A 72089-nucleotide genomic window follows, 5' to 3' on the forward strand; every position below is an offset into this window, starting at 1 on the left:
CTTTATAGATGAAAATAGTAATTTTGCCTTGCTGAACACGGGAGATGCTGGTCTACCACTGCCTCGATCATTTAGTTTGTTTATATTATTGTCCAACTGCTGAATCAGAACTAGCCCTTTACAATACTAAAGGAAACAGTGAACCAGCAGCTCCCAAATACAGCAAGGTAAAATTACTATTTTTGTCAATGGAGTCTGGCTTTAAAGAGAGCGTAGATAAGTTTCGCTTTTAGTTCATTTTCCTGTTGGACAAAGCTGTCTGTTTGGGGAGCACGGACCATACAACTGGATAAATGAGATGTCAATAACTGAGCAGAACAGGAATGAGTCCTCAAACCTGGACATGAGTTAGCATTTTGGCACTTCTGGTTCCCTCCTCTTGAAGTTAATGAGTTTCTAAATGGGTTCTTGGTTAGATGTCTAAAATAAGACCTGTGGTTAACACAACCTCAAGAGACTTTCAGGATTTCTTCTATGACACAAACACATCAATAAATACACCACATATACATTTTGAAGCCTTTACGTGTCTTAAAAATTATGGCTGCAGACAAGTTGCTAAATGAGTTTGTTCACAGCATTGTTCACGCTTTTTACTTCTGGATATTGAAATAATGCTTCAAAAATCATGAAAGCAGTGTTCACTCGTGAAGATTATCTTGGTGTGCAAAATGTGTAAGTATCACAAACTTTAGTTGCCACATAGCTTATTTTCAGCAATTATCCAAAATCCAACTGAAAAATCCCATAGGCTTTTGACAAGGGAACCAGGGAGATGCTAACTTCCAAGTCAGCCTACAAAAAACTCCCACATCCCTGCAGCGCTCCATAATGCAGAGTTGTGTGACAGTTTGTAAACAGACGTTTTGATAAAGTTTTGCTGTTTTTAAACATGGACCCTTGTGACTTCATTTGTGGATTCATGATTCTTGGGGGGGGGGGGGGGGGGTATTCCTTTAACATGAGTAGTCTGGCCTTGTACGTAGCCTACAGTAACATTAGCCTTTCCTCGTAGATTGAGACCATAACAGAACACAGGTAGGACGTGAAATCATGTTGCTGAGAGACCTGAGTGTAGCTGCTGTGCTGCAGCTGCTGCTCTGTGTCCAGTGTCTGCATGGCTCTGCTCTCCCCGCTGTCTCCTCCTATGAGTTCACAGCCTACAGGATGCAACAGTACAACTTGGCACAACAGAAGCATGGTAAGTTTAAAGAGTTAACACCTCACATCCAGTAGTGGAAAGTATCTGTTTACTTAAGCTATGTACAGTATGTACGTACAACTTTCAGATAAATCACTTAAGTACATCCATTTTATGCTGCTATATACTTCTACTCTGCTACATTTAAGAGGGAAATATGTTTCCACTGCATTTATTTGACAGCTACAGTTACCACAGATTTTACATAAAACATCTCTTCACAGTTGTAGAAAAGACAATGCATTGTTAAAGATTAAAATTTCTCAACCATTTTAGCCTGTGTCCCTTATTAAGAAAGCAGTGTCTTATACAATAAAAAGCAATTAAAGGAAAGACTGAAAAATGAATATAAATTTATGACACTTTTTTTCCCCTACCGGATTAATCATCTCACAACTTCCCAGACTTTTTCTTGTTAACGGTGTGTGTTCACAATGTGTTAATGTCATATACAATGATCTATCAGTCAAAGCCCTTTTTTTCCTACAGAAAGAGTATTTTTACTTTTAATTCCTTAAGTATATTTTGCTGATAAATCTTCTGTACTTTTACGGAAGTAGGATTTTGAAAGCAGGACTTCTAATAGAGTTTGTTTTTTACACTGTTGTATTGTAGTACTTGTACTGAAGAAAGGGATCTGAACACTTCCACCACTGCTCACCTTGGGTTATTTAATGCTTATGATGTGCATATTTTTGTAAAATGTAGATGTCAGTCTTGTTTCAAGGGATAAAGTGAGAAAGGATTGTGATTTGTTACATTTGGTAACCAGTCTTAATCAGTGATTTAAGGAGTTAAAACAAAGGTTTTACTGTATTAACATGTTACACTCAAGACAACATGGCCACCACATGCTTAACCCATTTGTGTTATCCTCTAATGAAAATGGAAATAATGTGTCACCTCATGTGAGCATAATGAAAAGATGTTGACTGAGACAATCTTAGTAGACAGATAACAGATACTGACAGTACATTTTAAAAATGAACCAAAAGTATTAAAAATAAAGTCACTCATGCATGATGTCTTTGTTCAGAGTGTAAAATATTATATATATCTCAACTCAAATGTATTTATAAAGCACATTTAAAAACAATTTACACTGACCAAAGTGCTGTACAAAAGAAATAAGATGAGAGGCAACATAACTGTCAGGTACACAGCTCATACATTTAGGGACACAGCACACACAGGCAGACATCAGAGAAAGTCACATCAGGGAGACCCAAACGTTAATGAAGAAAAGTAGGTTTTGAGCCTGGACTTAAGAGAGTCATTGGAGGTGGCCGATCTGATCAGGAGGAGGATGCTGTTCCACAGTTGGGGGCAGACTCAGAAAAGGCATGATTACCCCTGAGCTTAAGTCTGGGGCATGGGGCAGTCCAGGATCCCCAAGTCAGCTGACCTGAGGGACCTGTAGGTAGAATAAGGGTTAGGAGGTCTGCAAATCTTAGACAAAAGTAGTGGGGTAAGAAATACAACATATCCTCTGAAATGTACTGAAGTATAGGCGTAAATTGATATAAAAATAGAAATACCTCAGTTAAGTACATGTCAAAACTTTTAAGTAAATGTGCTTTCAATTATGCAGCACAAGAACAGATTATAATCAAGGTGGCCTAATTTTGTATTTGTGTTCATTTTACCCTCATCTTTTATTTGTCTGCTGAGGTTGCCGTGGAGCCATTGTAGTAGCAGAGGCACGCTCAGCAGACGAGCCAGTGCTGACACGCCGCTGCGTCATAATGAAGGTGGTGGACTTCACCACAGAAAAATACCTTGAGGCTCAGAGGCAAAATGCAGCTGCCATCCTGATCCTGCTGCCCAAAAACATCTCCAGCATCCCACATGACACCATACAGGTAACAAATTATCCAGAAACACCTTTTTTGCTCGAGGACATGCTGCAAGGCAACAAGGAAAAAATTTACAGCATCTTTTCTGATCCATCAGACAGGATACGGTTTCTGAGTGTAATATCTTATATCTTCAGCTCCAGGGTATTAGGTAACAGCTTGCTGGAGTGTTATGATCACCACACTGCAGAACATAAAACAATTGCTGCATGTGCTAACAGAGAGGGTTTTTTCCTATAAATCTCTTTTTCCCTGCTCAGTCCTTCATGGTGAGTGAGAGTGAGGCCTTGCTGAAGGAGACTCTAATGCCTATTTATGTGGTGCCTGAGGATGAACAACTGCTTTACATGTATGAGGAGGTCAAGCAGGCTGCAGCCACCCGGACCTCATCTATATTCGTCAGAGGTAAGAGGAGCAAGACGATATTTTGATGTACATTTACAAAAAACAATACAACATGTCTGTACTGAAGTTTGTATGTTTTCATTTTTGGCAGTCCTTCGAAGTATGGTTACAGCTACGGCCTTTCAGATCTTAGTGAGCAACAATGCCCCTATTAAGGGCATCACTGACAACACCGTTGTCGCACTGGAGGTGAGTATGGAACACAAGACTTTATGTGCAGAACAAAGGAGTAAATACCCAACCCACCGGCCAGAATATATGTTAGCATTCATATGTGTATATATATATCTGTACATTATTGTGTAATGGTTAGGAAAAGATTGTGTTTTAAGCTTAAAATATTAATTTTGGTGGCACATTTGCCGCTGGAAATGCCGTCAATGTCTTGCTAAAACACAAACACTTTTGGAGGCACAGTCACTACTGCAAATACCCCCCATTTTTTTGCTAAAAACTAAATGAAGCTCAGCATAAGTTCAATCAGGAAGACTTTCTTGTTCAACATAAAAACATGGTCCTTAGGACCTCACGCTGTGCACCCATGGTCTGCGGGATCTCATGGTCATTCACTGTATTTTCTCTTCGGTTGTCGGACCATAATATCTGTTTGTCATTGCTGACTTTATTTTCTGTTTGGTTGTCAGACCTTTTGTTCCTTTTACCATTTTATTTAAGTTGATCTTAAATGATTGTAATGTATAATCTTTTGACATTTTATTTCATTTTGGTCCTTGCTGACCTTTTGTTATGTTCAACATATAGACACCCATGGTCTCTGGACCTCGATTTGTTCATTTGTCTATTATTTCTGTTTTTCATTACTGTCTTTACATTATTTCAGTGGTTAGACTTTACCTGTTTCAACACCACTCGCATTTTTCTTTTTAATATAAATCTCTTTATCTACATTTCTGCCTCCCTTAAGTCATCAACATAGACTTATTCTGATCTCAATCTTCACATAACGGTCAACTGATCTCATTCATGGCTTCATTAGGAAATATGTGTATAAAATATACATATTCATTTCATTTCATAGTCTTCTTTATTTCATTAGATGTCTGTTGCTGCCTGGTAAGGTAAAGATAAAGTCATATCGTTTGTTTTTCCTCTTTTCTATCTTTTTCTTTGGTGGGATCCCTAATGTACTACATCTTCATCACCCTCCCGGAATAGATGACATTACAAACTTTTCACATTTCTCATACTTGTGTACACATATATTCACTCATTCATTATATTTTATTTCCGTGTCATGCCATATATTTGGCCCATCCCACATGGGATTACAAGACACATTATTTACAAAATATACATCTTCCGGTCTTACATATACAAAACGTGGAAAAAGAAAAGAAACACAAACAATATAAATAAATATAAAAGAACTGTTATATATCTATGAATTATAAAGAGCTTTTTTCCTCTTTCCCAAGCTTTCTCCAGATACCTGGCTAATTTATATGTTTCATGTGTAAACAGCAAACTCATATAAATAAATATTCTTTTCTCTCAGAACGAGTCTCTCCTGATTGAACTGTTTTTGCTGGCACAGTTGCTGCTGGATGTTTCACAAAAGAAAAACCACCTTTGCTGGCACAATCCCCACAGCAAATACCCTGATGTTTCAGCAAAAGCCAACTGCTTTTGGTGGCACAGTCACCACAGGAAGTACTGCAGATGTGTCGCTAAAAAGCAACTGCTTTCGGTGGCAGAGGTGACGCTGGAAATGCCATCTGTCTTGCTAAAAATACCGGCTTTGGGTAGCACAACTGCTTTGTGGTTTGTTGCTCTGCAGTGGTCTGCTGCTTGGGACTCATCTCGCCTATGTGTTCACACCATCCACCATCTCCTTCACCTCCAAGGACAAAGTCAGCCCATGTACATGTAATCAGAACTACATCACTTTGGAAAAGCTGACATGTTATGTGTGAAACAAACATAACACATCAATGCTTTGCAGAAATGTACAATACCAACTTCTTCTTCTGGCGACTGATTTAATTGACACAAATTTTAGCCAATCCTGATTAGTATGGGTTGTGATTGTTGCTCATGTCTGCACTGTACAACTGGTGATGTTTATTTTAGGGAGTGCTTCCTGGAGCTGGGGATGATGCACCAACTATCGTCATCACTGCCCACTATGATTCTTACGGTCTGGCACCGGTGAGTCACAAACAAAATGATGAAACACAATTTCAGCACTTGCAGTGTAATATATGCTCAAGCATGATGTTTGTTTTTGTTGTGTAACACAGTGGTTATCATATGGAGCAGACTCTAATGGCAGTGGGGTCATCATCCTGTTGGAGTTGGCACGTCTCTTCCAGAAGCTTTTTAGTAGCCCAAGAACAAGACCACCGTAAGTTTGATTCCCCCATAGAGTATGATGATACACATGCTTTTTGGTCATTATGTTTATCCCATGCTTAAAGTGTATGCACAAAAAGTGATGAGAACATATGTTTTATTATGGATTGAGAAAACAACATTACAAACTTGGTAGATGCTGCTTGATATTTAAACTTATGATAATTAAGGACATAATTCTCAACTGTTGGATAAATTTTCAGATTTATTTTTGTTCTCAGATATCATTTGATGTTCTCCTTAACTGGAGGAGGAAAATACAATTTCCTTGGCACAAGGAGATGGATTGAAGAGAATCTGGACCATGCTGGTGAGTTTTGGGCGTTGGAAAAGTACTGACACATCTGAACATGAGCAGCCCAGTTTGATTTGATTTTCATCCAAACCTTTTCTCTGCAGAGTCCAGCCTGCTCCATGACAATGTGGCATTCGTTCTGTGTTTGGATACACTCGCCAACGGTGATGAACTGTACATGCACGTGTCCCGCCCTCCTAAACCCGACGCTCCCATGCACTCTTTCATTCAACAACTGGAGGAGGTAACAAGCTTTACCGCAAGGTCCAAAATGTGGAGTCAGCCTTTCTCAGTCCTCACAGGCTTAAATTTGTGATTTGGTCCAGGTGGTGTCCTCCAGATTCCCCTGGGTGAAGGTGGGATTGGTCCATAAGAAGATCAATCTTGTGGAGTCCACAGTGGCGTGGGAGCACGAGCGCTACAGCCTGCGCAGGATACCAAGTTTCACACTGTCTCATCTGGAGGACCCCAAATCTGAGCTCCGTGGCTCCATGCTAGACACCATGTGAGTTCTAAAGTCTGTTTAGGATTACTATGACTAGGTGCTTGAAGGCCTTGTTTACTATGAGATGATATTCAGATTCAGATCAACTTTATTATCCAACACAGGGAAATTCATTTGGTCTAATGATCCAGATATAAAGACACCATAAATTCCACCATCCAAGTACACTAAGACCATGACATAATCACAATAAAACACCTTCTGTCACATTTAAAGTTCAGTGTGTAGGATTTAGGGGGATGTATTGGCATAAGTATGTCATCGTTAGTGTATAATCGCCTGAAAATAAGGACAGTCATGTTTTCAATACCTTAGAATGAGCTGTTTATACTGTATCTTCATAGTGAGTGGGTCCTTGTCCACAGAGCAGAGTCTGCCTTGTTGCAATGCCAATTTTCACTGTCATTTTGCTACAGTGGCCCAGAATGGACAACCTAAACACTGGCTCTCGACAGGTCCATTCGCATTCACTTTGTCATGTTAGCCACTGTAGTTAGCAGCCCTCTTGGACGAGCAGCGCAGGAAAAACACAGATTTTTTAAACATGAAACTGCTTTATTCTGTGTTTTTACCGATGTAAACCACCGGGTCTGTTTGTGTGAAGAGACATCTACGAATAATTCGGCTTCTGGTAAAAACCTCCTGAACAATGAACACTGAAGGAATTATAACTGGGAGTTCGTGCTTGGCACATGGGAGAAGTTTTGGCTGGTTAATCTGTAATCCTCACCACTAGATGCCACTTAATTCTACACACTGTTCCTTTAAGACAGAATAAATGATAAAGTCAAATAAAAAAAGTCAAACCAGAACAGTAAAATCCAAGTGACCAGCTAAGAGACCTCGGATAGGATCATATGATATGTTAAGATAATGTCAAGCCATACATCATATGTCTGTGTCTTCTCACAGGTCACAAGTGGACTTCAGGAAAATGAAGCGCAATGGCATCATCATAGCAGAAGCACTGGCACGTTATATGTACAATCTCTCTGACAAGGTGATTAAATACAGGAAAACAGGATGCATGTATCCAAATAACCAGCAGTTCATCATTTACCAGCATTTTTAATGTGTTATTAACCTTTATTATCTTCCACAAGGGTTCACCTAAAGACGTGCAGGTTTTCAAGGGCCAATTGGTGAGTTCCTGGTTAGATTGGCAAATATGCAAAGACAAGTGCTGACCTCTGGTGTTAGTTCATAGGCACTGCAGTGTTTGCATGTTCAAAGGGTTGGGTTTGCATGATAACCATAGCTTGTTAATTTGATTTATTTAAAATTGGAGGCATTTGGAAAAAAAAGAAGATATATTTGGAGTGTGGAAAATTGCAGCTTGATTTAAAAGTTATTAAAAGAAAAATTTCTACAAGTAATTGAAAAAGAGATGTGAATTTCAAATTAGGCTTTTCATGTGTAAAAAGTGGGACTCCTTGATATACAATAACTTTTAATTGTATGTGATTGCACATAAGACATTTCCTACATTTTCCTTTCTGTTAATATAAATTCTCGATGCAGGACTTCCATGATGGCCGTATCTCCAGTCTGATGTCCTTCCTCACATCAGTTCCCCGGGCCACCCAGCTGCTGGATAAAGAGCCCGGTCACATCCTGCTGGTTAACTCACTGGAGCACGAATTCAAACGTTACCTACAGCAAGTTCACAGGCACGCCTTCCGACAGGACAGGAGGTAAAAGGAGGAAGTACAGTGGAGAGAAAAAACAAACTGCAATGTAGATACAATGAGGGAAGAAAGACAACAATATCACTACTTATGAATTGTATTTCTTCACACAGGGACCCTGATATTACCTTCTTTGATCAAATGAACCAACCAATAGTGATGTACAGGTAAATATCTGTGTTCATATGCATGTTGTGCATGTGGTAATTTCAATAACACACTTGGACACTGACACACTTTCTCTTCCAGAGTGAAGCCTGCAGCTTTTGATCTCTTCCTCGGCGGCTGCATCGCTGCTTATCTGGGGATCGTTTACTACACCATTCAGGTTTGTTGCTGCATTGCGTCTTAGCAGACAGCATCTTCTGTGTTGTATGTTGTCTTAAAGTAGACAACCCTTGACACATCAGGTTTGTTTTCTCACAGCATCTGTCTGTTCTCTTTTACAGAATTTCGGCTATCTCTACACAAAGCTCAAAGCAGCAGTGAAATCCAAGCATGAGTAAACCAGACTGTGAATACTGATTTTATTACGAGGGCTTTGAAGTCCGCATTGCACATGTTGGACTTCTGCTTCACTGGCTGCGCAGAACATGAAAGCAATGCAGTGAGAATCTTCTGAGTCTGATCATATGCACAACTTATAAAGTGTACATTTGCTTTGAAATGTATATTGTTTTTATAAATCATTGTACTGTAAACATTTTCTTATATGAATGGACTGGAATTTGTTGTTTGGGGGAAGATGCAAACAAAATAAATAAAGGAGGAGTTTGGGATTTGTGTTGCATCAAAGTAAGATTGGAGCACAATCTAGAGATAGGATTTGATTTGTGCAGCCGTGAAGGACGTTCCTTCCTGCCACATCATTACTATGATTCCCCATGTCCTCTGCTCTGCATCTGTTGACATGGATTTGACTGGGCTTAACGTGGCTGTCAAACAAGGCCGAGCCACTGCAGCGAGATGAACAGCCAGTTCCTGTCACAGATAACTCAGTGAGAGCAGTCGAGCCACAAAGGCACCCTACAGCGCTTGGTGAATTATTGATGCTCATGTGGCATCCTGACAGTGAATAGAGGTGACCCTGGGTGCTGGTGGGGGATTCTTATAAACCCCATCCCTCCCTTGGTTTGTTCCAGCTCTGCAGAACTGATAAGACTCTGTCTTAACTACGAGGTGGCTAAACAGCCAGGTGCTGAAGTGTTTGAGATCAGTGGTGGTTAGTTTGCGAGGGCCCCTGGGAGGTAAGTAGGTCATGGACAGTGACCCCAGGTATGTGTGTCTCTGCAGGGGGCCTGGGGCTTAGGAGGATTAGTGGCCAAGTGCTCAGGTAGCACAAAAGAGTTGTTCTAGTTCAGCCAAGTGCTTTCAACCACTCTTCAGCATATAGATGCATCATAATAGCTACAAGTTAAACAAAAAACTTTTTACCATCTGATAAGGATCCAAGCAAGATTTATAAATACTGATGTATGCACAAATACTATGCTGTAATACATTTAACACAGAAAGAGTAATAAATGCCAGTAAAACACATGCACACCCATTTTAAGCAGAAAAACACACGCATACTTTAAGGAATTCTGCAGAAAAAAGGAAAGGAATTAAAATAAGAACAGACTCACAGGTATGAGGGAAAGGGAGGAGCCAGCAGGTGACAGGGGAGGAGAAGGATGTTCTTAACTGTCAGGCAGACTGGAGGGAAGAACACAATAAGTGAAGATGGCTCCCCAGCTTTACATCACCATGTACAAAGAGCAGTTTGCCTCTCCTGGCAGAGTGAAACGAGAACAACTTCGACCCACCTCTGCCCACCGCAGGAACAACCCCCAGCCCAGGCCGGTAAGAGGCACAACCACATCGGCTGCACAGGTTTATTGGGATAAAGTAATTATTTATGACAGTGTGAGATGTTGAATTTATTGAATAACTCAGAAAATGTAAGTTGTACCCCGTCAAGTGATGCAATTTACTGAAAACTGTTTTTACAGAATGAGTTAACACATTTCCAGGTGGTGCATTTAAGGTCAAACAACACTAATTGGATCGCTTATTATTGGCACTCTCTTTATTGTCCCTCATTTACCCAGGCTGAAGTGTCTTACACTAATTGGCGGCTGGTTGTTTACATTTCCCTGTGCTTGGTGAAAGCTGTATAGCATCTATTATTCAGTACTTCCTCCATGCCTATTTATCTATCCAGACATGGGGTAAACAGAGCTGAAAAGAGAGTACAGTTACCCAACTGTAAAGGGGAAAGAAATAAAAAAAATAATGCTGCTGGTAAAAACCCAAATGGCATTTTTAAACCTGAATGCTTGATACAATGTTTCGAGGTATGCTGGGGTGTGAGATTGAGGGTTATCATACCATGCACATTTGCATGTATTGAAAAAAAAAATGCAAATGGATGAATAATTTCACTTTTATTTATGACTTATTTTTCAAAAGGGAAAGTTTTTACACTTACTTCCATTAACCCCTTGCAACCTTAGCAAATTGACTGATTTATTTTAACAAACGTGGGAAGAAGGCCATGAGCAACGGAAGAAGAAATGATCGCCAAATTTGCAAGAAATTAGTAAAAAGAGAAAATTTAAAACATGAAAATTTGTTAAAAAAAAAAGAGTTTAAAAACCAAGAAACAAATGAACAAGGACATGACATGGGAAATGTGCTTAAAAATTTTAACTCTATAACATATGTATGTAATAATAATAATTATTATAGATAGTTTTTCCCCTAGCTTTTTTCTTTTTTAAACAATTTTTTAAATGTAATATTTTCTGGCAATTAGTGAGACATTTCTTACCAGTTTGCTCATTGCCTTTTTCCCCATGTCTCTGAAAGAAATCACATCGATTTACTTAGGGTTCAAAGGTTAAAATACCCGTGAAAGGCGTTAGAAAGTAGCACAAGAAAAGTGATGTTGCCCCAGGTCTCAAAGGGTTAAAATGGTTTCAATTCTAATAAAGTTTTTGGTCAACCAGAAAGAAAACCCTTCAGTTTTAAGTCTTTTAAGGGTCATTGTAACTGATGATAATAATGATAATTGTGTAATACTGTATACTTTAATACCGTGAAACTGATTTTCTGAGATAGCTATCTGTGAAAATCTCTTGCAGTACTGTTGTAACCTTAATTCTAAGCACTGAGAGAAAGAAATAATCTGGGGCAAGGTTTATTCAGTGAGAATAAAGGAATAAATGAGAAAATAATAAGTAAATTAAAAGTACGTATGATTATTAAACCCATATTAAATGTGAGGTGCTCTGTATGGTGCATGTAAAGACAGATCTTCAATCTAGTGGAGTGAGAAGGACAGTGATATTCATTTTCTTCTTCTTCTCTTTCTTCTTCTTCCTTTACTGCACGTGTCCTTCATTTCCTTGCCTCTCCAGGACTTTCTGTTTCCCTGGAGTCTCCAGCCCAACTACAGATCACGCCTCACACCACCACGCAACTCGCCCCCTGTGGACATTGGCCGTCCTCTCTTTCCCCCTGTCAAACATTTATCATTCCACAGTCCAGTTACAACTTGTCCGGACAACTACCTAAACACTGTGGCTACAGGCAAACCAAACCACATGCCCCCTGTCAACCCATCCACAGCACAAGCTCTGCCCTCTGCTGACGCCCCGCAGAAAGTACAGCTGACGGAGCCTCCTCCTGGCACTGGATTTACGCCCCACTTGGCTTTGAAGAGGTAGTATTCAGTTGATCAGTTTAATCTATGGTCCAAAGGTGACTCTAAACACACATTGATTGTAATTGATTTTCTTTGCATTCTAAGGGATTATCAGAGGAACCTTCATCCACTCTCAGCACAGCAACTCAGGTGAGGCAATGACCTCTGAACTCTTCCTGCAGCCTGTAACCCCTGAAAACACTTGATATGTTGATGAGAATTGTCGAGTGATGATTGAGTGATTCTGCAAATGACACTGATTTTGACAGGCAACATGCAGCTGCTCAGCTTTGGACAAGACCTCAAACCAGTAACCCTCAGCACCACTTCCTGCGCACACAATACCGGAGGTCTTGCTCTCGTAGCAGCTGGGATTTTAGGTGCATATTGAACTTCATTTGATTAAAAAAAAAAGTCTTGATGTGCTGCAAGTATTAGCCTGTGAGGTCTAATCTTTCCTCTGCTGGTCTCTCAGCAGTGGGTGCTACAGCTGCTTCCACGTGGTGAAGCCCTACCAAGCTGGACACTACATCATACACCCAGAGTTTGTGTCCGAGTGCCTTCGTTAGGACTATTAGAGCCCTGGCTTCCAAAGCGGGGATCGGGGACCTGCAGAGGTCCTTGAGGGGATCGTTAACTTCACTATTGTTTAATTCTCCACTAATTAACCTAGCGAGACAAGGTGTAAGGATGAATAATATAACTGTAGGCTGCACTCTCACCACTATTATCTCCCTACATACAGCTGGACACTTTTACAATTCAGTGCTAAATCAGCAGCTAAGATCTTCCCATAAGGAGCTTGTGGTGATCAAATCAAATGAGGCACTGTGGCCCTAATGTGTATCAGTGTGTGACATTAAAATTTTATCCCATTGATTGGTGGGTTTTGTATGCTAAACTGAAGTAACGGTACTACATTAATTATCTCCGCCAGGCATTTGGTCTCATGTGTGTGTGTTAGTGTTTTTGTGTGTGTGTGTATCTGTCTGTCCACAGCTAATCTCACATACTACTGGACAAATTAGCCTAATATTTTATGTGCACATGTATGACCATGCGCTGATGCTCAAGGACATCTTGTGGTTACAGTGACTGCCTGTTTTATACTATAACTGACTGCTGACTCCTTACTCCTCTGAAAAGGTGAAAAAAAGTGTTCCCGAAAATGGTGCGGCTAAAAACAACAAACCATACCATCCGTTGCAGGCCACATTTTGGCTTTTGTTGTAGCTCAAAAACTGACATCCATCGAAAAGTTTGGTCTCATTTTGAACTGGAGCATCTGCAGATTAATTCCATACCCAATATGTTATGATCCACTAGAGCACATCTGCAACCTGGTTTTGTTTTGTCCCACAAACTGTGTCATACCACAGTGGGAGTGTCTCAGAAGTGTCCGATTTTGTAGACTTGCTGATTTTATTGATTTAACCATTTTCCTTAATATTTGTGCTATCATCATAAGTACATAGCCTTTGTGGTTAAATGTTTTTTTTTCTGTCCGCTTTATTGTGTTTATAGTTATTTCCTACTAGTGCTGCAGCTTGCAGACATACTACAACAAACCCGCCGTGGTACTTGCAGTGGGGCTACTGCTTCTAGATTGTCTCAGCAAGGGGCAAAAGACCACAGGACATGAAAGGTTAACAAGCTCAATTTATTTTTATATAAATGTTAAAACCAAAACAGGAAAACTTAGAGGCTCCTCAGATACTCTAATCTCTCCACTATAAAAAGTCAGTGTCAGTGTTCTACTGGCAGGGAAGGAGGAGGAACAGTTTAAGGCCAAGAGTCAGCTTTGTTACTTCCTCAGTTCATTAACAACTTTTCAGACTAGTGGTGGTCCTCTTTGAGCCAACACCTTGGACATGCCTGGCAACACTTTAGCCTTTGGGGGAGTCCAAATTCTGCCTTCTGGCAGCGGTGTCTTGAGTGGACCCCAGCCTGCACAGAGAGAAACACAAGAGAAATGAGACAATTTAATGTTCAGATACAGTATTCACTTAGACCTCACAGGCCTACCATACCTGCACAGAGGAACACAAAAAAAAAATGAGACTGCAGTTTTTACTACCCATGTTTAACTAAACCACAGTGTGAGGAGGCACCTTGACTCACAGCCATTGGCTCACAGCAAACATAAAGTCCCCCCCACAGTCAGTGCCAGTGAGTCCGAAGGTGAGTTGGTGACATGTTTACATGCAGATAATATTCTGTTTTTTACCCTTATTCCAAAAAAAGACAATATTCCTACTTAACTGTTTGCATGGCTGGTGAAAATGAAAACTATTGTAAACTAATATTTCAGTTTACACGCAGCCATGCAAACTTTGATTAACATGCCCTAACATGTTGTTTGTCATGTCATAATATGGAAAAGAGGAATAGCTGGAGCTGCGCATCTATTTGCTTCTTTGCATCAAAATAGTACTTTTTCAAAGCTTTGTTTTTGGACATGTTTGACTGTGTGAACACTGCCTCCCTCTTTCATTCCTTCTTGAAAAGGTTGATATTGCAGTGTTTGTGAATATCCAAGTCATTCAAAATGTTGGTGTAGGTGGGATGGTTCTTTTCCAGACCAGAAATGTGGGCTTTTCTTTTGGGCATGCATCTCTACCCCAGCCTTGCAAACTGTGGGTTTGTGTACAATGCGTTCATGACAACGCACAGAGCTAACTGTTAGGTCGCATGTCGCAAACTGCAGTAAAAATCCCATTTGAGACACAGATTCAGAACAGATTGTGTACATGTCCAAATACGAAACCTAAATAATAGCGGAATGTTCTACGTCTGAAATGGAAATGCTAAATTGCTGGTCACATCCTGCTGGTTAACTCACTGGAGTACGAGTTCAAACGTTACCTACAGCAAGTTCACACACACGCCTTCCGACAGGACAGGAGGTGAGAGGAGGAAGTACAGTGGAGAGAAAAAACAAACTGCAATGTAGATACAATGAGGAAAAAAATACAACAGTATCACTACTGATGAATTGTATTTCTTCACACAGGGACCCTGATATTACCTTCTTTGATCAAATGAACCAACCAATAGTGATGTACAGGTCTGTGTTCATATGCATGTTGTGCATGTGGTAATTTCAGTAACACACTTGGACACTGACACACTTTTTCACACTTTTTTTTTTTTTTTTCTAAAAATGATTCAGAATAACCAAATGGAATATGGTGTTTACATGACCTGCATTAAATTCACAATATTGTCATATTTTGGAATAATAGGAGAATATTAGTGTGCATGTAAATGTACCAGTGAACATTCATTTTATAATCATTTCATATCAACACCTTTCATATTTACTTTTAGATCTTCCATGTCTTCACTGTGTCCTTGTGTATCTGCTTTGTTCTAAGCTGAACTGTATGCACACAGTTGCACGGGTCTGCATCATAACATTGTCATGCATGCACTCTACCTACACCCACACACTCATACACATCCCTGCGCAAAGACCTACACATCAACTCACAGACATACACATATTCAGACATGCATGTGCACATACTGACACACAATCTATATATTCATGCATACAGATTTAGACATGTCTGAACACACACTCTCAGTTCCTCTCTATGCCCAGCCCTTTCTTTGTTCTTGCAGATTCACTGATGCACCTTGTGCCCTGTTAATCTACTCATGTACACATGAATTAAAGTTGCCTTTATCAGGAGTCCTTTTGTTGCCTGATTAATTCATCTTCTTTGGTTCTTCCTTTCAATTGGTGTCACAAACAGAATGGCGTCGGCTAAAGCAGGTGGACAGATCTTTATTGTTCTTTTTTGCTTTGTGGCTAAATGAACTATTTGTTCTCCTGTAGAGCCCTCGCTGTGAAGATTCTAAACTCTTAAAATCCCCTGAGAGGAAGATTGATTAATTAGTGATGTAGACTGATACTGAAGACAATAAACACAACATAAGTTAAATAATTAACTGTGAAATCTCATTATTGAATGCTGTAACATGAGGCAACAGTACTGGCCAACATTAAACAAATGTAAATGTATTACAATATTACAGTGTTCAAATGAGTAAAAGACAGCGTAACACGATGTTGAAGTGTTGAAACAGCGAAAAAATGTTGTGAAGCATTATGATATTAAAACAGAGGTGAGAAATATAGAACAGTTTAACGATTAAAAGTTTTAAGAAAAGTGTGTGTTGGGTATGACAAGAGCGGCAGGGCTCAGAGGGCTGTGAAGCAGAGAACTGAATAATAACAATATTGTCAGAAAGAGTGTTTATGAATAAAGATCCTGAATCATAAAAGAACAATAAAAGAATGGTGATGACATAAAGTCCCTGACGTGCACACTCATCATCATAAGCCCGTGCTATTTTCAGCTGTACGGTCAGACCTATAAAGGAACCCCAACATACAGTTGCAAACCATTCTCACGTCCAGCAACATTTGATTGATTTTAAATGCTGTCCGTGAACATCCATAAATGATTCAGGAGGCTACCTAGCATGTCTTACTTGGAAATTTGGGTCAACTGACAAATTGACGCTTGTTACATGCATTGTGTCTTTTCAAAATACGTTTCCATTTTCACAGGAAATGTACAGTGTACTGTACTGACTTTTGGTTTCATACTTGAAACAAAGAGTGGACTCCTGGGTGAAAGTCTGGTGTTTGCTCCCACCCACCCCATATGGACTTTCTTGTTATTTATGTTACGATAGTTTTGGGTGGTGTCAGAAATAGCTGTGGCCTGGTGCAAATCATACTGCTGCATAGAGTGTTGTGGTGAGTCAGGGTCTGATGCTGGCATCCGCTGGAAAGGTGGTGGTATGTGATGGGTTGTGCTGTGGCTAGAGGTGTTAGAAATAGCCGCCACCTGGTGTGTATCAAACTGGCATAAAAGGTGTCTCTGTACGTTGGTTTTTGACACTGAAATAATTGATATAGCGGTAGTATTTGCTGAGTTGTGAGTGAGAAAGGGTTGACAGTAAAAAGACAAAAAAAGAGTTGAAAATAAAAGTATGAGTACACTATGAAGATAAGTTGATGTGTGATGCTGTGTTTTTCATAACTAAATAAAAAAATACAAGTGTTGAAGATTAAAAATAATTCAAAACAGAAACGATGTAAGACTCCAGCTGCCTTTATCAAGACTGTTTTAGTTGCCTGACTGATCCACCTTCTTCCTTTCACGTATTATTAGAGAGGTTATTTTCTGTATTTCTTATAGGACGTTTTTATTGCACATTTGGAGGGTTAAACAGAAACTACTGCAAACAATGAAACTACTCAGGGATTTTACAGCCTTATCATGGTGATTATTATAGGGAATTTCTAGTGATACCATATGGTAGACAGAATATAGCACTGCATGCATAGCACAGATGGACCTCTGGTCCCCACAGAGATAGCATAGGTTTCCTAACTCTGCTAATTGCAGCTGTTTTGGCACATTTGCCTCTCACTACGCATCCACTGCGTTATGGGAAGTTTGTAAAAGAGTGCAACATGTGCAGAATGAGAGGTGGAAATAAACAGTTGTGTTTCCACCCACTGGACTACATTTCCCATGCTGTGGTGTGGGCGTAGTCAAGGCGGATACGCATCAACATGCCTTGATGCGTCTTGGGTCTTTTTCTGTGAACTGTGGCAAACAAGTTGTGCCTGGAGCTGCAGAGGGGGACTGCTACTGATCGGTAGGCAAAAACTATTTTTAACGAACAGCTGCACGTAAAGCAGGACACGCATAACCGGTAACAACATGCCATTTTACTTTCACGGATCCCGTGTTATTTTCCCTCCGTTAACTTTCTTGCGCCACCCACCACCACCGCGCACAACAACGGCTTTCTGTACGTCGGACTACACTGTATGTAGAAGTTGGGGTTACATAAGCAAACAAGACCTTATATTCTGCACAAGTATTACCTTATAAACGCGTGTTTGTGTGTATTATAGGCTTTTTATTTAATAACAAAATGCATATTACAGGCTAAATATAAACTCTGAATCAGTGTCGGTCACACACACACATGCAAAGTAAAGATCCTAACTGCTGGTAACTGTTTCTGGTGCTCTAAAGTTTTGCTGTGTGCTTTTATATCTTAGTTTTTAAACAAAGTATGTAACTATAGTCAGCACACTGCAACACGTCACACTCACATACTGTATACGCACGCGCAAATACGCGCTCCTTTTTCAGACCAATGTTCCGACTGAATCAGCACTTCTGTGTTTACCATGTTTCCCCATGTCAGGATAGATAGTGATCAGAAACAAAGAAATACCCTAGTGTGAGCATTTTCAGCTTTTTCCACACTGTTCAAATGGAAAAAACATGTGTTATGTCATATTTTTGTTTACAAAGGCCCTACATGCGTGAAAAACAATAGACTTATTTTTTTTTATCTATTTGTGCGAGGAAAAAAACAACGTGTTAAGAGCTGAAACTATTAATAAGTTGAAGGACAGAAAATTCAAATGCAACAACTTTGTTTTTTTGTGTCTGTATTAGATATTTACTAAGTCATGGTTGGATTTTTGATTTTATATTTTACAAAATAATAAAAGTAAAAGTAGGCTAAGTAATGTTAAGCCAAAACCTCCTGGCTCCAGCTTCCTCTCAGGTTCCACATGTGAATAGTTGCTGTAGAGCTGCTGCAGTGATTCCCTTTTTTTCTGATTGCTGAGGCACTATCTTTGAAGCTATAGGCTACTTCTTGTAAAAACCTAACACTAAACAAGCAAAACATAAATTTCTTGCAAAAGCAAAAAGCTTGCTGAGTTTATTACATTTTTCGTCTGATTGGTTAGTCACCATCTTAGAAACTGCAGGCTATGTTTACAGAACTCTTGACACTAAGGGCCTTGACACACCAAGCCAGTGGTCCGCCTTAGGTCAACGTAGGGCCATTGGTCTGTGTTTGTTGTCCTGTTCTTTTGCGGTGTGTCCCGCACTGTTTCCACTAGTCAGCCCTTGTCAGCCTTTTTCGTCCAGTTCAGCATGTTGAATCTGAGATAGCAGAGCCCATCGGTGAGAAGCAGTTGAGCTCAGTGCACAAGAAGAGAAACAGAAGTAAGGAAAGCAAACAAACCACTAAAGTCAAGAGAGCGTGAGATCAAAACAAACTTGTTATATTGGGTAAGACTGTGATTTTAACTGCTGATCTCTTTTGCAAAAATGGTTTGTAATTGTTTGTTTTGTTGTTCTCTAGCACACGGTAAATATCTTTAGTGCTTTTAACATCGAGTTGTGTTGTTAATGTGCAAACTGGCTAACTAGACTCTAAAATCGCTTTTTGAATGACGAAAACAGACTACCGCTGCCTTCAGGTTAGGAGAGTTATTTACTCTCATGGAGGTGCAGAATGTACATTCATATTTGGTTATTAGCTGTGGTTTTCGCAGTGTGTAAGGTGCAACCATCTGCTGAGATATAGGAGACGTAAGGCGATGCAGCAGTCAGCCTTCGTCACCATGTCTGGGGTGTTAACCACAAAACTTAACAGCAAACCAGGCAGCAAAACACTATACATCTCTCTGAAAAGCAAACAGTTCTTGCAAAACTTTTCTAACTCTCAATTTTTGCGTCAATACAGTTTACACAAACACATCATTTAAATAAGCACATGACACACCAAATACGCACTGATGGTGAAAATGAAAAACACTTGTGGCTTTTCCTTTGTGTGTGTGCAGGGTACAGCAGTTTGCATTGAAGTTTTGTCATACATGTACACACTTCAAATCTTGTCTTCCTTGTGGGTCTGGCTGTGGAGCACTTTATTAGCATCATATGGGATGTCGTGTCAGGCTGCACATTCGTCAGTATAAAAAGGCCATTGGCAAAAATAGTGTAGCAATGTAAAGACCAGTGTTCACAGTTTTGCAAAAAGTATGTTATAGAATTACAAACTGATTGTAAAGCAGAGAATCTGTATTCAGTTTGTTACACTCTGTCCAACTGTTAGTCCTAATGGTTTCAGAGATAGTGCTTCAAGAATCACTGCTGGTGTTTTATGCATTCAGAAAAAAACTGTAATCGATTAGTCAGTTCACAGAAAATGAAACATTATGATAATTGATTAATCGTTTCAGGCAAAAAACAACAACCAAAAAACATCAAACCCTCTGTTTCTAGCTTTTCAAATATCAGGATTTGTCATACATGACAGTAAACTGAATATCTTATATCTTGATTTTAGTTGCTGGAATAAAATAAGCTAAACAGATCACCTCGGGCTGTGGGAAATTGGCATTTGTCATTATTTTGTTTTGTTTTATAGGCAAAGAAATTACTTAGTAAATTGAGAAAGTGATCTGCAGATTTAGTGAAAATGAAAATAGTTGAATGTCATGTGAGGTGGTCATTTTACACATTTCTTTTCTTACAATGTTATATACTAAAAGATTAATTGAGACGGTTGTTAGTTGCAGCCCGATGTGATAAATGTAATATCATAGATTGTCTTAGGTTAAGTTCTTACATCTGTTCTTACACTTTTCCAATAGAAAAGAAGAAAGAAATAGACAATGAATAAATACAGTAAATCTTTCCCCGACTTTCCTGGTCAATTCCAGCAGCCTGAGCGGATCTCCAAGGAACCAACAGTTAGTTCTCTGTTAATTAATGATGGGCTTATGTTATCACTCCTGTTGTTGGGGGAAATCTATACTAAGGGTGGTTGAACACAGAATTAGTCAATTAGATTGCTAATTAATAGCAAGCATTTTTTATTATCGACCCTTGCTGCCAGGGCCGAGCATGAGGGTCAATTGCAGTTAGGACTAGTCAGCAAACAGGGAATCTGGAGAGGACTGAACTCCCCTCGGTCAGCTGTGTACCTTTAATCTAATCCATTCTGATTAGCTGAAGCCAAAATAACTAACATCAACTAGTTAATTACCTGTAAGACTTTTTGCCGTGTCCCTGCTGGGAGGGACAGTCAGGTCTGAATGCGATAGAAATGAACGTGCATGTCAGAATGTTTTTGTCTTTAACGAACCAGGTTACTTCCAGTTTTGGTTGGTCTGGCTTGACAGAGAGCACAAAGTTTAGTATTCTTTCCTCTCCTTCCCAGCACTGGCAGAGCTTTAAGGCCAAAATCCCCTTTTCTGCTCCCCTACTTCCTTACATACAAATGAGTCTTCTTTCAATTGAACTCATATGTTAGAATTACTGCTGGGACCATCCACTTTATCCTCTTATGGGTAATTGGCAGTAGATTTGTTTTGTTAAATCTCAGACACATCTTTAAAGTTTACATCCTGACAGCGTAATACCTCTAAGTGCTGTGGAATCACTTTGTGCAGTAATGCAGAGCATGTAAGACAATGCCAGAAATGTAATGGAGGCTTTGAGCTGACAAGGAAACAAGATGGACTGAGAAACAGGCTGACACTTCAAGCTGATCATGCTGGGGCTGTTTTTCCCTAATGTATCTCTTGACTAAGTAAAACTGGTAAGCAACATTAGGTGAATGTTCTTTCCAAAGGCTCAAGCTACAGGCTGCCTCTTTGTAGTTATCATTTTAATTTGAGCACTTTTCCCTAAAAACCAGTGTTGATATGAGAAGAGCAAATATTACATGAAGACCCAGACACTGACTTTTCAAAGCCTGTTTTCTCTCTCTCATGACAGGCAAGCAAACAGACATAATGACGAGGCCAGTGTGCAGCAAATGAGGTTCCCTGGAAAACATTTCTGTGATCTGTAGAACAGCGACTCTCAGAATTGCCCGCTGAACTGCACAAGTCATGTACCAAGTTGTGCCGGGAGGGGCGGGAGGCACAATTACAGATGTACTCCCCAAGCAGAAACACAGCAAGGACACTCGACCCTTGGTCGGAGCTGGAGTAATCGGCCTGGTGCTGGTAATTGTAGCAGTGACTGCATGGTGTTATTACATAGCCTCTCTCCGCAAAGCTGAGCTGCTTAAGACTCAGCTTCTGGATCTGAATAAAGATGGCTACATTATCCGTAACCAGGGAGGGTCTATTGTTTTCAGAATGGATTTCAGGTTGGTAATTTTCAACGGTCTTTGAATTTTGATGTTTGTGTGATGATGCATATTTCATTGACAAAGATTTTCTTTCAATCTTGGCAGGTCAGGTACACTTGATTTGGATTCATGCTCCAAAGAAGGGGAGATGCTGAGCTGCTCACGCACCTCTGATAGAAATCTGAACTTCTTCATTGAGACAGTGCGACCCAAAGACACGGTACAATGCTATCGTGTGCGCTGGGAGGAACTGGTTCCTGACATTCCTGTTGAGCATGCCATGACATACAAGTTTGCACATTGGTATGGTGGTGCAGTGTCAGCAATTCAACACTGGCCTATTTCTATTTACGGCCAACAGGCTCCCAAACCCTTTGTCACTAGCGACGTTTACTCAAACCGCCATGAATTTGGTGGAATTTTGGAGAGTTATTGGCTTTCCTCCAATGCTACAGCCATCAAGATAAATAATTCAGTGCCCTTCCACCTGGGCTGGAATGACACAGAGAAGACCATGTCCTTCCAAGCGCGATACAATGACAGTCCCTTCAAGCCAAACCCAGGAGAGGCTCCATGTGCTGAACTCAGCTACAGAGTGTGTGTGGGCTTGGATGTGACATCCATACACAAGTACATGGTCCGCAGATACTTCAACAAACCATACAAAGTACCTGCCAAATCCATGTTTCGCCATCCTATATGGTCCACCTGGGCGCTACATAAGACTGACATTGACCAAGAGAAACTCTTGACGTATGCCGCCAACATTCGCAAGTATAACTTTACCTGTAGTCACCTGGGACTAGACGATCGATACACCAGCCGCCACGGAGAATTTGACTTTGACCCAGTAAAGTTCCCCAATGCCTCGGCCATGTTCCAAAAGCTGAAATCTGATGGGTTTATGGTGTCGCTTTGGATTCACCCGTTTGTCAATTATGATTCTGCAAACTTCCATTACTGCGTAGAGAGGGGGCTTTTAGTCCGAGAGCCTACAGGCCGGCTGCCAGCTTTGGTGCGCTGGTGGAATGGCATCGGCGGCATTGTGGACTTTACAAATCCAGAAGCCCGTAATTGGTTTTCCTCCCAGCTCCGTTCACTGCGCTCTGGCTATGGAGTGTCATCTTTCAAATTTGATGCTGGAGAGACCAGCTACTTACCATGGAAATTTAGTACCTTTACTCCCATTCGGGACCCAAGTTTTTTCACAAGACGTTACACGGAAATGGCTATTCCCTACAATGACAGAGCTGAGCTGCGCAGTGGCTACCAGTCTCAGAACATATCCTGCTTCTTCAGACCAATTGACAGAGACTCTGTGTGGGGCTATGAGCTGGGTCTCAAGTCCCTTATCCCCACAGTGCTCACCATCAGCATCCTCGGCTATCAGTTCATTCTACCCGACATGATCGGAGGGAATGCCTATCTGAACCGCACTGATGGAGATCGTGTATTACCCAATCGCGAGCTCTATATCCGCTGGCTGGAGCTGGCAGCCTTCATGCCCTCCATGCAGTTTTCTGTCCCGCCATGGGAATACGACAATGAGGTAGTTGAAATTGCTCGGAAATACACAGCCATCCACGAAAGTATTGTGGCGCCACGGGTCCTGGAGCTGGCTGGCGAGGTGCTGGACACCGGGGACCCAATCATACGGCCCCTGTGGTGGATTGCCACACTTGATGAGACAGCCTATAAAATCGACTCCCAGTTCCTGATTGGGGATGACCTCATGGTAGCCCCAGTTTTGGAGCCTGGAAAGCAAGAGCGTGACATCTACCTCCCTGCCGGCCATTGGAGAAGCTACAAGGGGGAGAGATTTGATATCAAGGAGCCACTGCATCTCACAGACTATCCTGTAGATCTGGATGAAATTGCTTACTTTGTTTGGGTGTAGCAAGAAGGGATTGTAAAGCTGAACAGACTTGATTAGCCTTTGCTACAATTTGCTTGTAAGACAAGCTTCACAAATTCAGCTTTTATTCTTGTGTGCAAAGGTTGTTTGTTATGGAAAAGCTATTCTGCCACACAATATGACAACTTTTTAAACACTACAATACACCACAAATGTGAAACTGTTCATCTCAAAAGTGCTCAAAACCTCATATTAATTTGTTATTTCATTTAAATGAATAAAGGTATAATCTTTTTTATTTTCTTTTTGTATTTTTTTAGTGGTTTGATGTAAATATATATCAAGGTATTGTCCTTTAAAGAGAGACTATGTAACTTTTGACAGCCACTGTCAGTGTGATGCACGTTCACACTTCACAAGAGCCAGGTCAAAGTTCAGTTCACACAGTTTAAAATGAACTAGGTCACGTTCATAGTTCACAATTTGAAATTTGAAGTAAGTTCACAGTTCCAAAGAATGAACTAGTTTACATTTGTGTCTTGGATGCATCGACTTGATGTGTTGTTTCATATTTGTTGCCAAATGTGGCTGATGTTGGGAGAGTTGTATTTTCAGACTTGGTGGCAAATATGAAATATGAAAATACTTGTCGTAAACCTCGGTTTGCCTCAAATTTAGTGTCAATGTCACAAGAGTGACTGACACTTGCATTCAAGTCCATAAATTGCAAACTGATGCATTCAATTCACCATTCACCAAAAGTATGAGCACATTCAATGAGCATGCAATGCTAGCGTGTTCATGCACAACACTGGCCACTGTAGCCAGAAGTTACAATTATGTACTTATGATGATTGTAATAACAGTAGCACAGGTAATGAAGAGTCATACAAATTAACAAACTGGCTCCATATTGTCAGTTAAACAGCAATGTCTGTTTCAAGTTTGCTAACATTAGCTGACGTTAGCCACTTTAAGCTACTTGTCATACCAGACCACGCAAGGTTCCAGCAGCAAAATCCCATTACATATAAAAGTTACACAGTCTCACTTTAAAGCCTGTGCAAACCACATATATCAAACATTTGTCATAAAGGGAATACGCAAACTGTGAATTAAGTGAGGCAAAGTTGTCTTTGCATGCCATAAAGTTAAAGTTAAATTCAAGCCAAACAGATCATGTCATGGGAGGACAATTAAAGGGGTGTCATTATCGTCATCAAACAGACAGTAGGCTACATAAAACCTTCTATATTGATAAAAAATTCCCTTTGACTGAGACATCCTACTTTCCTGTGACACTAATGACTCTTCTTCTCTTCTGCTCCGAGATACTTTCCAGGAAGTCAGGTTTTATGCTTCACTTATCAGGATAAATGCTTGAAGTTTAATCATTACAAACTGCACATGCTCTCATTTGTGGAACTGAGTGTCATGTAACTACTCTTAGCCCAGACGACGATGCCTTTTATTAGGCACTAAATATTTTATGCTCTTCCTCAGGTAACAGCCTTTTTCTGACTGTGGTGTGTTTTGAAGTGTCTTGTAATTGTCTTATTTTGCTTTGCTGACTCCAAATGCAGCTAAACAGCTAGTCATACTCCAGTATATAATATGCTCTGGTTACTTTAAACCTACTTCTTATGCAGTGAGGAAGTCCATAGATGTCATTAATTAAATTACCAAAGTAGATGGTACAGTGTGTTTTGTAACCTTGAGTTTGTTAATGTGAATATTTTGTAACTGCAGTGACATCTCAAAGTGCCATGTGTTAATAATTACTGCCACATACTGTATGTGATTTCATGTTGTGCTATACATTTATTGTTTGTTTCATATTGTACATTTATTATGTAATATTATCGTTAATTTAACCACTTAACGGAGTGAGTTAACTCTTTATGTGCAATCAGAGAGTGCACCACTTATGCTAGAAAACTAAAGTTCCCATTATGCATCTGCAAATATCTGAGGAAAAAAAGAATTTCATAGTTTTCATATCATATCAGAGCACATCATGTGATGCAACTGATACTTCCTCAAACTCTGTTTAAGGCAGCAAGCAGAGATGTGGACTTGACTCGCAGACTTGAGTCACAAATTTGATGACTTTAGACTCGACAAAATCAAAAAAAGTCTTTGACTTTAACACCATTGACACTTGACTTCACTTGACCTCACTTTGACTTGAAAATACTCGATACCTTTGGAAAGAGAACGTTAGAGAAATTATTTCAATATGAGATGAGTTAAATACAACAAGACAGGCCAGAAACATACAAAATTCATTCTGTGGTACTGGACAATTGTGCTATATGCTATGAAAAACATTTATTAATTATGTTAGTATAATACATTATTACTCTATTGTTAAAATGGCATTACATGTGATGAAGGGTACATCATAATCTGTTTAGGACTCAAAACTCATTAAGGACTTGGGACTTGACTTGGGACTTGAGTACAAAGAATTTAGACTTACTTGTGACTTGCAAAACAATGAGTTGATCCCACCAATGGCAATTAAAGAATAATATTGGTAACCAGGCTTTTGAATCCCGACCCTGAACATGACAATGACTCCCTCTGGTTCCTGTTAGCTTTCATAAAACTTGTTGAGGTAAGCTTTGACGTTGCATTTAGAAAAAAACTGTTACTGTGTAATAACGAAGAGGAAATGTCCACATTCTCATGGTGCAATGTTCTCACGTGACAATATTTCTCTATTTTTGTTTAATGCTGTCTTCTGTGGCTCGCAGGTTGACCTGAGTGGGTTTTGTTTGTGCCTTTTGACACAGTAATATCATAACAGCACTACCTATTTATAGCAGTTCTCACTCAGCATCTGGGCCAGGCCAACCTCTGAGGCTATTTTTGTCTCAGACTGTCTTGCTTTATGATGAGACTGAGAGATTATATATCTCGGACTGAATATTTCTTTGCTTTAGGCTCTTATGACCCAGTGTGTGCTGTCTGCCTTGAGTTATTGTAACTGGACATTGTGCTAATTTCAGCAAGAGTGCATACTTGATGTCATTTTGTATGAATGTATTAAAAGGAATCATGTTTGACTTCTGTTTTCGGCTTAATTTGTGTGAAACACACAATAATCTTAGTTTTAAGGGAAGTGTCACATGAAGGACTTGCTACTATTACTGCCGCTACCAGATGGTGTTAAATCCCCAAAGATCAATAAATGCCCAACTTTTACTTATTTGCACACACAAACACATAAAGTTCAAGAAAAGACACACAGACATGAAATCCAGGTCAGTAAGCTGACTGTGCAACCAGTGAGCCAATACCAACCTGTAACCTCATATGAGTCTGCAACACATGAAAACTAATGTGCCTATCAATTCAATATTGAAAGAGACACCCTTGAGGGACTTTTTCAACTTTTGGCGCCAGGCTCATCACGAGGCGATAATGACAAGGTGATGAAACAATTGTGCGGGTTATTTGGAGGCTGTGTTCAGATCAATAAATCATCTGGCAGTTCATGATGTGAGGCCAGAGAGCAAGTGATATGAAACGACCAGACACCAAGAATAAAAAAGATAAACATCAGCAGGAGATAATAGCAACAATATTTATTAGAATTACAGCCGTAAGCATGATTGTTCTGCTCTGAGTTCAAACAGCCTGGCAGGACCATTTCTTACAGCTATAGTCGATCTTTCATATGTTTGGGGAATTTATTCCATTTCAAAACAGCGGGATATGCTTCAGAACTACTTCACTTTGTTTGCCAATGCCTCATCTTTCTTCAGAATTGATCTTGACTTGCAGCCTGTGCGGGGAGGACATACATTCATTGATTAGCTGTCTGTGTGTTGCAGGGATCAATATTATTTGTTGGTTTGCTTTCTGCAATCATATTGTTTGGCTCTGGCCATCTTTTCATAGGCTGGACAAGTCATTTACTGTATATAGGAGCTTTAAGGGGAAATTGGAGCTATGTAGGAGGAAGGCTGAAAAAATGGACAATTTTCAACAGTAGGGGGGCTTGATTAGTTGGATTTGTGCAATAGTTTAGTGTGTTGAGTCAAATGCTTTACTGTTTTCACTTTATATGAATTTGTTAATTTAAATCAGGGGTTCCAAACAGTGGGTGAGCCCCTCTGTGGGGGTAGAAACCCTGCAGGTGGGGTGTGGATGACTAGGAGAAAATTTAACAAAGCTGAATGCATATACTTTATGCAGTTTGCTGATGCATCACACTGATCTTTATTTAACTTAAATTCAACATGTATCCTTTTTTATTTGTTGCTTCCACAATTTGTTTCTTTAATTTGTACCTTTTTTAGCTTCTGAAGGGGGGTATGACAGAAAAAGTTTGAGAGCCACTGATTTAAAAGAAGGAGAAAATGCATATTTACTTGTTGATATAGCAGTAAGAATGGAGGTAGCAACAGGCAATTATGATACAGAGCATTTTAAAAGCTGTATAGTATAAGTATGGTAGTTAAAAGATAAAAAAAATCACAGTTTATTTGTGAAAGCACTTTTAACAGATACTAAAAATTAAACAATGAAACCAGTGTTTTGGCCATGTGGTGCTGCAGACGTCCAGAAGGGTGCAGTGTAGCTTCATTGATAAACTCCCTCTTTGACATGTCAGTGGACCATGGTCCAGATGTTATGTGCGTACACACACACACACACACACCGAGCAGGACACAAAACTGGCAGAGCACTTCCCCTCCTCCTTCCCCACCTGTGAGCCCACCTGTGTGTCCATCTGCAGAGGAGAGACGCCAGTTGTTCTGGTTAGGAGCCAGTGTGTCTCAAGTACCTTCCCATATCCTCCTTCCATGAGCCTGTCTGCTGTCTGTCCTCCTCAGTAAAGCATATATATATATTACACAAAGAGAGAGAGAGAGAAGTGGTGCTCAGGACAGCAACCATAAAAACACTGAAAATAGATGCATATTTGCAGTGTCCAACTTGCTTTTCTAATCAGAATTAAGGTTATTGTTCTCATTTGCTTGGAATATTTGACAATATGTAGAATAAATGATGATCACCATCGAGAATTAGTGCATAAAGGAATATTTAAGTGCAGTATTGTAGTGTATGTGGCTTATTGTGCCAAAGATTTGACATTGCATTATCTCAATTTATGTTGTAATTTGCAAGCTAAACTCAGCTAAATGGGAACTAACAGTGGCCACAAATAAGCTAATTAATAAAAAATACATATTGCAGACAACTCATTAAACATGATCACTAAAATACCCGTAATGAACACTGAAACTACTTCATCCATCATCGAAATTGTTGTTAGATCACAATTATAACGCAAAATGAAGAGGAGACAAACAATGATGAATAAGCTTCAGTTTTTATTAGAAAAGCTTCCCGGCTTCTCGCCGCTAAGTGTGGAATGAGCATTTATTGTAGAAGACCACAGGGGAAATAAAACCCCATGGCCGTCTCTTGTGTGAAGTGAGAATCTTTGTCCTTAACCCAAGATTTTCACTCCGTAACTAGAATGACCTCGCATCTGGTGCTGCCATGGCTTGTCTGACAGGAATATGTCTGTCCTCGCTAGGTAACAAATGAACCCAACACCCCTGAGACTTGTCTCGCATCTGTTTATCTTTTTCACCTGTCGGTTCGCTGCACTGCATCAGGCTTACACTCTTCTGCAGCCTTTGTGGATTTCAGAGCATGCCTCTGGCATTACAGGGACGGAGATAGTCAGTGTTGGCTGGTTGCAACATTTGTTAACTTTATGACTTGGTGAGATAGTGTAGTATAGGGTGCAAGTCGACTTACATATATATTTTAAATATCTTTTTTATTTTCTCTGCATAATCTTATCTTTTTTTCATGGCTTTATTTAGTATTTGCTTATTTGGTATTATTGTCATGTTAAAGCTGAAACAATTACAAATTGATTAGTGCATCGACAGAAAACTGATTGGCAACTATTTTAATAACTGATCAATTTTTCAACAAATTCGCTAAAAATTCTTATGTCTAGCAAGTAAATGTGCAGCTTGTCTTTTCTTTTTGTTTTCAAACCAAATAACTTTTGGGTTTAGACTGCTGCTTGGACAAAGCAAGCAATTTGAAGACATCACCAAGAGCTTTAGGGAACTGTTAATGGGGAGTCACTAGTTTTGACATTTTATTATCAAATGAATAATTGCTTGATCAAGAAAATAATTGTAGTTTGTCCAAGTGGTGTTGCCGTACTCCAGCACAACGTGTCTCATGGGTGTATTCAGCTAACGTTAATGTCTTCATTGCATGTTGAGTGTTGTCAGATAGCCTATGTGTATTCCAGGTAAAATGTTTATGTTGCTTATTCATATAATATACAGGATAGATGTACCTGGGGGGCGGGGGGCTGTTAGGGGCTATGATGACTCCATGGCTACAGCCTTGTGTTTCAGACAATGACAGTAAAGCTTTCTTGAATCTTGAGTCTATGCTGATATAAACATAATATAGGTTTAAGGAAAATGGCAACACATATACTTAAATAGTGAAATTAAGGACTTAGGTGAGGACAACAGGCAGGGCACTTCCTTTGTGCCTCAGTGGGCCTAAGAGGTTGAACGAAATGTCAGCCACCGAGGAACAGATGCATAATTGAAACATTGCGTTGCTGCTGCAGCCGTGCACAAGGTTGTTTGATTGATACCGTTTTAGAACACTCCTGTCCCCTCATGCTCCTGGGGTTTACCTGAGGAGAAACCAGGGGAGGGGGAAAGGTGCTTAGGTGGCTCATCTGGGTTTTGGAGGAAAATTGGTGCCATCCATCAAACACTGCATTTAACAAACGCTAACGCAGGCCTGGCCAACAAAGGATTCGTATATAAGGCAGCGAACCGGAAAACATGTGAGGTGCAGGGACTGCTGAGGGTCTATCAATCAGCCAGTCAGCTCCTTTATTTAACAAGCGAGGGCCACAGACCCTGAGGGCCACACTCCATATTCTGGCTGGTTGGGCTTGCAGTCTTCTCCTGTAAAAGGAAGAAAAAAAAGGGGAAGGGAGGAATGAAGGGAGGAAGGAAAAGAGGGGCATGAAGGGATTGGGGTTGGGGGGTGATGGAGGTGCAGAAGGGTTTGGCCCGTGTCCCCTGGCGTGCTGGTGCGCTTCATCTTCTCAGTGCAAGGGCCTGGAACTGCTGCTTGATGGGATTTTCAGCCCTGTGGCCTGCCGCTGTCCCAGCATCCATCTGGAGGGCTGCCGTGTGCACAGCGGAGAGCCAGCCACTCAGCGACACAGCCATAAAGAGCAACCCGTAGGCCAGCCAATGCCACTGATCTGAGGCTCGCAGCTCTGTTCAGTGGACAGGCCAACACTCAGTGGCACACATTCCTGTCGGGGACACAGGCTGATCCCTAAGCTACTGTGTGCTCAGTGGAACAGAAGACACGCTCTGTGAGGCAGCCCACATCCAACCACTGACTCCTTCAAAGCTTAGAAAATTGGAATGGACCAAGGACTTCACTATTCAGCATCCTTAATGGCGTGGAGAGGACTGTCTCCCGTCTCTCGTGCTGTATCTGTGTGTGTCACAGCACTGGAATATATACGTGCATTCAGCATCTGATTAAGGCAATAAGCTGAAGTTGTAGTGGCAACTTGTAAATGATGCAAATGCTCACACAGTGGTCACACAGATTCCTGATTTGAATAAGCCTGCTGGGACGTTGGCCGTTATTAAACCTCGCCTGAAAACAGTGCTTCTTTTGCATGTTCAATAACAGTCCATTTTTTTTTTTTTTTACAGAGAAGTTCAATTTAATACCACACCGCACAGCATCCAGAACAATAATATCAGCTATATATATAATTGAAAATCAAGACCAAATATTCAAAGACAATCATTACTGTCTCTCATTACTGGATCCAATTTATGTATGCCCCAGGGGACAGAGCAGCAAATAATGGTTGAGATACTGTACGGCAGTGCATTGGTTGGCGAATGTGCACGAGATCCTGCCTGATATAACTGATACGTCTGTGGAAAGTTTGGATTGAAAATGTTTTTGTTTCTCCTCAGGGCTACGTGGCGTCATTAGCATATTTTTTCTCTCCTGACGACTGTAAATTCAGCGAATGTAGCCCTGTGGTGGGTAAGGTGGGCAGACGGCAGACTGTATAAATAAACAGAGTCTGTCTGAGGGCAGCACTGTGGCCCCCACCTGCCCACCATCAATCAATATTACAGCGACCACTGGCAGCCCAATCGCCCTTTTATAGGCCTGTGAAATGATCAAACATCTGCTCATAACCATGCTTCATATATAGATGGATCATACATACAATATCAAATTCAGATGATATCATGCTGCACAACAGGGTGTAACAATACAGTACATTTACCCCAAAGTGTTCACAGAGGCAGATATGGGGGTATAAGTCGCCTTGAGAATCAGTGGGTTCTTTAAAGGTCCAGTGTGTAGGATTAAAGGGGAATATATTGCAAGAAATGGAATATAATATGTGTTTTCTTTGGTGTATAATCACCTGAAAATAAGAATCGTGGTGTTTTTGTTATCTAAGAATAAGCGGGTATATTTACATAAGGAGCGGGTCCTTGTCCAGGCTGCCATGTTGAACCAAACACTGGGTCTAGAAAGGGCCACTTGTGTTTTTGCGTCGGCTATTGTAGTTAGCAGCCCCTTCGTGATGAGCAGCAGTTTCTTAAGGTAAACTGCTTTATCCAGTGTTACTACCAATTTCAATCACTTGGTCTGTTTGTTTTGGAGAGGGGGAGAACTCCCTATAAAAACCTCCTGAAAAATTAACACTGAGGGAATCTTAACACAGAGTTCATGCTTGGCACATGGGAGACGTTTCAGCTGGTTGCAGTCTGTAATCCTCACAGTCAGATGCCACTAAATCCTACTGTTCCTTTAAGACTCACCAAAATACTTTGGATCAAGAAAGCCAAAATGGCTGACACATAAAGCTATTCATCATCTTATTGTTTTCCAAATAATCGCATGCTGTCTTCTTTTGTCCAACAGACTGGGGCGAGAAAGCACAACTCAGCGTCAACTATTTCCTTGTTTACTCTTTAAAAGTCGGCCGTGTTGACGGAAGCTCAGTGAACATGATAAAAGTTGAGCCCAGTAACTAGTTTGGCAGCTGTAGTAGACAAAGGTTGCAGGGGCCTGGTCCATGGAGAGGAGGAATGAATCCAACTGGTCCAAGGTTAATGGTGGCCTGGAACAAAATGGATTCAGTGCCAGGGGCGTGCTGACAGGTGATTTGACATGAGTGAAGGTGGGCCATCAATCTCCCGTTGGCCCCTATGACCCTCCCCCGCCCAGCCGTAGCAGCTAGGGGGCGCCAGGTGTCATGGCGCCCTGACCTGTACAGGTCTCCAGATAGCCCACCTGCTGTCTGCCTAAAGCTCCCCCTACGGCTAGAAGAGACTCCCATCACTTCACGCTTGGCTGGCATAATGAAACTGTGATTGGGAGATAGTGAACTGTGACAGGCAGTAGTAGACTCAAAGTCGTCTAGCCAAATTCAAACCACTCGCTCCAGGTTTCCTTTTACAGCCCGCTTTTCTCTTGAATCGGTCTGACAATTTAATGGTGCACAAATGATAATCTGCCAGCCTATCTTTAATATGCTTTCATACTCTGTGTGGCTATTGTTTCGTGTACCGCAGAATAAAGGGATTCTGCAACTCATTCAACCACAGTAGAAATATCAGGTAAAGTATGCTGAGGCAAAAACTACTTTGTGGAGTGTGAGTGTCATTATGTGCATGTGTGTACACGCACTCCATCCTGCAACGTGTCCCTTCTCCCCCACCCCCAAACCCCCCAGGGAGACTCTGCTTCACGTTTAAACCTGACATAAATTCCCTGTCACAAATCCCTGGGGCAGCCAGGCTTGTAGGCACAAAAGCAAATATTTCCGTTCCTGATCATGGCCAATCCCTTTTAACATCCCCACCCACTGACCACCCTCCCCACCCTCCTCTGAACCTACCCTAGCACCGCAAGCCAGCCATTTGTCACAAAGTAATTATAGAATTATCGATTGGCAAGCAATTAACACCTTTCTTCTCTTTTTCCACCCTCCTCTTTGCCCCACCCAACCCCCTCCACCCCATCCTTTAATTTGAACTCGGAGAGAGAGAATAAGAAAGGGGGGGGGGGGGGAGCCGTGGGAGTAGCACATTTAATCCTGCTGGCATTTCCTAGTTCTCCTCAAATTAATAGGGCGACAGGGACAAAACAGCTTTTCTCTTTCGTCCTCTGTTTCCTCTGTTATTTCTCTCCTTGTCTTGCCTGCTGATCTATCTTTAACAGACAGGAAGCTGCTTAGAGTACAGCCAAACACTCTATTCTAGGGATGAATGAATACACCATTACAAAAAAAGAACACCTTGCATGCTTCATAACAACCACACAGCTCCCGATATGATAGCTTTAACAATGTTGTTGAACTCTCAAAGGGGAAAAAAAGACCTAACTAGTACAGACTATTTTCTTTTCATATTTGGCAGCCTTTGCTTTTACCTCTTCTTCCTGTCCTGTTTTGCAGCTGCCACTGGTAGTAGTGGTCCAGATGGACGTGCAGGGGAACAGTGCTAGAACCTCCGGCTGGCAGGTGTCTGAGTCAAGATGGATGTCATGGAACATCACCTTAGTAACATATGGATAGGGACAGGGGAGTTGATTCCCCTTCTGGCAAGTTTGATAACACATCTTCTCTCTCTGTTTATCAGTCTCTGCCTCTCTGCCACCTCTCACGCTCCTGACTTTCATATTCTGCTTGTCGTGTCCACTAACAGGGATTTAATGTCATTGAGATTTACTTTTTTTTCACAGCTTATTTTTAATACTAGGATATTTTGCCGCATCTGAAATGGAGCATAATATGTATTCTTAAACTATGGATCAGACCCAAAGTGGGTCACGGCTCTACTTTTAGTGTCTTCCCACAAAGTAAAAGTACCAATAAATATTAATGAGTCCGTATCCTAGGATGAGAGACTAAATTTCTAATTTGGGTTCTGCACTGAAAAAGAACCCCTGAGTTACAGGATTTAATTTTGCTCTGCTTTCTCAAGTCGGGGGGGCAAAGCTACTGCTAAATTGCAATTCGTGTCATCACACCAGCGTTGGTTGTGTGAGGTTTTCTTCTTCTTTTGTGGGGAGCAGATGAGATAGAGCTGCTGTTGTCACCCATCACATCAGTGGTGACAAAATTAGTCATGTTGATTAAAAAAAAGGCAGTAATGAATGTATCTCTCTTACTAACAGTGGCACCCCACTGAAGAAAAACCTTTTATCATTCCAAAAATATTATGTGAAGAACATTAGCGTAAGGGCCATGACACACTAAGCTGACGGTTGGCTGTTGGTCAATGTTGGGCCATCAGTGAGTGTCTATCACCCAGTTTTTACAGTGTGTTCTGAGCCACTGGTACCAGTCAGCCAACTGGTGGGTCGTAGATCCATTCTGCATGGACCGCAAGTGACTCAGTGTCAAGGCAGCACAGTATTGCATTCGGGAATCTATTTGGAAAGACATCAAGGAATGTACATAAGCTTCTTTTTAATTATTCAAGAGTGACAGGAATAATAGAAATAATTAAGTTTTTGCTTTTATTTGTTTCCTGCCAATCTACTGCTCCACACTCTAGTCCTGTAGGTGGCGGCAATGCACCTGAAAGCTGGTTTGCCAACTGCCATTAAAGTCAAAGAAGAAGAAAAAGAGCAAGTGAGTGAGTGAGTGACCAACCACCAGGTGGCTACTTGACAGAGACAGCAAACTAGCTCAACAACATAGCCAAACACAAGTATGACGCTGAATATATTAAACTGTGTGGACCTTGAACTATTGATGTAGGAGAAATCTGGACCCTGTGGCTGGACCAGTCGGGAACCACTGCAAGGTAAATAAAATAATCCTTTGTTTGTCAACATCCGGTTGTGCTAACAGGCTAACTAGCCTCTCAAATCCATCTTGTAAGTCTTCCAGTTTCCCTTTTTGAATGATGAATACAGACTACTGCCATCGGCTGGTGTTGAGTTATTTGTTCTCATGCAGGCGCAGCATGTACATGCTAGTTGGCCATTGGCTGTCTTTGTGGTGTGTTCAGGTGCAACGTTTTGGCCAAGACACAGGCAGCATGAGGTGAAGCAACAGTAAGTCTTTGTTGCCACCAGTTCTTTGATGTTGGTTTGGTGTGTCTGGCCCTTTAAGAGAAAATGAAAAGGCAGAAGCTGCAGTACGAAAACAGGAAGAAGATGAAATTTGCAAATTTGCACATAATTTGCACTCAGTTTGGACTTTTAGAGACCATTCAATGAATGTAAGCAAGTCACAGATACAGAAAAAACCCATTTGATTTAATATTCTAACAGTCTGTATACTTGTATTCCTATGCACATAAAAAAAACATGTCATTTTATCTGCAACTGCAACATGTTCAATTTCACCCAAGGCTCTCTCTTCCTCCCTCAAAATGCAGCTAACCTAATGTGAGTGGCATTCATTTGACAGCAATTTAGGAACAATTTGAAGCCATTGCGGGACCTTTCTCTTTCATGGTGTAGTGTTGATCAATAAATCCCCTCAGGATGTTATTCAAACACATATACAGCAATATGCCTTCCTGAAAAACACTGTGATATTGACCCGTTTTTCTTGCCCTGCAGGCCTTCTTATTTTCTCAAAGAAGCGGGTAACCCAGGAGACAGACATTGTTGTGGCCCTCTGCTCTGTGCAGGTTTTCTGGCTTTTATGGCTCTAACACCATGACTCTCTGTCACAGTTTCTTCAAAGCCCTCTCACACTCCTGCAATGCATTCTGTATGGTTGACATTTAAGAGAGTTTTAAAGGAAATGCGGGACAATCTATTTGTAGGTGTTTTATCTGAGCTGGTTAGTTTGCCTGCATTTGTTTTTGAATTAAGTGCACCTAACACTGTTGGGTAAATCATCATCATCATTTTGCAGTTGTAGAGAAAATGCATCGAGATATTCAAAGTAAACCAATACAGACACTCAAAAAAAAAAAAAAAAAAAATCCCTAAAATGTTTGTGTCTCAGTGACTTCTCAGTGTTGCTGCACCCAAAGGCTCACTGCTGAAAGTAAGAAAAATGTTAGACTAATCCAACACCTCATGCATAGTGATGAACAATGATAATCTGTACTGGTGTAAATGGTGTAACGCTGCACTAATCAGTTTTTTTATGCAAATGTGAAATGTGAAAGCTCATACAGTGAAAAACCCACAGACAATTATTACTCAGTTCAACAGCTCATCTGAACTACTGGTGTCTGAGCTGATTGTTTTAGTTTCATGGCACGTGACTCACTCATTATCATCATCAACGTCATTTCCCGCAGCAGAGAAAAAAAATTCACATATACAGAGTTAGTAACTAGCTGCTTGTAATTAGCAACATATCCTCACACAAAGGGTCATATGATATGTAACGAATTAGCGACCAACAAATGATGTTACATACTGAACTTAAGGATACTTTGGTTAGGTTTAGGCAGGTTAAGTTATTTTTGTTAAGTTTATTAAAAGAAACATGGTGACGATGTGTAAATAACAAAAAAATTCACTTGCTTTCACATGGTTCCCAACACCTGTCTCCTGGGGCAAAATCCTGTGTTTTTTGACCCATTCAGGCAGCTATGGGCGAATGCTCAGGACACCATCATCCATAGAAGACGCCACAAATAGGGAAAGAAAAAAAGAAACAAAATGTTCAGCTTTTACTATTTTTTACTGAAACTATTACGAATATTTTGAAATGTCACATTAGGCAACAACAACATAACTACATAACAAAACCCACTAAATAATAGAGGCCTTTTTTTCTGGGTCCCTGCTGCCCCCTGGCCCCCTTCCCCAGCTCGTTACACTTTACCTGCTCTCTGAGGGAGATGGACGTGTTATCTGACGTCACGTGAACCCCATAACACGCTGTGTCCTTATCATGTTGAAACGACAAAAGCTCTCAACTACCACCACACTACTGGGAGGAATGGATGTTGTGAGAAGGAACACAAAACCAACAACAACAACAACAACAACAAACCCATGCTGAAATCATCACAAGGAGAGCTAGTTATCGTAACGTCTGAGCAGCAGACGCAACAAACGGCTCACAGAGGTTGCATTGATTTACATTGTGAAGGGTTCAAGCACTATTCAGTAAAAATGAGTAGCATATTGGGCGAGGGTAAATTGTAATTGAACACATCTCATGAAGTGTTCAGTGTAATCTTGTAAAATCTAGCCTTTGGTGAGAAACTTGAATAAATTCAGCTGTTTACTGGCTCTTGATTACGTAGATTATATACAAAATGTGGTGCCTTTTTGTAGGTATACGTACAAACATGCATGAGAACATGTTGTGAACAAAGTGGAACATTAGGGAACTAAAAATTTCCCTCAGGATTTGGTGAAGAGCAATACATTGCCAAAAGAAGAGAATATATTGGACCTTTATTTACCAGGTCACCTGAAACACCCAAACTGAAACTGAAACTCAGTAATGCCTAATTTTGCCCCGCATCTGCTGGATGTGTAAATAGGCAACTTTTTGCCAACACCTTTGCCATATCAAATTTATGACGCGATAATATTTCAGTGTTGTGTTTACAGCTTGCTGCAGTTCCCAAGAGGGAAAAAACAATTATTGCAGATATAAAGCAATTTTGAACACCGCATGAAGGTGGTAAAACAGGAGACACTTTGACTTATTCAGGCTGTAAAAGCACAGGTGAAACAAATAACATTAATGATGTATCTCTCATTTACGTGTCCCAGCCATGCCTATGAACTGCCACAGCCAAACTGAATGCTGCCATCATTAATGTTATCACACCTTTGCTTATGTCATGTCCTTCACCTGTTCATCTGTTGAGTGTACAATAAGTGTCATATTCACTCACTCTTCAGCTCCGATCTGGTCCACCAACTTTAGGAAAAAAAAAAGGTCTCTCTTTACTTGACTAAATGTTTTGAATGAAGAAAGGAACACGTGCTAAACCTTATCTTTATATTAAAAGTTGTTTTGGGGGCTACAAGTCAGGCGCAAAGAACCATGGAATCCAAGTAAGATATGGCAAACACTCAAACACTTCCTTGTATTTTTGTTAGGTAGATTTGAAGGAAACATACAAGAACAAAATGTGAAAATGCTCATCCTAGTTATATTCGACTTTCTTCAGTCATTTGTTTACTTACTGCCCTTTCAGTATGTGTACAAATGGCTTGTGAGAGCTTGCAGGTAGTGATGAACACATCAATACCAAAAGTACTGATCCTGTAATACCTGTGTCATTTAGCAAGCTATTGATTTTCAAAAAGAGCCAGATCAATATGATAAATGTAAAAAATGCTGTCTCCCTCATGTTTTGCACAAAAATACTGATCCCATTTCTTTTTCCATTTACTGCTAAATTGTCACAGAATCACATAATTACAATCACCTATGGTCAAAGAAGAGATTAGCTGCTGCAGTGCATTTTATACCTACCCATGATGCCGTGCTTTAACAAATTGCTTTCCACTTACTGAATCAACACTGGCCCCAGCAATCAAAGGTATAGTGGTAACACCAAAATATTGTGCGAAAACACATCAGAATGAAACTGGGGACTGAACATACAGACAACTCGCCTGCAGGAAAGATGAAACAAGCTTCAGTGATCCAAACACATTTCACCAGTGGATGCCAAACATCTGTGCTTCATTCACACCTTGATGTCACATGAAAGTTGTTGAGGTTACATGATAATTTGTAGCTCACATGGTAGTCATGTGAGAGCTGGTAGAGTCAGTGTTGGTTTCTGCTTGGTGGTGCAAGGTTTGACTTAGACCTAATTTATCAAGTGGATGGTGGGAATGGTACTCAGTTTCAAGACTCTCCACTTTCCAGAGAGAAAATGGTGTAGGAATGCCTGTTTGTTGCTTGACATGTCCTCCGCTGTAAAATTGATGGTATCATTCACTGAATTGTGTTTTGTGAAAGCTACTACCTTGCAGGTCCCTTTCCCCCCCAACCATGTGTCATCCACATGTCTTTACCAATGGCTTAAAGCTCCTGCCTTGTGTCCTTATTACTGCAGAGTATTGGCATCATGACCATTACCATACCTACACTGATAATTCTTGGTATTGGATCACAACCAAAATTTGTGGTGATGTCCATCAGTACTTGTAGGCTGCAAGTGACTACCCACAGTTTCATACAAATTCGACACTGGTTTGAGCTTTGGTATCACTGGCACTAGCAGCTCTTTCGCATTACAGGAAGTCATTTGAGTCCTCATTAATATTAATATTTCTTTATCTAACTGTAATGCACAAATGTTTCGCTCTTTTAAATGTTGAAGTGCAGATCAGTCACACCAGCCATGTGCTGCTTGGTGAGACAATGCAACTTTTGAAAGTGGAAATAACACATTTTCCATTTCACAAATCAAAAGTGGCATCTACAAGTATGAAAGGTATACTGTGCAGGACTGCTGGTTATTGTTTGAGAATACGCTTGCCAGCTAAAGTGAAAGTAAAAGCCAGCTCCACTGTCATTTGGCTTTTCGCCTCACAATATTTGCATTTTTTTTGGCTCTGTATCTACTGGTTCTCCTGGCTGCTTATGGTCTGGCACCTGGTTGCTACCTTTTTATAAAATTCAGACCTCATGTAAGCGCTGTGAGGCTACATGCCCAGAAATGTCCCGATAACTGAAAATAAGAAGAAAATAAAATACACTGTGCAAGCAAAGGGCAGAGTTTCTGCAGAAAAATACACCACCACACACCTTTAGTGGGCCCTTGGTGATGATTGGGAGAGATTACTTTAATATTAGTCTATGTGTCGTTTTTTTAGGTAAATCCTGCATAGTTAAAACACTACACTAGTTAACGCAATACACATTTTGCTGCAGCAGAACATCGCATGACAATGTGTTTAAATAATGTGTTGTAACAGTTGTAGTTTTAAACACGTAAATTTTATGAAACGGTTGCACTTTGGTAAGGCTAAGGCACCAAAACTACTTAGGTTAGGTTGAGAAAAAAAAATTGTGGATTTGGAAAAGTAAACTGAGTACGTTTCTCGCACACAGGATGCAAGTAGGTTGTAACATGAGTCAAGTTTATTGAGTACCTAAGTATGTAGTTAAAATAAATCAACGCTGACTTTTGGTTTCACATGGGACACAAACACTGATCTCCTTGGTGAAAGTCCTGTTTTTATTTGACCCATTCACCACCCAAACCCGACCACCTCCCTACATGAACTTTACCATTATGTGACATTGTTGAACCAGAGAGTTTGTGTGTCTGCCACAACAAAGGCCCATAAATGACTTTCCATTGGCATGTGTGATGTGAACCCATTATGTGCCATCACCACATAATGTGGTGTTAAGAGGTTGTGGTCATTCCGCTTATTTCTGTGAGACCAGGCTGGACCAGTAGCTTATGGTGACTAATGTTAGCCAATGTTAGCACTTAATATTATTTTTTATTTTTTTTTACTTGGGTCCACATTGGCTGCCTTTCAGCAAAAGTTCCTTTGTCTTGCTTTAACATCACTGCCAACACAAGTCCTCTATTAGACAGTGACAAAGCTCTAACCAAAGAGTTCATTAACAATTAGCTGCATTGTGAGGGTTAAGCATCAATGCTGACCGGTCTGTCATTGTACTATGTGGGCTTTGTATAATGCCTTGTTGATTAGTTTTACATAATGAACAAGGGGAGAATATTGTATTAGTGCATTGACCAAACAGGTTGGTTAAAATATCATTCATCCTCTTTATTTCAGTATAATGACTTAATGAGCTAGTGTCTTCTAAATCTGTTTAATGAGGATAAGAAAAGGCTGGTGGAGCAACAGGTTGGCCTTGAGGAGTTGGTGTAAGGTACACTGGATGGAAAATAGAGTTGTGGGAATGTCGGGTGGGAAGGGGGCTAGCTGGCAGACAGAATGGAGGACCGCGGCGCTGGTCTTGTTCCCAGTCGGGCCAGGACCTGTGAGCATGAGGTGGACACCCCTCATCAGCCCCCATCCCCACCCCTACACTTGCCTTCCAGGCTCTCATTTTCCACATGATTAGCTTGCCACCTGTCCTCCGGCTGGCCCTTGGCCTCCGGGCCTCCCGTGTCACGGCACCATTTAGCACTGGCAAGATTTTCACTGAGACATGCTTCATCACTGTGGACCTGATGGAAGGAAGGTCTCAAAAATTATTTCACGATTTTATGTTTCGATACGTGGACAAGTAATGTAGAAAGTTATGTTTAAAAAAGACAAAATGTTTTCATCAAATACGTGATCAGTTCCCCATCCCATTTTTATTCATTCACATTATCTTTCTGTCAGCATTCTATAGAAATATAGATTCACAACTCAAAAAGCAAAGCCCGAGCAGAAATCAACTGACCCAATAATAAAAGACCACACAGCACATTGACAAGCTCAGTAACACTTTCCTTGTGTTCCTCAGTTTTGGATGACAGTCATGTCAGTGTAGTTCTTTTATGAATCAGCGGAAGGCACTGTTTACTACAGAATACCTGCTCTAACGCTCCAGAGCTGAGCTGACTGCTGAGCAGCCATAGCTCTTAGTGCTTTTGCTCAGATGACAAATGTAAATGGATTGATTGTCTTTTGGTCAGATCACAGTATCACCACAGTTTTAACACATAAATATTTCAACATTTGAAGATTTTAATTTTATGACCCTCTTTTGTAAAATAACTCTAACCCTGTCTTTAAACTTGTTTAGATTTCATTGTATCATTAGTGTTCATCAAATTAATCATTTATTATTTAATGAATGCAATCAATCTTGGTCCTAATTTTAACCACTCTTTGAAGCTTGTCTCTCCGTACAGTTGAAACCAGATTATGTTAAAGGTGAGCTGCTTGTGCAAACTGACAGAGGCTGATTTTATTCCTCTCCTCTGAATACATTTTCCACCTGTTTGAACCTGTTGTGTGATGCACAGTGGCATAGCGCGACACACCGTGTTATCCCTTGGTAATTCAGCCCGCTGGTAATACATTTATGCTCCGTCAGAGCAAGGGATTGGCCCTGACCCATGCTGGCCTTGCCTCTGATGTTGGTGGCTTTAGACAGCAGGGACAAGGAGAGGGTTACTAAAGAGGGATGGAGGTCAGGGTGCGAAAAGAGAAACCTCCTCCACTTAAAATTATGACAAGCCAGTGCAGTTAATAAATCGTGGATCTCCACGTTCGTTTTTCAGGCCTGCGTGATCAGACATAATAAGCCACTGAAATTTTATTACCACAGTTTGGCTTCATGAATATTTGAAGAGGCTATTTGTGAAAAATGTGGCATAAAATCTCAAATCCAACAAACTGAGGAATCTTTGAAAGGATGGTGACATCAGCACAGTAGATCTGTGTAATGCGAGAAGAATTACAATTTATTTATGTATGCTGTCAGCTGATGATACAACTGGATGTGATGGCAGTCGCACAAGTTTTTGTTTTAAGACTTTGAGGTCATGCCACTGAGCCAACAGTCTTTGTGTATTTTGCCAATTAGAGTCTCCATGCTTGAAGACGCGACACAAGTTCTCACATCAGACTATTCAATGCAGATCCAGGCTTAATTGAACACAGGTGACAGTTTAGCAGCAGGGAGAAAGAAAGAAAGAGAGGGAGGAGGAGGAGGGCGTCAGACAGAGTAAAGTTTTTCAAGTCTTTGTCCCTCCTCAATTTGCATGCCTAATGAAGCTGAGCAGGAGTTAATAGCGGGTGTAATGACTTCTGACTGGCTGGGCTGTGGGCTGCTGGGACAAGGAAAAGGCTCCGAATGGCTAACTGTGGAGCAAGGTGGGCAGAGGCAGGTAGGGAAACACTCTGTGGGTGACAGAACAGACGGAGCTAGACTCACTTCTCAGAGGAACTCAGCAATTCATATGTGTGGTGAGTACATGTTTTTTGTCAAAGATAGCAATTCCATTGTTCCGTGTTATGACCTTATATAAGCAGGCGTGGCGGGTTATTTACCATGTGTTCATACAGATGATTTTATTTCAACAAAACACATGTATGTAGGTTATATGCATATGTGTGTGAATGTCTTTTTTCTACTCAAAATTAGCATGCACTTGTCTCTTTTGATTTGTACGTTTAGTTCAGTTGAATTTGCTCGCCCCTCCCTAACTTTGACAAAAAGCAAGACACAGAAGCCTATTAAGTATGCCCCACGCAGTCTGTACCACCCACGCAAAGCTTCTTGCGTTAACATGAGCAAGCCCGGTAAGTGTAGGCAGGAAAAGCATGTTTTGAATGAGGTATATCACAACACATTACCATTGTTAAGGCCCCGATCACACTGAAAGTGTTTTGCAGGTTGCAAAATCGCGAAGTACGCTGCACTGCCTTTTTAAAAAAAAATTGAATGCCACTAGTGGGAAAAAAAGAGCTTGCTGAGCCTTTTTATTGTTGCCAGGCAACCACAGACTCACCTTGTTATTCTAACCTTTCAGTGTAATCAATCTACCGTTGAAGTTATTCGACAGTAATTAGTATCTAGTTCCTAAAACGGACAAGCAGACGGTATTTGCTCTAGCCGTGGCTGAGGGTGAGAAACAGAGAACTGTGTGGGTACATGAGACCCCAAAAAAGAGGGTGGATCACGATCACCACTAGTTGGTCCAGGAGCTTTGCCTCAATGATGGCCGTTTCCAGACATATTTCAGGAGGACTCGGGGGCAGTTTGATAACCTGCTGTCTATCGCCGGGCTGTATAGCTCTGGGTATAGCAGCAACCGCTACCACCAGTTTCTCCTCCATTGTTTACCAACTGTAAACTTGTTGTCTTGACCACTACAGAAGACCCGCCTCTCAAATCATCCAATTTGACAATGGGAAAAAAGATGATGAAAAAAGAGATGATGGGGGGACTTTTTCCGCTTAAAGTTTTTTCAACTCTAGGAGTTATGAGATTTTTTTTTACAATGTGGATGCAGATCAGGAAGTGTGCCAAGCTTTGGAGTGGCCAAACAGTGTAACTACATTGTCACATGGTGGCAAAGGGAAAGAAGAAAAAACTTTTTTCCCATTGACTTGCATGGCAAAGGAAATGTCTATAAATCAGTGGATACATTCATTTTTTGGACTTGCACAACTCCGAAATAAATCTTTTCACCATCACAATTTTGTCCATTCGATGCAATAACATCTGTAAAGTCCAGAAGAGCTGCATGATTGAATCATTTTATCTCCATTCAAGTTAGCAGAGCACTTCATCAGAAGTAGCCAGCTCAGCAGGTGAAAGACTCTAGTGCTTTTGTTCCACGGACCACACGGTGCAAAGCTGATCATCTGGGATTTACACGTGGGAGTGGAACTTTTTATGGCCTCATGTGCTACTGGGCAACTTTCATAGGAATTAATGGAGCCCTGCCTCTGTATCTCTTTGTACATACATAATGCAAATGGAGAACAATGCTGTAGATGTAACTTTTCAATACACTGCCCCCTTTGGTTTGGGAGAATATTGGTTTACTGTGAGGAAAAACCCCCATGGAATAGAAAAGATCCAAACGTTTCTTTGTCACGATTTTATGTAAACTCATGTCCATGCAACTGTCTGTGTGGAAATCATAACAGAGGCTTCAGACTGTAGAATCAGTGCTTGTTAGCCTAGAGATACTAATCCCACTGCCTGTGGATGTTCGTGAGATGATGCGGTGGATTGGTTAATTGATGAGCAGCTTTTAGTGCATTTTACATTTTAATTTGAATACTTTTACCATCTTTATGTTATTTCATATTTCTGCAAGTGTTATTTTTACATCATAATAAAAAGCATATATAGCCTGATTTTTCTCAAGTGCTTTATTGAAGGTAGGGATGAGCAAGTACACCATCATCTGTCTCATCATCACCACCCTCATTTTTTCACTTGGATACACTTGGTGTCTGGCCAGTGGGTGTGTGCCTTAACAGGGAACTTCCCGCCTACTCAACTCATCAGTGTAACACAGCATAGGTGTGCAAGTTACTCCTGTCTGACCCTGATGAAAACCTATGTTGGTCGATACGCGTTGGTCATTTTTTAACTCTTTTTGATTCATTTTGCCATGTAAAATAAAGGCATTTTAACTTTACAGACTTTACGGTGTGCCTTGGTGTGTTTTTGAAGGAGCCTTGCATTTTTTGATTTTTTACTGAGACTGTTTGACCCATGCAATGAGCCCTTCACCTGAGGAATAAGTGCAAAATACCTGAAGTATCCAAAGAGCACCTGTATTGTGACCAACAGAAGGACCCAGCAGCGCTTCCACTCTGTTGTCTTCACACCATCATCTGTGTCTGTATCTGTTCAACCAACTAAATTATCTGTATCTGCATCTGTACTCAGAGTGAGCAAACTCTATGTCAGAAGTGGGTGGGGTTTAAATCGAAAGTGGGTTGGGCCTAATCTGAAGTTGTTATTTTAAGCCTGAAATTTATATGGATTGATAAGACATGGCAATATTGATTACCTGAGAGAAGTTTTTACACAACAGTCTCAGAATTGAGCTTCATTTTTAAAGAGTCATAGATTAATCACAGCTACCTAAATGAGGATTTTCCTTTATCACAAGTTCAAATAATGACGCATTTTACTCATATGATACTTGTACACGTAACAAGTACATTATCTGTACTGGGTACTCGTTTCATCTGAGTATGTGGCTCAAACCCTAGTTGGACGGCTTTGTTTCAACCAAGGATGACATGAAATATTAATGTGACACACACTTGATGGCAAACTAGACATTACCTTGTAGTGAGATTATTGCAGTATGTAAAGAAGTGATGGCAAGGGTTCATATATTTAAACTTTGTCTCATCTTACATCACAAGTATGATGAACTCATTCATCTCCTCTTCTAACAACACTGTAATATACAGTAGGTTCTTCTGTAAAAAACAACAGCAACCAAACAAAAAACAGAACATCTAGGAGTTACAATGCGTCTTGGATACAAAATAGAGACGAATAAAAAAAACAACTTTTAAAACAGAGTAAAATCTGGCAGTGCGGACAGCAAATATTTCCACAGCTGCCTGAATCTTTTTTCTTCCTTTGCATCTTCAAGCTGATGTGTTTTCCTGCTTTTTTGGCGCATTTCACAGAGAATTCAGGTTGGCACCATCACCCACACTGGCCACGGCGTGCCAACACTTCTGCTGGCTGTAGGACACACACACATGCACACGCGCACCCATATACACACCCGATCCTGATGGCCACAGATGTAGCAGTGACCAGCCCATCGCCACCAGGTGTTGCTTTATAGCTGTGTCACTTTGAGCCTGACTCCATCTGCCACACTCAGCGGGCGAAAAAAATCCCAAAACAAACTGCTTTTCACAGCACGAGCACATGCGCAGAGACACAGAAATATTGATGTAGTTGCAGTAGATTATGTGCATTCTAAGGTTTGCCATCATTTTTTCATTGTATCATATTACATGTGCCTGCGCATACGAACCAGAAATCAGTCTAGTCACACTAAATTCTTCCTTCTTCCTTTCGCTGTCTTACTGTTTCTTCCCTTTTATTTTTAGGTAAAGGTTCATTCTGCAATATTACACTTTCAAAAGGATCCCCGGCCATTTTGATCACACGTCATTCTCTATTGTGTCGTAGGTGGTTGATTTATTTTGACAAGATACCATGTTTGATTCACCAGAAACATATCCATCATTTTTATTAAGCTTCAGTGCAAGAAAAATGATCCAAAATAAAACTTTCATTTTTTATTTTTCGCATCATTTAGATTCAAGATACCACAAGTTCTCTGAGGCATTAGTATAGCATCACCTGTTTTATAATCATAATTGTATAATCATAATTAATCACGCTCTCCAGTATCACAATAATGTTGTTTACTTGCAAACCCGAACCTGGGATCGGAGTCACATGCATCCTATCCTAATAGCATTGTTTGGGCTCAGCGATCCGTCATCCCACCAACAGGTAATATGATAGTAGAGGAAACAGGCTTCGCAATTAGATTTGTGTTGAACAGTGGGGCGTGTTTTTCTCCACCGCATGCTTGAATTTTTAATAACAGTTCTATTTTGGAAAACACCTGCCTTGACGCAGCGTTCCAGAGTCTGCGAAAGAGCAAGAGGTCGACCCCTAAAAGTGATCAAGAGATGGAGATGCTCATCACCGGCTCATGCATATTTATACTTTATTTAATTATATGTAATGAGAGGGTGTATTTGATCTGCACAGTGCTCTTAATCAAGAGCTCGGGATGATTTTCTAGTCTACCAAAGCCAGACATCTTCCGAGCGCTTATGGTAATTTGATATTTGAGATGTAGACTTGGGGCTTATGTGGGAGTAACTGCTCAGATTCCTTCCTGGTAACCTTATAAATATAATGAAGCCCCCGTTTTTACATTAAATTCTGTAGCTGTATGTAAATTTTTATGAGAATTATTTTTAATGGCCCATCGCCTTGAAAAAAATAATTGGTGCATGAAATTGTGCACAATCGGGGTTTGTGATGTTTTAATTAAATGCTGAATGACCACAGCCTCTGGCTTGCTTAGACTTGGCTGAATGTCTTTAAAATTGACACACACACACACAAAATGACAGTGTATAGTATATTTGTTAAATTTTGTTTTCAGCAGAGAGGACAGAAAAGCTGACATGAAACTGCCATAAGAAAACTAAAACATCTGCTGAAACTGGAACAAAGAGATGCCGTTTAGTCAAACAGTTGCCATTTATTCAGTGTGACATCTAACACAAATCAGCCCAATATTTTGCACATTCATGGTTCCCAGATGATAAATCCTTATGACTGTGGTGATTCTCTGACCTTTCATCTTTACTTTATGACTGAATACTTAAGCTGCACTCTGTCCTTATCCCTACCTGCACAGGATTACCAGGGGACCCACGTGATTTAGATGCCCACGTCTATGTTTTGTGTGGCACATTCACATGGGATAAGCCAAGTCAGTATTTTACTCAAATTTACTGACATAATCCCCTGATGTAGCCACTCCAGGAATGAATCCTTAAACCTGGGAATGCATTAAAATTTTAGCACTCATGGTTGCCTTGTCTCAATATCAGTGGTTTTTTTAAAATGGGTTTTTGGTTAGATGCCTGAAATAAGGTCTGTGGTAAACACAAGCTCAAGCTACGACATAAAATACATCAGTAAATACCACACTTGAATTGTAAAGCCTTTAAATGTCATAAAAAAGCCAGTATCTATTAAGTGGATAAATGAGACTACAGAACATCATCACGCCAAAAACGTCTTTACAGCCTCTATGTGGTGGCAACGTAAGTAATGCGACTGTGGTGTAATTTGTTTAGAGGCTACCGTTTGCTTCTAGCAATTGCATTTACACTTTTAAAATCACAAAAATTATGTCCGTTTGTGAAGATTATCCTGCTGAAAATAAAGTGGTAATAGCATGTTTTCTGTAATAATTCAAAATCCCATTGGATTTTTGTCGAGGAAACCAGGGCAACACTAATTTTTACCTTGGCCTTCAGAAAAACGTTATCTCTGATACAATCTGTGATGCGCACAATTGTTAATAACGCTGCTCTATAAAACACAAACATACTCAGTGCCACTACAGAGTTTTTTCTTTCTTTTTTTTTTTTAAAAGGTCCAGTGTGTAGGACTTTCTGTTTCTGTGAAGTGCTGTAAAGTTTAGTTAAGTCAAAACACACCAAAAACACACTTTTAACATGGCTTAATAGAGATGATTTCAAACACAAGTGCACAAATTGGCTTCACTATAACTCGCAGCATTCACTGATAAACCCACTGTCTTATACCAAACACATTTTCCAAACAAATATAACACGCTAATGTTATTAGCACAAGGCTATGGCATTTTACATTGTATAAATTAGCCTAGCAACTAGCGGAGACTTCCTCTACTCATATGTCAGGATAAATCACACACAAGACTTTTGTGGAGGCTTTATTGTCTGCGCAATTTATTGTTCCTTATCTGTGAAATTAAAGTAAATAAAAGCTTTGTTTCCACTGAGGGAAATGGCTTCAGCTTACAAAAATAAACAGGAGGTCTGCGTCGGTGCGACATGTAGTTTCATTTCTGGGGAGGTGCACATCAGGCTACAGCATGGGCTCTACTTTGACGCAGATCCTACGCTGTAGTTACGGCATTGATTTGATTCTGTAGTTCTCCTACACACTTGGCTCACAGGAGAAGTTTCAGTTGTACAACCTCACTGCTAGATGCCACAAAATGCTGCAGGCTAAACCTTTAAAAGTAGGTTAAACAAACAGAACTGATTCTGCCACATACCGTCATGTCAACCAATCATCATCTTTTGGGATTTCACTCTCTTGATGGATTTGAGCTTGCTCTTTCTGTGAATGGGTCTCCATGCTGAGTGGCAACATGAGCCTCATTTGTTATTGTCAAAGCAGCCTCAATAATTTGGGAACGGTAAAGAAAAAGAAAAGAGGAGTGGAGAAAACAAAAAGAGGTGTGGTAGGGTATTTGCGCTGGAATTACTGACATGTCAGATACTCACAGGGCTAAGATCACACAATTATTACAAACTTCTGAAGGTCCCCAGATAGCACTAGTCCTGTGAGAATAGGACTTTAAGTGCTAATTAGCAAATGTTAGCATAATACCAGCATAAATCAAAATGTGAACCTGGTAAGCATGTTAGCATGTAGCCTATTCACCTCACAGAGCTCCTAACATGGCTGGAGACCAAGATGGAGTTATGATAGAAAACCAGTTCATCATGCAGTGACTGTTACATTCACCAGCAACCACGCTAGTTAGCAAGTAACAGATAGAAGCACATTTAATGCTATAAAATCTAACTGTTTGGAACGTGGAGAAAAGGATGGACAAGTGGATTATACAGCATGATTGGTTTCAAGAGTTTTTATGGATGTTTTATACATTTTCTTTCATCATATTATAACTGACATTAACTTAAGCTGATCACAGCCACTATGTTCTTAAGAGGGGAACTTCTTTTACCATATCTTTCAAGCCCACAGGGGAAGCTCTTTGATGCTTCAAGTATATAATGTATTGGGTGGGGACAAAATGTAGTTTAAGTAGGCAGTGGTTTTGATCGGGCTCTGTCTCAATGGTCAGTCAGACTATTTATATTATATATGCATGTATTTTTTGTTTTTTAAATTTAGTCAGGTTTAAATTGGCTGAAGACGACTGGAGATGACAGCTTTCATTTGCAGTCATCTGTTTGACTTTATATAGTTACCAGTCTTTCATTTTCTGTACTGATATCCAAGCCACGCTGTAACCCACTTAGCATGTAAGAATCTCGAGGACCAAATGCACTGAACTATTGTTTTGAATGGCCAGACATGCACCAACAGTGTTATGAGGTGTATCAAACTGCTTTGACTTGCACTCTGAACTTGTTTAGATTTTAGAGCGTCAAATGAGGACCCAGCGTTCAAAGTCAGTGGGGCAGAGACGGAGAGACAGAGATACAGATCAGCAAATTTGCAGTGACAGCACACACCAGTTTTTGGTAACAGCTGTAATTCTGCAATTCTGATTGAAAACGGTGCTGTGCCACGACAGCTAAAAATTCCAAAGCCCCATTGGTCCGAAAAATGTCCCATTGGACCGAAGGGCAAATTTTCTAACAGCTGGTTATCTCCAACTCCCAATCACCAAAAAAAATATTTCCTTTGAATGTTTCTGTAAACCAGCGATATGCTACCTGTCAACAACGCTGTGGTGAATATGAGGTCAGGTTTAGGCACAAAACAACATAGGGTTATAGTTGGGAGAACATAATATTTTAGCTTAAAACACACACATTTGGTGGCACAAAAGTTGCTGAAAAAGCAGGGACAGGTCGATGAAAAATACCCAGGTTTGGTGGCTCAAACTCTGCTGGGAAGGTGAAACTGACTACAAGGACTTTGTGTTTTCAAAGAAACAAGACTTCAGAGCAAAGGCTGTTTGTTTTGGGATAACTGGCTGTTGGGGAAATGGGCTTTTAGTCCAGTGGGACATTTTTCAGAGTAACAGGGCTTTGGATTTTGGGGCTATTGGAACAGTGGGCAGTCCCCACAAAAACATCTAGCACTGCCAACAGCAATACTGAAATAGATCTTAATCACTGTGTTATAACATGTCAGATACTAAAATAAAAAATAAAAGCTTAGACCCTGGGTAGTTTCGTTACAAACCCATCTTGTATCATCCAACAACAACAACGTAACATAGAGTTATGATTAGCTGTGCTTTATGTGACTTTCACGCACCTGGGAAAAAAAAAAAGAGTGACAAGGCAGCATGTTTTACTGCCAACCAACTGACGAAAACAGCAGCACACGCTCAACCAACATTTCCTCGTTTGTGTGCTATCTTACAAAAATGCACATACAACAGTTTGTATCTGAATAATCAGCACCCCACAAATGACGGAAAGTACTTCACATTAAGCTACTTACATAATGTTAAGTTATGAATGTTAGGATCAGGCATGTAAAGTTATGCAGGCTAGGACTGGGCACGTTCATTTGGTTAGGTTTAGGAAAAGGAATTTGGTGATGACGTACCTCAAAATAACTCAAAGTTCACTTGGTTTGATGTGTACCGGAACACCAGTCTCCTGGGGGGAAGTCCTGTGTTGTTGCCATCCACCACTACAACCTGCATCCTACCTGGACTGTTGTTCTTTATACAACTTCCTGCTTTACTCCTGTTAGTGCATTTAGTCATGTGATCGCAACCTTCCTGAATATGGGGGTTATACACAAATGACTGGTTCACGATTACATTGTTTACATATGAACTGTGGTTCATTACTTTCGTAGGTATTAGTTCGAATAGTCATGAGAGCAGCCTGACCTTACAGTCGATCTCCTCCCTTATGTGTCGTTATAGGCCACTCAAATAAAAATGTACTGGAAATCGATTGGGGTATCTGCAATATACAAAAACTTTACCTAATAATGACCTTTTCCTAAAATACTGTTGTGTGGGCAGCTCAACTCTTGCTACAAGCAGTGCACTATAGGCGCTTCAAATGAGGCATGTCAATTATTACTTTCAGTATGGCCTTTAACACCTCCACATTTTGTTATGTTCATGGTCCATTGTGATGCTTATATGCATGGCTGTCAATCTGAAATCTCTGCTGATTTTCTCAGTACTTGAAAAGCTGATGTTGGGGAGAAAAGTTTTTACCCTGAGCATCAAATTTATTCCAGACAAGCTGCCATCTTAGAAAGTCCTAGTGGGTACCAAGTGTTTAGAAAAGGAAGTAAAAGTGCTTTCATTAGCTGGGTAAAGGCTGGTTGACTGTTGTTTTGATCAAAGATATAAAGTAGTAAAAAATCTATATCAAAACATGCTGATTATTGGTTTACTTGATGGTTCATCTGGCATTTGAGTTGTTTGGCACATGAGAAAAAGAGAAAGGACATGTGCCTGTCCCATCTGTGGTAGCCAGTTCCTCTTTCCTATACTCTTTTATCTCCTACCTGCTCCCACTGTTAGAAGTGTTCCTTAATCTAGCCTTGCTTGCAACCTGTCTCTGTCTCTTTCTTCCCCTGCATCTGTCCGCGTGTCCGTCTGCCAGCCCTACCTCCCGCTCTCACCTTACCCCCCCGTCCTCCGTCATGAGGAGATGAATGGTGCTCTGTCACTCGCCAGGCTCTTCAGAGGGCCGGCGCTCCGTATGAGGAAAGTGCCAGTCATTAACAGGAGGGGGAGGAGGGAGAGAGGCAGGATGAAAAATGAGTTCATTTACGGGCAAGTCCTGTGAGCCGCGTAACGTCAGCAGCAGCAGCAACCCCCCTTCACCTTCTCCTCCCTTCTTCCTCCCATCACTTTCTGTAGGTGCCCAGTGGGGGTGTGTGCGTGTGTGTGTGTGTGTGTGTGGGGGGGGGGGGGGTGAGGAGGAAGAAAGAGGAAGAGGGGGAGAGAAGTTACTCAGCAGATTTTCAGCCGTGTAAAAAAGGTGGCCACCGCCTGTGAGAAGAAGCAGACACAAGATAAAGGACGGTAAATTGGAGTGGGAAGAGTCCGCTCGCAGAGGAAACGAGGGGAAGCATTAGCAGGTGGGGGATTAGACGAAGCCTCATTATTCAGACTAGAAGGGCCAGGATGAATTTTAGCCAAAGATTAACGCCACTGGTCACACCTAAGTAGTGCATAACATGTAAAATGTTAGGTCAAACTTTCTTAAGTGGAGGTTCAGTTACAGTTAAGCTGGATATATAGACTACTTGCTTTTGACTATGCATTTGTGTGTGCATGATGGTTTCGCATATCCTGTGTCTGTTTGAAGTGTTGGTGATGCATATTCTCAGAAATGAACGCATCATGTCCATAGGATGCAATATGCACATGAATGGTAGGGGCGGTGCATGCAGTATGTTGACATGAAACGGTGAGGGGTTCAATAGACACATGAGCAGTGACAACAATGGAGATATATTTTAAAGACAATAATGCAATTACCAACATCTGTACGATGTGTCAATCGCTGCTGCACAGTGACAAATGCTTGATATATGGGCTGAATATACCATCTAAAACTTCTGTTTGTTTTCTGTCCTGATCTCTGAATTAACAATAAAGTTACCTCCTCAAGTGTCGCCATGTTTGTTTACATCATGCAAAAGAGCTCTTGGGTTTACCCTCTTGTGGAATCCTCAACCCAGCTGGCTATCAAGGTTGTTAGATGTTGATATTTAGTTGAATTTATGTTGTGACGTTGGTTGACCAAATTTCAGTGTCAGGACGCCTAATGCTGGTGTCAATTTGACGTAGAATACTGATAACAGGTGGTTTTGATATTTTGTTTCAAACGTGTCGTTAATTAACCAAATTCCCTCCAAACGTCTTACACCAATGTCATAATGTTTAAGTCCACACAACAAAATTCTGATGTCATTAGACATTTAAAACATCGTCAACCTGATTTTCAGTCCGACAAAAATTTAACATCTGTCTGACGTAAGAGTCCAAAGTTTTTATGACCTCATATTAACATCTGGTTTTAGCTGGGAAGTAACACGCATAGCACATAATCAGGAGAGACTCGTTCTGAGTTAAAATAATATTTATTAACATGTGCATGTAAGTATGAGAAATGTGAAAAGTCTTACTTAATTTTTTAAGGTGGGTTCTGAAGCTGTAGTAGAATAGGGAACTTGCTCCTGCCCCTGCCAAAGGAGTCTAGATGCTGCTGGTGATGATGAGATGAAGAGGATAATGAGGATCTGAATATGAAGAGGAGTGGGCTGTTGATGAGCTCGTTCAGGGCACTGGATGCTATGACTGGAGGTGAATGGGGTGGAGGAGGCAGTGACGATCCCACCTAAAATGACGCTGGTGGCTGCAGAGATGAGAACAGGTTTAAAATTTGACAGTGGCAACATGATTGGCTGATAGAGATGAACGTAATTGGCTGATTGGAGGAAGCAGTAACAGTGAGATAGTGAGATAAAGCATAAAGAAAGTCTTCCTCAGCTCCTGGTTAAAGGCAAATATACCTCAGGCCTTATCTGTTGGGATAGCAAAAGTTATGATACCAAATAAAAAATGCATTTATGACATTATATTAACACTAATGTGTGACTTTAGTTGATACTGCATTTGTAAATGTCCAATAACTCAATTCAATTCAACAGGTGTGCGGAAGGCTTTCTGCCCAGAATCGTAGTCGCACTGAAAAGCAAAAAATGCTGAGTAAACATCAAATGCACCACAGAGAGGGAAAGATAAAATACGCTTGATATAAATCAGTGCATATCAGCTGTAAAATGTGAACTGTATCTGATAATGAATTGTATTTGGAAATCAGAAACGGCTCCTCTAAAGATTGTAGCTGTTGTGTTCTGTGATTCGCTGCTCACTCGGGCCTTGTATTTTATATTCAGTGAAAAACAGTTTATTAGAGCAAGGAAAAATAGGCCTGAACATTATTTTGTCATGTAAATCAATAAACTTTTAATAATATAATGTACCTAATAGAAACAAATCCCAGGCAAGGTTCAGGTGTTTCACGGTCTGCAGAAGAGATATGCGTCAGTACACCGATACTTGAAACTTTATGTGTATGATTGTCACCAAAAGTGTCTAAACTCCAAACCTGTTTCCTTTCAACTTTCACATGTACTGAAACTAGATTAAAAGGTTTGTGATCCAATGCACAGAAGACACTGACAGAGGACTGCAGCTGCTGATGTTGTGCTGCTTTCACTATGCAGCAGCTGATGTAGACAAGGTGTGACTACAGCCCCCACAGTGCAGGCTGTTTTACACCTTAGAAGGCTAATTTTGAAAGCATTAACAACATAATCATAAAGCAGCCCCTCCAGGATTTTGATGTTACAACAATTAACACACATTCACCCAACCCCATGAATTCTGCGTGACCTTGTAATTTCGTCCAATCAACACAACTTCATTGTGAATTTGACCAGTCATCGTAGTTTCCTGTGAGCTTCAACAATAATAACCTACACAATCTCACCAAACTCACAACGTCACCAAACTCACATCCTTGTGTCTGGTTGTAAAAATACACATTTCACATTTACCAACAAAAATTTTCATTTCAACATTCTTGCTATAGACTGTGCAAAGCAATTTCCTGATGTCCTTCAAGAGTGGGGGTAAACTGTTTTGCACTGTGTAAAACCCTGTGGTGCAACACAAATGACATCAACTAACACTTTTCTGCTGCAAAACACACTTAGAAAATGACTGAAACACATGGACAACAGTTAAGACAAATCACCATGACAGAGGCTTTCGCATACCGGTTGCATGTACTGAAAGACTCAAGTTGAGGTAGATTAAATAGGCATGGTCACTGGTAAAGTGTATAAATCACAAACTCAGAGCAGTGTGGTTTTATTCTCACTGGAACAAACTCCCTTTGATTTTATAAGAATTATGAAAAAAATTGCAAATATTTTTGTCATTTTCACTTTTGCCTAAAACCACTGTAACATACACTGCACTTTTTAGCGAAGCTGCCTTGAAATCAAAAACTTTAGGCCACATAAATTCCCCAGAAGCCTGTAAAATCCTGGAGCAACTCATAATATTCTCAAATCATACAGGAGACTTGGGGCAGCATTTCTAGGTTGAGTTTGTCAATGGAAGAAAACACATTTAGAAATAGTAAAATACACCCACCCTATCTGTTGCTCTATACTCACTGAATAGCAACTGTTTTTTTTTTTTTTTTAAATGTTTTTGGGCATTTTAGCCTTTAATTGATAGGACAGACAAGTGTGAAAGGGGGAGAGAGAGAGGGTGACATGCAGCAAAGGGCCACAGGCTGGAGTCGAACCCGGGCCGCTGCAGCAACAGCCTTGTACATGGGGCGCCTGCTCTACCACTAAGCCACCGACGCCCCAATAGCAACTGTTTTTTAAAAGTGATTTCTATATTATAGGCCCAAACTGCAACCTCACTATGAATTTAAAAGTGGGGCTACACTAACCTCTTCAGGCTTTGGCCAAGTTGTTGATCTCTAAGGTGTGTCTGAATTATGACAGAATTTCTTACAACACCTATTACTTACTAAAATGTGATATATAATAAATGTCATATCTACACTACATACACTGAAAATTCCATGAGGCAAAACTGCTATTTGTGGTATTGGGCAACATAAAAATGGATTTGACAACAAATGCAGTCTTGGACCAAGTCAACAAAACAGCCTTGAGAATTTTGACCCGTTGCAAGCAGCCCGCAGAGACCCACCACCCATCTTACAATGTTAAAAATAAATCTGTGATTGTAAGCTTGTAGAAAATCCAGATTGTCCTTATATTTCCACCCTAACTTGTAATTCTCAACAGGCAAGTGAAGACAGCATGTGTTAATTTGTCAGGGTGACTGTCACAATTTATGCCAGGCAGAAGCGGTCTGTCACTGTCAGCTCAGCATATGAAACGCAGGTCGTGTCTTCATAGGCTCCTCGTAAACCTGCGACTTTGCAAGTCATAATTATGACTGGCCTTGTATCCAAGTGCTTAAGGCCGACATAAACAAGGAAGATGGACGCAGATGTTTTGTTGGACTGGGAGATGGGCACTGGAGCTTTTTGTGTGCTTAAGCAGCATACGGAGGAATAGTGACTTCAGTGTATTAGGTAGGACGTGCAGCTGTAGGACCACATTGGTGTAATTTCCTTCCTTTGCTGGGTTCCGTCCATAAAAAGGAGGGCAGACTTGTGGAAATAAATGCAACGACAACTTCACAACTGAGGGCAGCGTAACAGCCTGTGGTTTTATGATCACCAACTCTGCAACACAGGTAGCATGAAAAATTTCATAGATGTAATTACGAGTGATGCTAGTGCTGATGTGACCACGTGCGTAACTCTTAGAAATATATATACCACATGCTGTAAACAGATATAGTGTGTAGTAAAGTTAATTGGGGAGAAAGATAAACTTCTTACATGTAGTGAATTGAGACAAGACCAAGGCTACATTCACATTGCATGCAAATGTGTCTTGAGTCCGATTTCTTTGCTCGATTTTTTCCATTCAGTTCTGGGTCACTTTCATATGTGGTCGTAAATACACAGTGATCACTGGCCATGTGACCGCTGTGAGAATGGTCACACCAGTATTCACGCGTGCTTCTCCCTCACACCCACAGTTTTTCCATGTCATACTTCACTGCATAATCACTCACTATACAGAGTCTGAGCAGTCTGTTGGCTGCTGTAACCGTACCACTGCTTTGGTAAGCCACTGCAGACACAAGCCATTAAAACCCAACTGCAAGACGCTTTCTGACAGCGATAGCTTGCCTCCAATGTTGTGACAGCCTTGTCATGAGGTATAGAAATATAGCCCTGGACATCCAAAACTTTTGTAGGAACAGCTCCTCTGTAAAATCCTCCATATCGCAGCCCTACCACTCTCTGTCTCCGCGGATCTACTAGCAAGAGCTGCTACTACAGCTAGTGGACCTAAAGCTCATTTGTTCAACAGCAGGTTATAATGAAAATAAATGCCCATAGCTTGGGAGGACCATTTCTTTGAAAATACACTGCACACTCTCCCAAACAGAAGCACATGACTAATCATTATGCAGAATGATGTAATTTTTTGACCTTCCTACTATGGCAATCATGATTGCATCACTGCCTGTTTATGAAGTTTTTTGTTGTTCCAACTCGGGGTGTAAATCACTGGTAATATCATAATACGATATTATATCGATTCTTTGGACAATGATAGGATATTGGCAGATACCACAAAGTCTGCCATGATACGATTTCGATTTGATTTAGTTCAGAGGCCCGTGATTGATATGACAAGATTGATTCATATGATGTCATATGCCCATTCAATGCAACCTGTGACAAAAGAAGCTGCCACCCCTTTCTGTTTGTCCATAAAAGCCATAAAAGATCAAAACAACACACAAATACCTTTAAATAATAATTATAACTGGTTCAGTGCCATAAAGTTTACTTTAAACTGACTCCACTATCACACATAAAACAGTGCATGGGATAGGTTAGCCTTCATGGAAAAAGTTTTTTGATTTAAACCCAAACATGGATAAACCTCAAGATCACTCAGCGAAAGTAATCCAGCTCACTAATAACCATCAAGATTCACAGACAAAACAGTTGTTTTTTTGCTAGTCACATAAAATTAGCTGAAGCACTTTGACATAGCAAAAATTAGCTTAGCAGCTAGCGGACTTTTCCTCTACTCATAGCTTCACAAATTATACGTATCATTTATACTTTTTCTCACTCACTGTTGGTTTAAGTCACTGTATATTCCGACAAATAAGCACAGCTGAATGTCAGTCTGCATGCATGTTTTTCCAGCTAACATTGTTGAGATAGAGCAAGTAATGTTGCCATAGCAAGAATTTGGCGGAGCACGAGCATGTGCTTTGTCTGCTGACCCGTATTTTCTCCAAAATCCAAAATATTTTCACATCGGCTGATTTAATCACAAGTAAATAACATTGTCCTCACTGTGTTTTTCTTGGCTGCTTGCCATTATGTACCTGGCACCGTCTGACAATGACAGAGAATTTCAAAATAATGGCGTATCCTAAATTTGATGATGGTTTGACGTTTTCCCTTTGCGTAGATGATATTGGATTGTTGATCACTAAATTCATAGATCGATCAAGATTGATGGATCATTACACCCGTCATTCCAACACTTGTTATTGGTTGCATGTGAAGCCTTTCAGAGCAGAGATCCATTCACATTGATGTCAAATATGGGTCACTTCAATGTAGCTAAACAGTGTACAGCAAGACTGTACGCAAAAAAACCCCTGCTGCTTTCAGCTAAATGCTAACTTCAGCAAACATAGGCTTTATCCTTACCATATTCACCGTCTTAGTTAAGACTGTTTTCATGCACTGTTCACAGCTATACCTATGAAAAGTAATGCACCAAAATTGATATATATCCCACATAAAATGAGCCAATAATCAGCGTATAACCCATGTATTTTGGAAGGTTGCAATCATGTGACCAGAGCCCTGACAGGACTAAAGAAGCAACTAGTCTGCATAAGGAGGCAGGCTGGTGTGATGGATTGGTCACGAAACACAGGACATTCCCCCAGGAGACAGGGGTTTGGATCATGTGAAATTTGGTTTATTTCAAGGTACATTGTTCCTTTTTCTAAATCTAACCAAAGTAACTTTACTTGCATAAAAGTAGCCTCTGTAACTTTATGTTAAATACTTTACTTTTAGTACATAACATCATTAATACAAACAGTTGTGTGTGCATTTTTGCAAGATATCATATGAACCGTTGTATGAGGATACGTTGCTCGGTTGAGTGTGTAACATGCTAAAATTTATAAATCAGTGCTAAACACATTCCAGCTGAGGCTGTTAGTTCTGCAGGTATTTGGTCATAAATCAATAGTTTGACCTGATGATGACACTAGATGAAAAGTCAGGAGATCATCGAAGTCAGTAGGATTCAACCTCTGGGGACCATAAATGTTTGAACAGAACCAGCTGCTGGTTGCTAGTTACCTCTAAGCAAATGCTCAACCAACAGTAATCTCAGATTTCTGCTTTCAGTTTCAAGACAGACCAGCTTTAATACTTTCTCCTTGCAAACTGTGCCTTTGGTAGACTTACAGTGTAACAAAACAAATGAACAACCCACTGGGTATTTACCAGCTGTAGTGGCACTGAACTGTAGCTGACCCTCTGCTCTGAACCACCTGGAAGGAGAGAGCATAAAGCGAATTTCTCAGTTGGGATCCATAAAGTGTCACATCATTATTTTTTGTAGAAGTTCTAGTCTTTACTGCATGTTCTCTCTCTGACCACGGCTGCACTGGCCACAAGCAAGAGTATTTTGTTACAGTCTATTAAAGTCGAATTCTCCTTTGGTCTGAAGTTAGAACAGATGAGGTAATCAATTATCAATATAAGTGTTGGGGCTGTGGATTTTACTTCATAGTTATTCTTGGACAGCTGTTGAACATAAGGAGTGCTCTCGCATCGCTTCAACACATCAGTTTTACTTCTCTCAGCTTTTGATGCCGGCCAAATTTATGTTGATAACACTCACTGAAAGTAATCAAAAGCTAATGTTGATCCATATCAAATGAAGGGCCCGAAATAGGTCTCTATTTGATTACAAGCCTAATTTGATTTGCTTTCTTGTTGTGTTTTGTAGACAGTGAAGAAATAGGCAAAAAGAGATAAATGGAGAGAGACTTATTGCACACGGAGAAATGAAGGACCCGTTTCTGTAAAGCCGCTGAGGTGAGAACACATCGCAGGTGTGTTGTGCTTTGTGTGTGGTGGTGTTCGTCTCCGTAATTTAATTTCATACATCATAAATGCCACTTTGACACTTAGTCAGGCGTGTGGCGACATGAAAGCGGAAGCCATAAATTAAATCAAAGCCATTTCCTCTTTTCTCTCTGTCCAACTTCGTCCTGATTTACTCTGCTTGGCTGGAGCAGGCTGAGGTGTGGGAGTGCTGATTAATGTTGCTCTTTGAGTGTTGAGCACAGTCATGGTAAGTTTGTGTTAGCTCGAGCTCACACATATGCCCGCGTGTGTGGTCAGACGGACAGACAGACGAAGCTGACAGAAGCTAAAAAGGGAACAAAAGAAAGAAGATCAAGTCTTGATCCTCTGGCTTAAAACTGCATTTCCAAAAAAACTTCATAGAGTAAAAACTAACCCTACAAGCCTGAATAATGTACTTTTCTCAAAAAAATTCTGTTTCATTCCCTTGTCTTTGCTCAGTGAGAACACTCCCTTCATCAAATGTAAATGCCATACAAAGTTTGGAGCACTGGGACTTGTGGAAACTGAGAGTACAATGTCTCTTTCTCTGCGTCTCCTTTCATCAGCATCATGCTGCTGTGATACACAAGCCATTGCACTTCAATAGGCTACACTACTGTGAATGATTGTGAATGCTTCATGTTGCTTGACTAATAGCACTAAGCTTTTTGACAATGGTCTTAAGTGTATCATAGATCTTCAGTTTATCACCCCTGTGTTCAGAATGAATTTTTGCCACTCACAAGCCAATACTCCTCCTCTGCGGGAACAGTGAACCTGTGTTTATGAGTGAATTTTCCCCCAGGGCTCTGCCATTAGGTGCTGCTGATTTCCTCCAGCACTGTTTAATTTCAGGCTCCAATTGGAAGTACACATTAAAAGTTAATGGGTAAGGTGGCTATTGATTTTAAGATAAATAACATACATAACAATACAGGCCAGCTTTTGATTTTCATTTACCTTTTCATTACTTCATACCCCTCTCTCCTCTTTTATGGCAGCCTCCCTCATATGTGTCTGTCTGCTCGGCTTTCTCTTCCTTTCTTTTTCACAGATCGCAACCCATCCTGTATCTTCACAATTTTACAGCTTTGCTTATTTCGCTGGTGTATCAGCAAGATAGACCCACTGTGAAGAAAATCTGCCCCAGAGCATTGAGGCCACATGTGCGTTGTGGCCGGTGCAGCTGCGTCTCTGCTCGCGCTGCTGGCTTCTCGCTGCCTGTACCCAGTGGTCTGTCAGGCAGCGAGGCAGGGGAAACGGTGGGATAAATGATTATTTATGATCTGCCACCTCCCATCCTCTCAGCTATCCCCAGGCCCCATTCATTACTGCTGCAGGCTGCCACTGCGCGGGAGAAAACATGCACACACACACACATACACACATATATACACACACAAATGCTAAATACTGTAGCGTGTGCACATGCAAAGACACACACACACACACACACACACACACTGCCTTTTCCCCATATCTCATTCTTTCCAGTTAAAAGCAACATATCTCAGGCACAGTTTGCCAACATGTCATAGGCGTACACAACAGAAGTGGGTACTCAACTCGCCCAACTTTCCCCCAACAGCGTGCCGTCCTCTGAGAAGCAAAGACATCATCCCATTCGCTGCTTTGAAAATCAGATGTTACACTTCTCACGCTCCCTGCTTTGCATTAAGTGGCACATGGCTGACGAGTCTCTGTGGTATTTGTCTCTCTCTCCATGCATCATGTTTTTCATTGTGCCAAACTTCCAGCAGCTGGACCTAATAAATCCTGGGAAAACCCAGAGAGCTCAAGGTAGCTTAAATAATTGATCAGACTGAGCATGCAGCCTGGCAGCCAGCTTGCCTAATATACAAGGAAATCACAATAAGATAGAGAATACTACATGTCCGTGTTTGCCGGTGTGTCTGTGCACGAGTTTGTGTTTATTCTTTGTGAAGCTTTACTACAAAATCAATAACGGTGGTGGAATTTTGTAATACAAATTTTAAAGCAACATGTACGCATGAAAGCACATCCAAACACATACAAAGTAAAGCAACCGTGCTCTTTTTCTCTGCCTCACAACACACACACACACACGCACACAAACACTAGCTCCCCCCTCCTCCTCGCTTTACAGAAAACGAGCGAGTGAAAGCAAGGCAGTCCCTGAGAGGAGCTTTTGACATGTCAGTGTATTGGGCTGTGAGACCTGCAGAACACCGGCTATTTCATGTTTTAAAAGCTCCGTGTGACGTCTTGTCTATAAAAAAGAGAGTTAGAGCGTGCATTAAATGGAATATACATCACATACATCAAGAACTTGTTAAGGGAATGTATATATATAAGTCCCAGGGCTAAAGTGATATGTTACAGCAAGTCCATTTAGCTGAAAATACATTGTTGCACACTGGACACTGTAATTGTCCACTGGGCATTGCAGACCATAGTCTGTTGAGCCTGTAGGTGGAACCCTACCATGATAACTCACATTAACTGTCCACAGCAGACCATTTAACAGGGGGAGGGTGGGGAGGGGTCTCGGAGCGTGGTGTGTACGGATGATGAATCAATATATTGGATGATAATATATGAAGGGGAGGAGATGCGTGCAAAAATGACGCTCCATTAGGGGGCCATCAGCAGGGGCTTTCTCAGGCAGGAGAAAGTAGACAGCATCTGTTGATATCTGTAGATGGATGGGTGCTCAATACATAAGCCCTCTGACTCATCTATTGCCTCCTTATTGCTCCTTAGAGAAAACCTCCTCAGGTGTTCGACAAAATTTGAATTTGTGTGGTTTGATTAAAAAAAAATAGTTCACCATTATTTTCAACTGAACTGGTATTATAGCTTCTTCTCTAGAAGTCCCCACTGCTTCCAGTCTTTATGCTAAGCTAACTGGCTACTGGGACTGTCTGTCTACTGTACAAACATGAGTGTGGTATCAGTCTTCTCATCTAATATTACGAGCCTAACACTAACCCAACCTGTCCACACTGCAGCAGCCTCTAGTGGCAGGCGTAATCATTACAGGAGCAATGGAGGAAGTAAGGTGACGTGGATGGGGCTGAAAAATGAAGCCATCGGGGAAGTGCCAAAAACTTCAAGTTACAGGCTGTCTGCTGGGGTAGGCCAAAATGATAAACTTGTGGCTTCAGACCAGAAGTCCACAAACCATGTCACAGTGGCTACGTCCATTACTTTAACACAGTCTATGGCAGAGAGCAACAAAGTTCACATATAGGAGTATAGGTTTGTTGGATGGGTCAAACAAACACAGGACTTTCACCTAGGAGACCATCGCTAAAGGTAAGGTTGCATTTTGTAACTGACATCACATGCGTAACATACTTACGTCACTTATGTTACATAACAAACATACTTATTTTGACCCCAAACCACGATCTTCGTTCTAACCCTAACCCAGTAGTTTAGTAATCTAAACCTAATCAAGTCGTTTTGGTGCCTTACTGCATTTATTTCACATTATACACGTGTCATTGACAAACAATCTAATCTGTCATTTGGGTATGAGGATGTTTTCCACTAGTCATATCTTGTTTGCCATAATGCCATAAACAGTCTTTCCCTAAATTTAACCATTCTGTAGTGACAATGCGCAGAAATTTGAGCACTCAGATGAGATGAAATGAGACGAGATAAGAAATACTTTATTGATCCCTGGGGGAGAATTGTGTTTTGTTATTTCAACAAAAACCTCAGCACTGGATGTTAAAAAAAAAAAAAATAAAATAAAAAAAAATGTTGCCAATTAATATAATTCAGAGTTTTGCAGAATTTTCCAATATCTGTGTTTTTGTCTGTTGATAATGGTTTCCTAGGAATTACGTTTTATATTCAACCGATTCACAACAGCAAAAACATTTTGAAAGAAACATAATCCCGATTAAATTGTGCTTTCTGTTAACACAAAGAAGAAATATTGTCTGTTAAAATGGTTTGCAAATGGTCAGTGGCATGAACCTGTGTGTCAAAGTTGAACTCTGTATGAATGCTTCCTTCCGGAAGGACTCCAGTGATTGTAGCAGTGTAGTGATGTTTAATTTGCTGTTACAAATGCTGTGCTCTTAGGCCTCCACACTGCTGTACAGCTGATGTTTCCTCAGTCAAAGTGATGTTATAACAAAACCAACATAATTGCCCATTTATGACATGCCTCCGAACTTATCCACACTTCCTCCCTCCTGTTGAGAACACCTGGCAGTGAGTGATACAGTGAAGCAATAGGCTGCAGGAGAAAAGCCTCATTGTCACCTTTTCTTGTTTATATCCTCTTTCCCACCAGGACGACCCATTAATAATTACACGCAAACTCCCTCTGGCTTAAAATCTCCCTCGCTCTCTCCTTCCTCCCTCACTTTCCATCTCTCCTTTGATTTTCTCTCCTCTGCATGTCAACACAGTCAGGTCCCTTGGCACCGACAGAGCTATCCGCTGTCGCATCCTCCCTCCCTCTGCCCTGTCCCATTACAATGACAATAACAGATAAGAATATTTATTATGTTGGCTCACCACTCCCCGTTCCTCCAAACATCTCTCAGGGGAGCGGCTCCTCACTATCACCCTCAAAAGCCTCATTCAGTTAACAGAAAAAAACACATCCACTCCTGGCCTTGATGCTTTCCTTTATCAGTCCAATGAAAGGAGAGCCAGAGCATGAAGGCGTCTCATCTCCTCTGCTCCTTTTCTTCTCTCTCAACTCTCCCTCCCCACTTTTAATTTTCATCTCTCTTTTCCTACTCATTTCAGCAAAGGGGGAAGGAAAAGAAGGAAGGAGGGAGGGGGAGCAAATGAGAGTGGGACGCTGGCTTGTGATAACTGCCATGCAGAATGGACATCTCCCTTGTTTATTGGCTTTTGAAATTCAATCCATTGTCTGGGACGGGAAGTGATAAAGGGAGTGGAAATACAGACGCTCTTATCATGCCAGCTCAGTGAAAGGAACTTTTTTTCCCTCCTCCAGATGCCTCCGTTTGTTGTGGGGTACGTTTGTTGTGCGCGCATCGCCACATCCGAATAATGGTTTCTGAAAAATGCATTCATTCAAGCTGATTATTTGGACCCGGCTATGCCACTTACTATTGTGCCGCATCGTTGTGTGTAGTCATCACATTTAGAGGAGGCACACAATTGAGAGTGGTCACACTTGTCTCATAGGCTTTTCCCTGGACGTGTCATATTTAAAGGTTGAAAATGCTCTTGTTCCAAAGATACTGAGTATGTAGCACAGTCTATGAGTATTGTGGCCACTTCGCAGACCACACTGACCTTTCAGCGCTTTTATAGTCTCAGATTAAATATCTGACGCAGCATGTCATTGAAGTCTGCAGTCATCTCGGTTGACTTTTAATACCAGCTGCACTAATTTGGACGTTACCTTCAGCAGACAGCACATTTTGTTTAGGTCAGTAAGATATCAGCGCTTCACTAGAATGCTATTTCAAACTAAATGAGTCGCAAGTTGTTGTTTCTGAAATAACACTTTTTTAAATATGAAAAGTCGCAACAACATCCTACGAAGGCTGTAGTGTTTCACCAGTTCACTTTAGAACACCAGAATGTAATGCTTTGTCCATCTGTAATGATTTATATGTAGTTTATCTCACTTGTGTTTTCCTTTTGTTGCTCATTGCTGTTTTTCTTATTTGTAGCCTTCAGCCCTTTGAGCCATGCTGTGTGATACTGGGCTAAAATAAACTTTAACTTGACTTGGCTTGGATGACATATAAGGCCCTTACCTCTACGTAAACACACTTTGTGCTCATCTGCTTAATTACTTTAATGTAAGACACGCTGAGACAAAACAAAAAGGAAAGATTCAGATGTGGAACTATAATTCATTTTACTGTAGTCAGAGAATTTAATACAAATATAGCTATATGTAAAACTGTCAAACAGATGACCCATAGAAAAGGGTTAGCCAAGCTATCGTACCACTAACGAGCTAATCTGCTGGTATGCGTTCTGCTGGCTGATCACCATTGGCTGTGCTACTGTTACACTGTAGTCTAATAGACAAGGGTGTAGGGTTGTTTTTAACACTGGAGGGTTTGGGGGTCCTCTGACAGATGTTTTTGAAATTCAAACACTTAATTTCTTGTACTCTGGTGAATTTTTATGCACCTATTTGCCTTTTCAACATCTTTTCGTGGTGTAAATTAGGGCTGAGCTGAACACTGAGATGAAATGGGTATCAGGGTATCTGTGTCATAGAGGTAGAGCGGGTCGTCCTCTAATCAAAAGACTGGCGGTTTGATCCATGGCTCCTCCAGTCTGCATGTCAAAGTATTCTCGGGCAGGTTACTAAACCCCAAATTGCTTCCGGTGGCTGTTCCTTCAGAGTGTGAGTGCGTGTGAATCGGTACTGAATAGCAGGTGTAACCATGTTGGGTAGCATTGGCCACTGGTGTGTGAATGTGTATGTGTGAATGGGTGAGTGTGACCTAGTGTAAAGTTTGAGTGGTTGGAAGATTAGAAAAGCGCTACACAAGTGCAGTCCAATTACCATTCACAATAATACTTTCTATGAGTATTATCAGAGTACAGTTAATATTCGTTATTGAGATGAAGGATAATCATCATTTTTTAGTTTCAGTTTGTAGTTTGTTCTTTGTCTATTAGACTTGTGATAAAAAATAATCAGAATCTCAATCCTGAGATGCTTTGTAAATAGTTTTTGAATAAATGATAAATACAGCAGCTTCTGATCAATCTACTATGTATCAATTTCAGGTTTTAATAACAATCTCCGGCTAGGCCCCGCCCATTTTCAAACTCTTTATGTTTGAAAATGTTTAGGGTGCCCACTCACTCACCTAGCAGAGCAGGCACCCCACGTACAAAGGCTGCATCCTTGCCGCAGTTGCTGTGGGTTTGATTCCAACCCACAGCCGAAATCTCCACCTATGCTAATACACCTCAGTATTGTTTATATATAGATACATGAAGTTTTTATTAAAAAATGTCAGTCCTGGGCATATTTGTGTGGGTAGTGATTACTGAAAATGATGCTATCTAATGTTATTTTGTTGTGACCTCTTAGCCGATGTTTCTCCACACAGCCATTTTTAACAGAGTTAGTGGATGTGTTGCTGGGTGACACTGACTCACATTGAAGTATTTGTGGGAAAATTCTGTGCCCCCAAACAGAAACTGTAAAGCAACTACTGTTTAAAGGGTCCTTAAATGTGTGTTTTTTTTAATCTGATGAGTGAGAAGTTCCTTTCACATTACCATTCATAATGGATATAATGTCACATTTTGCAACAAGTCTTCAGCTTGTTTCTCTCCTAATCATCATTTTCAACTTTTATATTTTGAATTGTTCAAATCAAAATTTGTAAGAACTAAATGGAGGTGGAAAAATAAGTAAAGCCAGATCAGCAGGCTTTACTGTGTTTCTCCCTTTCTTGTGGGAACATTTTTTTCATTTTCCAAGGGCAGTTGTGTTATGCGTTTCTTCACTGTTTACTTTCTTCTACAAATACAAGTAGAAAAGCAAGCAAGGCTATTGAAATTTCAACCGCTAACGCCTTCAGCTGTGCCCGTCAGCCACATGATCTTTGGCTTTGCTGGTCGTAGAGGTCCGTTGAGACTCTCCCCCTCACATGCTGCCAGCTTCCATCCTTCAGTCATCGACAGAAGCGCCTGCATAATGCTATCTAATCATTGCGAGACAATAATAAAGAGAGGACTATTGAGTGATGAATTTAAGTGAAAATTTTCCACCTTTTCCTTTCAGTGATACTGCAAAACACATGCTGTAATGCTTATTGGATCTGTGGATACCCTTTAAATACTCATACATAGCATTTGATTTATTTCCTGTGTGTCTGATTAGGACTGATAAAGCCCTCCATGCAACCAAAGACAAATGTACAGTCGAAGAAAAATGGATCTTGCTGTATGATTCAATGAACTCACATGATCTTACATCACATGCATCATACTGCATTCAGACACTTCTAAATCGAATAGTACTGAATATAAAATATAAAAGGTGCAGTTGCGTATTGGCAACATCTTCAAACACATCTATGAGTTTTACATGATGCAGCGATGAATATTTAAGCGTTCACCTGTGGGGATTGGAAACAGAAGAACAATACATAATACAATATTCATGAATACTTTTAAATAGACACTGTGTATTATATGAGCAAGGGCATTCAGTTTGCTGTACACTGAAGGAATTGAAAAGAGTGTAAAACAGCCAAAAAGACAGTCATCAAGAGAGCTGCTAACAGTTTAAACCAAACGGGATTTAAAGTATTACTAAAGGCTTAGTTTTATTACCCAGCAGCCTCCTCTGGTTCTTTTAGAAGACAATAGCGAAATTATGTTTTTCCTTTCCCGGTGGCTTTATTCCCATTGATGAGCAGTTTGTTAATGCTTAGCGCTGATTCATAATTTAGCATTAAGTGTTGGTGTGTTGGCCCAGCTGCAGTTTGCACCCACCGGTCCCAGCAGAGTCTCTGAGGAATCCCAGCAGGCAGTGTCAGTGCGTGATCATTAGAGTCCCCCGTAGTTAGAAAAATAATTTGCCTGGTGGACTGTTTACCTGCTATTCTTTAGATAAACAACCTGAAACAAGGAAAGTCTTTTCAGAGACCACACAAGTGATGTGACTAAACAAAAATGTATCCGTTTCTTTAAGCCTCTCTCCATAGTACCTGCTATTCCTCTCATGTCTGCTGTGGGGCTCTGTCGCACAGGAAATCACACCATACTCTCTCTCTCTCTCTCTCTCTCTTACCTTCCCTCCTTGGTCCTCTTCCTCTCTCTTCTCCACTCCCCATTTCCTTTGTCATCCATCCCTCTGATCCTTTCTCGGCCAACAGGGAGACTTTTAGCTTCTTTTCCTTCACCCGAGTCCTTGACATGTCACACTTTGAGCCGCTCAAAGATCAGACTGACTGGACATCAGACTATGAAGTATGATATGTGGCGACATTAATGTGAAATATTCTCCAGCTTTAATTCATCTACAACAATGTTTACGGACACTTTCACTGTTGAAAATGAATTATATGACTGCAGCAATGGCATGACAAGTATACTTCTTAATCTTAACGATAATAAACTTGATTGGCAGAACACTTTTCCAAACAAGACGTCGCCACACCAAACAGAAAAATGCAGTATATGAGTGTAGATGAGTTTTTTAATTGGATGGTTAAGAGGAGATTTGTACCAAAATCCCTGGACACCCTTCGTGGGCAAAAGGTGTAGCGTCACGCTACCATGGAAAATGGTACAGTGTTAAGAAGACTTAAGTATTAATTACCCTATTAACTACATAGGATTCACTGTCTATATCGGGTCAGCCTCTTGTGTTGGAGCAGGCTGTGGAATTAACAGAGGGCTGCATTAATCCCCTCTTATTTTCCACATCAGCACTGGCGCATCTGAAAAACATGGTCCATTCAGGCGTTAATTACATAAAGTTCAGCGATGTGTGTGTCTTCAATGCGTGTGTGTGTGTGTGTGCGTGTGGAGAAGGCCATTTGTTTTCTAGACGACATCAGCGGTGAAACACATTAATCAATTAGTCTTAGGTGATAAACACGCGAAGCGCACCATCACGTTTCACATGGGATTCCCGGGTTTCAAGGTTGCTGCTGTCCACTGACAAGTACACATACAAACAGACACAGTAGTGTACACCCCGACGCACACACAGATCTAATTAAAACCATTGTTGTGAATAGATCTGATTCCATTTCAGTGTGGTTAACAGTCCTTCATGGATAAGTAATGAGCTGCTGCCGACGGAGGGAGAGCACTTCAACCCTTTGAGTCCCCCAGCTCGGCTGCTGGACTGCAGCAAGACTCCTTCAGGAGTTACTATGGTGATTGGTACTGTATCGCTCTATGGCAGCAGGAGCGAGTTTAACTATAATGAATTGAAATGCGGAATGTGGTTAGGTGGTAGCGTGACACTCAGTGTTACATTAATGAGTTGTGTGACAAAGTTTCAGGAATACTGTGAGTCATCACTTTAATTATCGTCCATATTTATACACAGGCTGGAGCGGAATCTTCCGGTTACGATAGACATCATCCTCTCAGCTGACTTGGGCGAGCACTGGGTTTTCAAAATAGCACAAAAGTAGATTTTCTCTGCTCCTACTGTCACTTATTAAGCCAAAGAACATACAAGAAAATCCAGATCAGGTCATCCTACTTCTGGCAGTAAGTGAGGATGCTATTGCCATTTTTGGGTGGGACAAAAAAGTTATATAATAAGTACAGTAACAAAAATAAATCATACGTAATAACTACAGAGATTGCACTGATATAGGCCTAATTAAAATACAAACAATAACTGATAGCACCCATCATGAAATGATGCAGCCGAGTGCCTTACACTAGATTAAAACAAAGTCAAG

At 40.7% G+C, this 72089-nt stretch overlaps 3 protein-coding genes across 4 annotated transcripts; all 3 read left to right on the top strand.

Annotated features, from left to right (window-relative positions):
• Window positions 1–1053: 1053 nt before the first annotated feature.
• Window positions 1054–9059, top strand: zgc:109965 (Nicalin-1-like). The gene is made up of 15 exons (XM_049578856.1): window positions 1054–1201; window positions 2873–3063; window positions 3318–3462; window positions 3554–3651; window positions 5554–5631; window positions 5724–5827; window positions 6057–6145; window positions 6235–6374; window positions 6457–6635; window positions 7548–7635; window positions 7739–7777; window positions 8157–8329; window positions 8437–8490; window positions 8573–8651; window positions 8773–9059. The coding sequence occupies exons 1-15, from the start codon at window positions 1054–1056 to the stop codon at window positions 8827–8829; spliced, it is 1662 nt and encodes a 553-aa protein (XP_049434813.1). The 3' UTR covers window positions 8830–9059.
• Window positions 9060–10028: 969 nt separating this feature from the next.
• On the top strand, window positions 10029–15679 carry LOC125890287 (uncharacterized). Of its 2 annotated transcripts, none has more exons than XM_049578862.1 (5): window positions 10029–10168; window positions 11728–12032; window positions 12120–12164; window positions 12284–12394; window positions 12490–15679. In XM_049578862.1, the coding sequence occupies exons 1-5, from the start codon at window positions 10049–10051 to the stop codon at window positions 12581–12583; spliced, it is 675 nt and encodes a 224-aa protein (XP_049434819.1). In that variant the 5' UTR covers window positions 10029–10048; the 3' UTR covers window positions 12584–15679. The 2 variants fall into 2 exon arrangements, with proteins under 2 accessions (XP_049434819.1, XP_049434820.1); XM_049578863.1 differs by having other exon boundaries at window positions 12493–15679.
• A 1901-nt stretch (window positions 15680–17580) lies between these two features.
• Window positions 17581–26930, top strand: myorg (myogenesis regulating glycosidase (putative)). Its single transcript, XM_049580813.1, has 3 exons — window positions 17581–17699; window positions 21644–22022; window positions 22110–26930. Exons 2-3 carry the CDS (start codon window positions 21760–21762, stop codon window positions 23899–23901), a joined length of 2055 nt encoding a protein of 684 aa, XP_049436770.1. The 5' UTR covers window positions 17581–17699; window positions 21644–21759; the 3' UTR covers window positions 23902–26930.
• The last annotated feature ends 45159 nt before the right edge of the window (window positions 26931–72089 follow it).

Source organism: Epinephelus fuscoguttatus, linkage group LG1, assembly GCF_011397635.1.
Source record: "Epinephelus fuscoguttatus linkage group LG1, E.fuscoguttatus.final_Chr_v1".
Taxonomy (NCBI): Eukaryota; Metazoa; Chordata; class Actinopteri; order Perciformes; family Serranidae; genus Epinephelus; species Epinephelus fuscoguttatus.

Bases quoted from the DNA above. Each gene is read 5' to 3' on its own strand.
- zgc:109965 (XM_049578856.1), top strand. From the start codon at position 1,054: ATGTTGCTGAGAGACCTGAGTGTAGCTGCTGTGCTGCAGCTGCTGCTC. The intron at 5,828-6,056 runs GTAAGTTTGATT...TTTTGTTCTCAG, and splicing joins AGCCCAAGAACAAGACCACC to ATATCATTTGATGTTCTCCT. The intron at 8,491-8,572 runs GTAAATATCTGT...TTTCTCTTCCAG, and splicing joins CAACCAATAGTGATGTACAG to AGTGAAGCCTGCAGCTTTTG.
- LOC125890287 (XM_049578862.1), top strand. From the start codon at position 10,049: ATGGCTCCCCAGCTTTACATCACCATGTACAAAGAGCAGTTTGCCTCT. The intron at 10,169-11,727 runs GTAAGAGGCACA...TTGCCTCTCCAG, and splicing joins ACAACCCCCAGCCCAGGCCG to GACTTTCTGTTTCCCTGGAG. The intron at 12,033-12,119 runs GTAGTATTCAGT...TTGCATTCTAAG, and splicing joins CCCCACTTGGCTTTGAAGAG to GGATTATCAGAGGAACCTTC.
- myorg (XM_049580813.1), top strand. From the start codon at position 21,760: ATGTACCAAGTTGTGCCGGGAGGGGCGGGAGGCACAATTACAGATGTA. The intron at 22,023-22,109 runs GTTGGTAATTTT...CAATCTTGGCAG, and splicing joins GTTTTCAGAATGGATTTCAG to GTCAGGTACACTTGATTTGG.